At 38.6% G+C, this 72,089-nt stretch overlaps 5 protein-coding genes across 5 annotated transcripts; all 5 read left to right on the top strand.

Moving 5' to 3' along the window:
• The first annotated feature begins 14,976 nt into the window (after positions 1–14,976).
• LOC130884838 (olfactory receptor-like protein OLF3) lies at positions 14,977–15,930 on the top strand. The gene has a single exon (XM_057786075.1). It carries the CDS (start codon positions 14,977–14,979, stop codon positions 15,928–15,930), a length of 954 nt encoding a protein of 317 aa, XP_057642058.1.
• An 11,409-nt stretch (positions 15,931–27,339) lies between these two features.
• On the top strand, positions 27,340–28,293 carry LOC130884958 (olfactory receptor-like protein OLF3). Its single transcript, XM_057786298.1, has one exon. It carries the CDS (start codon positions 27,340–27,342, stop codon positions 28,291–28,293), a length of 954 nt encoding a protein of 317 aa, XP_057642281.1.
• Positions 28,294–38,129: 9,836 nt separating this feature from the next.
• On the top strand, positions 38,130–39,068 carry LOC130887618 (olfactory receptor-like protein OLF3). The gene has a single exon (XM_057790191.1). It carries the CDS (start codon positions 38,130–38,132, stop codon positions 39,066–39,068), a length of 939 nt encoding a protein of 312 aa, XP_057646174.1.
• Positions 39,069–52,134: 13,066 nt separating this feature from the next.
• On the top strand, positions 52,135–53,067 carry LOC130884806 (olfactory receptor-like protein OLF3). The gene has a single exon (XM_057785997.1). It carries the CDS (start codon positions 52,135–52,137, stop codon positions 53,065–53,067), a length of 933 nt encoding a protein of 310 aa, XP_057641980.1.
• A 17,041-nt stretch (positions 53,068–70,108) lies between these two features.
• Positions 70,109–71,044, top strand: LOC130886803 (olfactory receptor 6B1). The gene has a single exon (XM_057788961.1). It carries the CDS (start codon positions 70,109–70,111, stop codon positions 71,042–71,044), a length of 936 nt encoding a protein of 311 aa, XP_057644944.1.
• The last annotated feature ends 1,045 nt before the right edge of the window (positions 71,045–72,089 follow it).

The following is a 72,089-nucleotide window of genomic DNA, read 5'->3' as shown; positions in this document are numbered from 1 at the left end:
AGGAACATCGGCAGGCGCGCATCGGCCAATCCAGACACGACTCGTTCCCTTACCCCCTATATAAGCAGCTGCCGTTTGGTGCTCGGGGGCCCCTCGCTTCCGCTCTCCCTTCAACCAAGAGGCTCCAATAAAGCGTGATTTGGGAAGAATCCTTGTCTGGTGATCGTCTTTTCCTGCTGGTCAGGGAGTTCGCCGCATTGAACCATCCCTGCAACTTGATCATGATGGATGATTTTTCTGATGTGCTCTTGGATTCAATTTGCCAGTATTGGATTGAGTATTTTTACATCAATGTTTATGAGTAAGACTAGTCTGTAATTCTCTTTCTCAGTAATGTCTTTCTGTGGTTTGGGTATCAGGGTAATTGTAGCCTCATAAAAAGTTTGGCAATGTTCCTTCTGTTTCTATAGTGTGGAAGAATTTGAGGTGTATCGGCATTAGTTCTTCTTTGAAAATTTTGTAAAATTTCATGCTGAAACCATCTAGTCCTGGGCTGTTTTGGTTGGGAAGCTTTTGATGACTGTTTCTATTTCTATTTCTTTAGCTGCTATAGATCTATTTAATTTGCTTATCTGGTCTTGATTTGAATTTGGTAAGTGATATTTATCTAGAATGTTGTCCGTTTCCTTTAAATTTTCCAATTTTGTGGAGTACAGGTTTTCAAAATATGACCCAATGATTCTCTGTATTTCCTCCATGTCTGTTGTTATGTCCCCCTTTTCATTTATGATTTTGTTAATTTGAATTTTCTCTCTCTCTACCTTTTGGTTAGTTTGAGTAAAGGTTTGTCTATGTTGTTGATTTTCTCAAAGAACCAACATGTTGTCTCATGGATTCTTTGTATTGTTTTCTTTGTTTCTATTTTGTTGATTTTAGCTCTCAATTTGATTATTTCCTGTCATCTAGTCAGCATTTCTGAGTTTGTTTCTTTTTGTTCTAGAGTTTTCAAATATTCTGTTAATTCACTAATGTGGGATTTTCCCAGTTTCTTTATGTAGGCACTTAGTGCTATGAACTTTCCTCTTAACACTGCTTTCGTTGTGTCCCATAAATTAGGTATGTTGGATGGTCATTTTCATTGAATTTTTGGAAGCCTTTAATTTCTTCCTTGACCTATTGATTCTTAGGTGAGAATTATTTAATTTCCATGTGTTTGTGCACTTTCTGGAATTAGTGTTGCTATTAAATTCTAATTTTGAGCCATGTTATCTGATAAGATACATGGGGTTATTCCAAATTTTTGGATCTGTTGAGGTTTATTTTATTACCTAGTATGTGGTCAACTTTTGTGAAGGTACCAAGAGATGTTGAGAAGAAAGTATAATCTTTTATGTTTGGATGGAATGTTCTATACACATCTGTTAAGTCCATTTGAGTCATAACATCTGTTAGCTCCCTTATTTCTCTGTTAATATTTTGTCTGACAGGCCTTTCCAATTGTGGCAGTAGCACAGACACTGAGAAGAAGCAATTAATAAATGGGATCTCCTGAAACTAAAAAGCTTCTGTAAAACAAAGGACACAGTCCACAAGAAAAAATGGCAGCCTACAGAATAGGAAAAGATCTTCACCAACTCCACATCAGACCGTGGATTGACTGATATTCAAAATATACAAAGAACTCAAGAAATTGATCATTAAAAGAACAAATAATGCAATAAAAATGGAATTCTGACCTAAACAGAGAACTCACAACAGAGGAATATAAAATGGCTAAAAGACACTTAGGGAAATGTTCAACATCCTTAGTCATCAGAGAAATGCAAATCAAAACAACTCTGAGATTCTATCTTACACCTGTTAAAATGGCCAAGATCAAAAACACTGATGACAACTTATGCTGGAGAGGATGTGGGTTAAAGGGAATACTACTCCATTGCTGGTGGGAGTGCAAATTGGTATGGCCCCTGTGGATATAGTATGGCAATTTCTCAGAAAATGAGGAAACAATCTTCCTCAAGACCTAGCAATACCACTTTGGGGTATATACCCAAAGAATGCTCAATGATACCACAAGGTCCTGTGCTCAACTATGTTCATAGCAGCATGATTTGTCATAACCAGAAACTGGAAACAACCTAAATGCTCCTCAACTGAAGAATGGATAAGGAAAATGTGGTACATTTACACAATGGAGTACTACACAGCAGAAAAAAATAATGACATCTTGAAATTTGCAGGCAAATGGATGGATCTAGAAAACATCATATTGATTGAGGTAACCCAGGCCCAGAAGACAAATATCAAATGTACTCACTCATAAGGGGCTTTTAGACATAAATCAAGGAAAACCAGCCTATCATTCACAATCCCTGAGAATAACAATGAGGACCCTAAAAGAGACATACATGAATCTAATCTACATGGGAAGTATATAAAGACATGATCTTCTGAGTAAATTGGGAGCATGGGGACCATGGGAAAGGGTTGAAGGGCAGGGAAGAGGAAAGAAGGGGAACAGAGAAAATTATATACCTCAATAAAATCAATAAAAAAGGGAAAAGGGGAAAAAAGAAAAAGAAACCTTTCAATTTCATGAAGTCCCATTTATTAATTATTGATATTCGTGTCTGAAGGACACTTAAAATAAATCCCACACTAGCTCAGAATTGAGAATAATAGATGGTTATTTATTTCGGGGTAGACTCACAAATCAGAATCCTCTGCTGGAACCGAGAACATAAACTGAATCCTGCAGCCGGAAAAGAGACTGGATGCATGCTTTACATCAGCATAAATAGTATAAGAGGCCACACCCCAGTGGACAGTTAACTTAAAGGCTATTAGTTGTATGATTTCCTACAGCAAGTCTCTGCTATTGTTGTCCTGTTCAGGAAGTTGCCTACTATACCAATGTGTTCAAAATTATTTCTCACTTTGTCTTCTATCAGGTTTAGTGTTTCTGGAATTAGGTCGAGTTCTTTGATTTACTTAAACTTGAATTTTGTGTAGGATGATGCATATTTGCATTATTCTACATGCTTACACCCAATCATACAACACAATTTGTTCAAGATGCTTTCTTTTTTCCATGCTATAATTTTGGCTTCTCTGTCCAAAATCAGATGTTATAGGTTGTGGATTTATGCTTGGCTCTTTTATTCAATTCCATTGATCCACCTATCTGTTTTTAATACTCTAGCTCTTAAATAGAACTTGAAATCAGGGATAGTGATACCTCTGGCAGTTCTATTACTATACAGGATTGTTTTAGCTATACTGGGTTTTTTGTTTTTCCATATGAAGTTGAGTATTGTTCTTTCAAGGTCTATGAAAAATTGTATTGGAATTTTGTTAGGGATTGTATTCAATGTGTAGATTGTTTTGGTACGATGACCATTTTTACTATGTAAATCTTACCAATCTATGAGCATGAGAGATCTTTTCGTCTTCTGATATCTTTTACAATTTTTTTTTATTTAAAGACTTGACGTTCTTTTCATACAGGTCTTTCACTTGCTTTGTCAGAGTTACCCCAAGATATTTATTTTTTGTGGCTCTTGTGAGGGGTGTTGTATCCCTTTTTTGACAACCCATTTATTGTGTATATATAAAAGGGCTAATGACTTCTTTTGAGTTAATCTTGTATCCAGTCACACAGCTGAAGGTATTTATCAGATGTAGGAGTTCTCTCATAGAATTTCTGGGGTCACTTTTGTATACTATCAAATCATCTGTAAATGGGGATACTTTGACTTCTTCCTTTCCAATTTTTATTCCCTTGATCTTCCTTTCTTGACTTATCATTCTAGCTAAAACTTCAAGTACTATATTGAATAGATTTGGAGAGAATATACAGTCCTATCTTGTTCCTGATTTCAGTGCGATCACTCTGAGTTTCTCTCCATTTAGTTTGATGTTGGCTGTTGGTTTGCTGTATGTTGCCTTTGTTATATTTACCCTTGATCTCTCAAAGACTTTTATCTTGAAGGTGTGTTGGATTTTGTCAAAGGCGTTTGTAGCAACTAATGACATGATAATGTGTTTTTTCTTTCAGTTTGTTTATATGGTGGATTACATTGACAGATTTTCATATTTTGGAACCATCCCTGTATCTGGGATGAAGCCTACTCAATCACGGTATATGATCTTTTTAGATGTGTTCTTGGATTTTGTTTGCTAGTATCTTATTGAATATTTGTGCATTCATGCTAATGAGTGAAATTGGTCTGCAATTTTTTCTTTGTTGAGTCTTTGTGTGTTTTGGGTATCAGAGTGACTGTGATCTCATATAAAGAATTTGAAAATGGGACCAGGCGGTGGTGGTGCGCGCCTTTAATCCCAGCACTCGGGAGGCAGAGGCAGGCGGATCTCTGTGAGTTCGAGACCAGCCTGGTCTACAAGAGCTAGTTCCAGGACAGGCTCCAAAGAACCACAGAGAAACCCTGTCTCGAAAAAATCAAAAAAAAAAAAAAAAAAAAAGAATTTGAAAATGTTTCTTCTACTTCTATTTTGTAGAATAATTTGGTGAGTTTTGGTTTTAGTTTTCTTTTGAAAGTCCAGGAGAATTCTGCATTAAAATCTTGTAGTCCTTTGCTTTTTTTCTGTTGGGAAAATTTTAATGACTGTTTCTATTTCCTTAGGTGCTATTGGTCTATTTAAATTGTCTATCTGATCTTGATTTAATTTTGATAAGTGGTATCGATCAAGAAATTTGTCTATTTCTTTTTAGATTTTCCAATTTTGTGGCATACAGGAGTTTGAAGAATGGGCTAATGATTTTCTGGATTTCCTCAGGGTCTATTGTTAAGTTCACCTTTTCCCCCTGATTTTATTGATTTTGATATTTTTTTCTCTGCCTTTTAGTTAGTTTGGATACAAGTTTATCTATTTTGTTGATTTTCTTGAAGAACTCTTTGTTTCATTAATTCTTTGTATTGTTCTCTTTGTTTTTATTTGGTTGGATTCAGCCCTGAGTTTGATTATGTCCTACCAGTCTGCTCCTCTTGCTTGTGCTTGCTTCATTTTATTCCAGAGCTTCAGGTGTCCTGTTATGTTGCTAGTATGAGAACTCTCCAAATTATTCATGAAGGCACTTAGTGCTATGAACACACCTCTTAACACTACTTTCATCACACCCTATAACTTTGGCTATGTTGTGTATTCATTTTTATTGAATTATAGGAAGTCTTTGACTTTATTTTTATTTCTTCCTTGACCAAGTGGTAACTCAGTATAGAGTTGTTCATATTCCAGGAATTTGTAAGCATTCTGTTGTTTCTGCTGTTGTTGAAACCCAGCTTTAATTTGTGGTGGTCTGATAAGATACAGGGGGTTATATCAGTTTGTTTTTAAGATCAGTGTCTCTTCTCCTTCTTCTATTCCTGTTATTCTTATGTTTGGTCTTTCCATAGTACCCCAGATTTTGTGGATGTTTCGTGTTAGGAATTTTTTAGATTTAACATTTTCTTTGACTGATGAATCTATTTCTTCTATTGTGGCTTCAATTCCCGAAATTCTTTCTTCCATCTCTTATATTCTGTTGGTGATGCTTGCTTATAGTTTTTGTTCACTTACCCAGATTTTTCATTTCTACGATTCCCCTCATTTGTGCTTTCTTTATTGTTTCCTTTTCCATTTTTAGGTCTTGAAGAGTTTGCTTCATCTGTTTTTTTCTTGGCTTTTTTTTTTTGCATTCTTTTGGGAATTACCTGATTCCTTCCAATTTTCTGTTTGTCTTGTCCTCAATTATTTTAAATGATATTTCCTTTTTAAAAACATCTATCTTCATCACAAAGTCATTTTTATGGTTGTTTTCTTATGCTTCAGTTGTGTGGGATTGTTCAGATCTTGTTGTCATAAGATAACTGGGTTCTAGGGATGTCATATTGCCCTTTCTGTTATTCATTGTGCTCTAACATTGGCATTTAGGCATCTAGATTGGAGAGAATTGTAGGCCTAGGTGTTTATTCCTGTGTTTGTCTTTGTTGGAGGGGTGTTTGTTCCTTGGTTTTTCTTGTCTCTCTGGTCTTTTGGTCTGGTGTCCCTAAGACCAGCTTGGCTTCCAACATAGCTGTCAGGTCTAAGGTTTCCTTCTGGCCTCTGGTTTGGTAAAGCTGAAGTCTGCTTCTGAAGTTGTAGGATACCATGCTTTTTCCCTGTGCTTTTCACCTATCTGCAAATATTTGAAATGTTTGCTAAATATTTTGTTCAATTTTCATTGTTAGTGCTTTTAAATTGAGATCTAGGGATTTTCTGGATGTTTTGGATACAGATATTTTACGTAATATGTATTTTACAAACTTTTACTTTGATGTAAGATTTGTCTTCTCATTCTCCCAAGAGTCTTTCAAGAAACAGAGCTTTAATTAAAAAAAAAAGATTTTTTTATCTTATTATTTATCTTTATGCTATTTGTGTGGATGTTCTATCTGTACATATTTTTGTTTAGTGGACGTTTTCCTGGTCTCCAAGAAAACTAGAAAATAAAGCACCAATTCTGCTGGCTCTAAAGTTATGGACAGATGAGCTACCATGTGGGTTCTAGAAACCAAACCCTGGTCCTCTATAAGAGTGACCAGTGTTTGTAACTGCTGATCTATCTCTTCAGCTCCAGAGGTTTTAATTTTGAAGAAAGTAGACATATACAACACCTTCACGATTACAGTTTTGGTCTTATTTGGGAAACAATTGGCTAATTCAAGGTCTTGTTTCACCAGCATGTAAGTCTCTGCTACAGTACTTTTAAGTATCCCATCCATTTTATCTGTCGGAGGCATATTGAGATGTGCTGTGAATCTTGTTGAGGTTCTGCATCTAGAATCCTTGCTTGCAGGTGACTGTTGAGCTACTCATTACTCTTATTGAAAAGTCAATGTTTTCTCCATTAAATTTTTTTCTTACTTTTCTAAAAATCCAATACTTCACTGGAAGTAGTTTACTCAAATTATATACATAATTTTCAAAAGGAAGCAATTTGTCACAATAACGCTACTCTTTGCAATATCAAACACATGAATCAATAGTAGCTTGCTTTTCACAAATGCTTCTGAAAGGAAGTGACTCAATATCTAGGTAGATATTTAATAGGAAACTTTTCTCTGCAAAAGAGACAATATTTAAAGTAGTGAGAACAGGAGAAACAGTGCAGTAAGTGTGTGTGTGTGTGTGTTTAGGAGAGTATATTGGTTGAGTGTGTGTTTATGTATGTAGGAAAGAGTGTAAGTGGATATATGTATATGAAGTGGAGTGTTTGTGTGTATGTGTAGTAGAGTGTGTGTGTAGGGGAGTGTATTGTGTGTGTTTGTGTTTATGTGTGTAGTGGAGTAGTGTGTATGTGTATGTAGGGGAATGTTTATGTCTATGTGTTGGTAGGATAATGTGTGTGTGCATAGGAGAGTATTGTGTATGTGTGTATGTGAAGAAGAATGTGTGTATAGGGGAGTAGTGTGCATATGTGTATATGTAGGGGAATGCTTGTGTCTATATGATAGTAAGATAGTGTGTGTAGGGAAGTATTGTGTATGTGTGTATGTGCAGGAGAATGTATGTGCAGGGGAGTGTGTGTATATATGTGTATATGGGTTGTGGGGGGGGAATTTATGTGAGTGTATATGTGTAGAGGACTCTGTGTGTGTGTGTACAGGCATATTCCTCTGGAAGGAAAGTAGTTAAAGGAGATTATGTTTGATGTTGATGCTCTTTGCTTCCTTTGGCTGAACTATGGAATCAGCATCCGTCCTAGTCAGGCTTTGCGTTACTGTTACAAGATTCCTGACTTAAGAAACTTATGGGAAGAAAGGTTGGTTACTGCCTCTCTGCAGATTTTAGCCCATGATTCTTAAGCCCATTAGTTAGGGAGGATGGTGAGGAGGAACATCATGGTGTGTGAGCACATGGACAAGGAAGTGGCTTATGGGAAGCTCAGAGCTTGACAGATTGGAACTCAGGTTCAACCTTCATAGGCATGCCCCTAGTGATCCACATTCTCTGAAGGATTCCAACATTCCCCAAATAGCCTCTTTTTAACATTATTCTGGTTCATGATTTCTTTTTCAATTTTTTCTTATAAATCATAAGATCCTTTTTGTGTGTTTATTCGGAGTCTTATATCTTTTAATGCAATGCCTTTATTTTTAGACTAAAATGTGCCATGAGACATTTGCTGATCATCCAGCATCACAGCAGCCCATAATATTCTCTGCATGCTCCTCAACAGAACAGAGAATGGGTTTGTGTTTCCAGAGGCGAAGCAAGGATCTTCTGCAGATAATTGAAGAGTACTGTATTTTTCACTTGGTATTGAACCAGGCCTCAACACACCTCCACAGAACACAAGCACTCTGGGATAATATATTTGTGCTGTAGGGTAATGTCAAAAATGTCATAAAGTTGATTTTTTTAAATGACCCAAGGCTTCAGTGGACCTTTAGAAAGATGAAGAACAGCCTTCCTCCTCAGGGAGAGGAAAGGCAGCATGGTAGCCTTATCTTTGGGAATGGTAACAGCAATTAACATCCCAATTCAAGAAGTTCCTGAGGGGCTCTGCCAACTCGAGGCCACCAGGGCAGCCTCTGTCTCACTTTACTAGTGCTGTGTGTCAGCCCACTGGGAATCATCTCTAAGTTTCCTTCCAGTTGTTTTTGTAAACAAGTTCCAAGGGATTTCTAAGGCATGGAACCCAGGAGACTTGGAGCACTGATCGGTATAGTCCACTGCTGTGTAGCATCCTCTAGAGCACAGGCTATACTACCCAGCACTGACCAACACTGGAGAACTTACATACAGACATCAAGAAGGGGTGAACAGGAGCAGATAGGTGGGCAGAAGCAGTAGTGACTGACATGGGGGACGTCTGCCTCCTACATATGAACTGCTAATACTGAAACCCTCTCTCATCCTCAGGATTACAGGAAAAGTGGGGAAACCATTCAATTTTACTGAGACTTAGGGACATTGTCACTGTATGAGTACATCAGTTAGAAACTTTAGTACTGATAGAAAGAGAAAGAGTAAACAGAGTTTAGAGAAAGAGAAGTATTGCTCATTCAAAGCCATGATTATGATGAATGAATTCTTGACTTTTAAGAAGAGATATTTAGGGTCAAGCATAGGTTAATAAAAATTGAAAGTAGTCACGGACAATCAGGACTACGTAGTAGGAGAATAAGAGATAAATGATCAATTGCTTTAAATTTTCTTATTTCAAATATTTTACTGACTATTGGTATATAAATATTTTTACTTTTTCCTCAAAAGAAATAATCAAAATGTAAGTTGAAATGGATTGTCAAAGTCATTAAGTATTTAGAATTTGATTTGAAATAACTTCATGGTTGCCAGAGTCTCACATGAGGAAGAGTTTTATTTGTTGCTTTGAGACTGAGTCTTAGGTAATGTAGGCTGATCCAAAACTAGCTAGCCAATGATAATCTTGAATTTCTGATCTTCCATTCCCCTGTCTCAGAATTAGTTTTTGAATGAGGAGTAGGAAGGTATTCTGGAAGCTTATTAGATGAAAGCATTTTACTGCAATAATACCCCTAACCAAAAATGGAAACTCATAAGTACAAAGCTGATAAAGATATATACAACATAACATGATAAAAATAGCTCAGCAATGACAGATTTCATAACCTATTGTTTGAGAGACAGGCATATGATATTTAGGTTCAGATTATATGAAAATTCAGGCAAACAAATACAGAGAGAATCTAGATAACAAAACCCCAAAGAAAAAATACCATTGCTCTCAGGGTATAAAATTATTTTTGATATATCACACACCTAGGTATCACTGGGATTCTCTGTGTCTGTATGTAATAATGATGATAGAAACATTCCTGTCTGGGATGAGTACTATCTGTGTATACAATCACCACGTGTGTAGCCATGGGTCAGATGAACCTTTCTGTAAACCAAAAAGCAGTTTCCCTTGGCCACTCAGCTGTATGAAGGTAAGGTCTTGGCTTGTCTAGACAAGCATGAAAGAATATCAGCTGTAGCTTCTATGCTATGTGTTTGTATCCAGGGCTCAGCTAAGATTGTCGATGTCTCGGAAGAGGAAGCCAACTGTGACTAAAACCCAGTGGAACACCAGAAGACACTGTTCAAGCAAACTGTCTTCGGAGAAGAGCTTAGCATTTTCCCTCTTTAGGTTTAAGGCATCTTCTATACAACAATATTAGTGCATTGCCACTATGGCATGGATGTTGGGCTCTCTTGTGCATCTCACCTATTTATAATGGAAATTTGAGGCTCATCCAAAGCATATGATCATGTGCTCTTAATATATGGAAAGTGTTGTTTTTCTGGACTATTTCTGAAAGGTGGAACATTGAGAATGCCTTTTATACTACCCGGAACTAGGAGGTATCACCGAATCAAGATTTCACTTGTCTTGATGTGGGGTGAAGGCTGAGAACACAAGTCCCCATGTCAGTTGGCTGAGAGAAGTATGAAATGATTTTTCATAGTCAGTGCATGTTGTTTGCAGTGAGGTAGGCGCCTTTTAGGTGGTGATGACTGGTGTGAAGGAAGCGGTTCCTCAAAGCGGTTCCCTGACTGCATCCTTCCCTATACTTACACAGATCAACTGAGTGTTCTACCCACAAAGAAGTTAGGAAAACTAACTCAGTCAAGAACTGGTAGGAAGACACCACAAAGAGAAGCATCAGAAGAGATCCCCAGCACCTACGTGGTGATTGTGTGGTACCAGCAGAGTGAGCTCTTCCACTGGTGTGTTGGTAGGTGTATGTGGACCAGCTCTCTCATCTTTGTCCTGATACTGTTCGTGCTTTCTTCCAAATTCTCATTTCTGTCAATGTCTAGATATGGTCAGAGTGTGGTGGGTAAGAAGGTAAGGAGCTCTACATGCTATGGTTTGGAACTCTGCTCCTTCCTCTCGGGAATTAAACAGAAATTTAAGGAGCTTGGTGTAAATGAGAACCTTGCATAAGTTACCAACTACTCTGATATATGTCTATACATACATTTATATAATATACTTTGACATATACATATGTATCCATATAACAGGATTAGACCAAAATAGTTGAGTAATACTTGATTACATGATTCTAACTTTAACACCAAATCTTTGCTTGAGAATTTACCACTAAAAATATGTTTGATTGGATTTAAGACATTGACTTCTTTGGTATTCCATTAAATTTATTTAAATATAGGGAAATAAAAAGAAAATTCTAGGATGGCATCCACATATGCTGGAAATCAGGCTTATCACATCGTGTGACTGGCAGTCCTCTACCTCATAGATGAAAGATCAAAACAAACTCAGAAATGCAGGCTGTAACGTCTGAACTCAGACCTCGCCTACTCCCTGTAAATAAGCACTAACCCAGGTTTCATACCTGTTTGCCTACTCACATTTGCATTCTCATGAACTTTGTGTGACATATATGTCTAGCTAAAGAACTTATAAGGGAGTACTAGACTGGCAAGACAAGAGAAGGCATGGGGTGATAGGTAAATTTATCAAGGCTTACAATGTCTGAAAGTAATATTCAATTCATTCAGATTTAGACTAAAATTGTATAATAAAGTTTAATTGTTTCCATGGGGAAGGAAATAAACTTAATTTATTGAAGAGATTGACATAGCTAAGTTTAATTCTTTAAAATTAGATATGTGAGTCATATAAAATTGCCTAAAGAATCTGAACAGCTGTGCATGTGTCTTTGACAGAACATTTGAGTCTTGATGTTTGATGTAACCAATAATTACTGAATAAAACAAGAATCACAGGGAGATAATTTTTCCTAGGGTGAAAGAACAGTAGCAGTTTAACTGAGAAAATTGTTCCTTTCTACCAACATCTCTCCTACTCTCCCTCCATCTTTAGTTTATTGCCATGTAATGCTCCGGTTTTGTTCTGAACCATGATGTAGTATGGATCATCAGGAGAAACTGATGGCAGAATTCAGAGCACAGTGGCTTCTCCTGGACCTTCATCTCACACAGCTCAAACCTCCCAACCAATATTATTTTATTCTTAAACACAAGTGAAGAAGAAAATGTTCCACATAAGGATGCACTTCAGCCATTAGAACAACTTTATAAGGTGAGTTTCCAGAGTGTATTCTTATTGTACATATTGTAGTTCTAATATACTCTCTGTTTTACTAATTAGTGCTCATTGATTACTCTACTTTCACTACCATTCATAAACACAGCAAGAAGTTTCTTCCTTCCGGTCCACAAGATTATATCCTTCTTTCATAATGTCTTCCGGGCAGAAATGCATGCTTTGAAGTTTGCTGATGCTGAAGATATGCAATCAAAAGAAAATGAAATAGGATTTTATTGTTTGTTGCATTTGATAGAGATTTATGACAAACATGTATGTATTTCCTTCTTAGCAATGACAGAGAAGCAATGACAAATTATTCCTGTACAGGAAGCTGAGCTAGATAACATACATTCTTGGCTGCTCAACATTCATTGTGAGTATCAACTGCACATCTATCCTTGTGCTAAGACATTTTTGTTTCTTTGTTTGTATAAACAAATGCAACAAAAACTCTAATAGTGTTTCCTTAGTTATTTGAGTTCATGAAAAACAGAGATAAAGGAAGTCTACAAATTATTTATAGCTGAAAAGATCAAGATCGTGTTTCCTTATGAGAAAAATTAGACATGGGCTATATTGCATGTTACTCATAATTTCATTATGAAATTAGAAAAACACATTTGAACTATTTTTCCAGAGAGACCAGTATAATGATAAGATGGTATTTACTGATAGTTATGTTAAAGTCGTCTGGAAATCCCATCTTTTCTTCTTCACTTGGCTTTGAATTGTACATTCTATAATTTTTTAGAGACTTCCCAAAGATGCCCATGAGCATAGAAAATGTTTTAAGGGAATATTAATTTGGGGTCTGAAGATGTACACTGCTTGGACTGATCCCTGGATTTGATTCCCAGCACCACATAAACGAGGTATAATGATACACAACCATAATCTTAAATCTTGGGAGGTAGAGGCAGGACAATTAAAAACTTTAAGGGTATCCTGAGTTACCGAGGGAGTTTGAGGCCAGTCCCAGGTACAGATTCTATCTCAAAAGATAATCTCTTGATTTGGTAACAGTGGCGCCTGCCCCTTAGGAGACTGAAGGATGGTAGTTGGCTTGAGGCCAACCCACTCAAAATCTCAAATTTATCTCAAAAACACAAAATTTTTAAAAATTAAGAGAATTTTTAAAATTAAACATTGGTCTTACTGGTGAGTGATAGTATCAATACAATAAACATAATTAATCCAATAAATATATTAGTTAACTGTATTTACCTGTATGCAGCCTGTTTCAATAAAATACTTTGCTATAAAACATAATATGATAATAATTGATATAATTAGTAAGATAAAGCTAATAGAATAAGGCTAGATTATGAGTTGTGTAAGAACTCTCTAAGATAAACTTGCAATCTCATAGACATTGTAGAGCTTTGTGAGAGAAGTGTTCACATCTGTTTAGACCGTGCATGGGTTGAGTATTTCTATGGGCCTGTGCTTTGTCATTTACCACTTGAGAACGTTGAAATGGGAAGTTTTTCACTTATAGATCAGTAACCCTAAAATGACATTCATCTTTCTTTCCCTCTTGCATCCTTATTTCCTATTTCCCTTTGTATTGCACACTCAAACAAGAAAGACATTAGTGAACAGACAGATGTTCAGTAGTTGAGTCAGTTCTATATATGTCTTTAAAATGTCACGTGTTTGCCCCAGATGTTCAATAGCATGCCATATTACTTCTACTGGAAAAGCACCTGCAATCTGGGTAATGGTGGCACATGACTTTAATCCCAGCACTTGGGAGGTAGAGGCAGGCAGACCTTTGTGAGTTCGAGGCCAACCTGGTCCACAAGAGCTAGGTCCAGGACAGGCCCCAAAGCTACAGAAAAACCCCGTCAAAAAAAAAAAAAAAAAAAAAAAAAAAAAAAAAAAAAAAAGAAGAAGAAAGAAAGAAAAAAGACGAAACATCTGCCAACCACTTACAACGAGCAGATGAGCAGAGAATCTATTTTGCTGGCACTGCTTTACCAAGGTTCCTGTATTATCCTGTCTCAGACACCAAGAGTGCTTTCTTACCCCTGACGTGAGGGTCCACATGACTACATTCTCATTTGATTTATTTTCAGCTCAATTTCAGACATCAGTCTCTTAATGAAATTAGATTAGAAGGGGAATCATATGAAGATAGAGACTTCATCTTGATGTTTCCCCCAGAGTATGGAGACTATAAGAAGCTGAATCTTATCAAACATACTAAAATTTCTGTTGAAGGTTTTCAATTTATTTGTTTCTACTTGGAAGACAGGAAATTTCATTTGCCTCTTCATAGGCCCCAAGGAGAAATCTTGTTATATTCCTCACCCTTGAGGTACTGCAGTATACCAGCAGTGACGACAGTCCCCACATGTCCTTGCAGGAACTATTTACATTTGTGCTTTAGTATACGTGGAAAGTATTAAATTTTCTATAACAAAGCCTCTCGCCAAACGGAAATCAAATAACTGCTAAATAAAATAAAATAACCTGATAAGACTAGGTTCTCCGATTCCAGATCTTTCCACTTTTACAATCAGTCTTCCTGCAGCTTACTGCAATACCAGCAGGATTGCAATCAATGTATTCGAGGTAGTTTGGAACTGTGATTCTCTTTCCTTAATCTTCTGTGCTTGTACTGCCACTTAGTTTTCCCCTTGCCTGAGAATAAAAGGAACTGTTAATGACATAGAGCTGACAGAACTGCATTGCTGTATCTCAGGGATGTAGCTTGCCCCTGTGAAGCCTGTCAAGTCATTATAAAGTAATTTCGATAGGCCTGTGTCTCTGAAACAGAGTCAATAAAAAGCATATTAGAATCAAGCATGCTAACAAATGATGTGAGATTTTTTTAAAAGGCTGGCAGATAACATGTATTCTATATTCTTAGAAACTTACTCTCTTATTATTTGATTGCACATGTTTTTATTTCTGATACTCTTTGCAGATCATAGCTTTTAATGGAACCCAACAATGAGACATGGATGCATGAATTCATCCTCCTTGGCCTGTCAAGTAACTGGGACACTCAAGTCTCTCTTTTTGTTCTGTTCTTGCTGATGTACCTGGCAACAGTGCTGGGGAATTTCATCATCGTTCTTCTGATCAGACTGGACAGCAGACTCCACACTCCCATGTATTTCTTTCTCACCAATCTGTCTCTTGTGGATGTGTCTTATGCCACAAGCATAGTCCCCCAGTTGCTGGCTCATTTTCTTGCCACACACAAAGCAATTCCATTTTTGAGCTGTGCAGCACAGTTATTTTTTTCTCTGGGCTTGGGTGGCATTGAGTTTCTTCTGCTGACAGTGATGGCCTATGACCGCTATGTGGCAGTGTGTGACCCTCTGAGGTACTCAGTCATCATGCGTGCAGGGCTGTGCATGAGACTGGTCATCATATCTTGGATCAGTGGCTTCATCAACTCTCTTGTGCATACTTCCATCACTTTTCAGTTGCCCACGTGTACCAATAAGTATATTGATCATATAGCCTGTGAAACCCTTGCTGTGGTCAGATTGGCTTGTGTAGATACCTCCTCCAATAAGATTGCAATTATGGTTTCTAGCATTGTCTTGCTTATGGCACCATTCTTCTTGGTTCTTTTGTCCTACATTCAGATCATCTCGACAATCCTAAAGATACAGTCCACAGAAGGAAGGTGGAAAGCCTTTCAAACCTGTGCCTCTCACCTTACTATGGTTGTCCTGTGCTATGGCATGGCTATTTTCACCTACATCCAACCCCACTCCAGCCCCTCTGTCCTTCAAGAGAAGTTAATGTCTCTGTTCTATGCTATTTTGACACCCATGTTGAACCCCATGATCTATAGTCTAAGGAATAAAGAGGTGAAGGGGGCATGGCAGAAACTTTTAGTGAAATTTTCTGGGTTCACATCAAAACTGGCAACTTAATGACTCATGAACATAGCTGGAGGAAAGAGTTCTTCATCAGTATTTATGTAATTACCAACAGCAGAATCTGGAACGTCCTGTCAACTAGGAAGTAATAGATGGCATAACACGTACCTGTGATGCCATATAGCAGGCTGAGTGTTTTTGTTGAGTTGTGTCCCATTGGGATGCCCAGTGGAGCTATGCAACACTTTATAGAACTTTCTCCTAACTCTGCCTCTACTTTCATAGTATGATAACTAGAAATATTTATTACTTTGTTTAAAGTACTGATCCAGAAGGGCTAATAAATTTCACAACAGGTTGTTGTGGTTCCAATTGAGATAAAATTCATGTTCATCTTTGGAGAGACTCACTTGAACAACTAAGAGTTTCTGCAATAACACAGTTTGTACGTAGGCCAACACTAAGGAGAGCTGTGAAAGATTATTACACTGTCTTTATGCGGAACTCACTTCATGCAGACGGCATGTCTCACTGTAAGAGTTAACAATTTCTTCTAGAGCTGACCATGTACAGAAAGATCTGATAAACATTTCAATAGAGAGATGCCAAGTATATAAAGTTATTATTGTCCAAGTGAACATTTGTGTCTGACACTAATTGGAATCATTCAAACAATTTTGAAGGGATTTGACCACATAGACAAGGGATTTCAATGTAAGTGTTGAATTCAAATTTGTACAATCTCTGAAAAAAATGTACACTCTCTATCTCTGAACCATTGCAATAAAATACTCTCACAAAGGATGAGATAAAATATAAACCATCTGTATGAATATAATCCTATGGATGCCAGGGAATGGAATGTGGTTGTTAAAATGAGAATGTCCCCCATAGACTCATATACTTATGAGTATACCTATGAAAATGCTAAGTCATCAGGATGTTGTACTATTTGCAAAGGATTAAGAGTTAAATAATCTTGTCTGAGGAAGTGTGTCCTTAGGGGTAGGTTAGGACTCAAAAACCAAGCCAGGCTGTAGCAGAATTAAAAAAAAAAACACAGAGATAGAAATTGGGGTTCAGCCTGAAGACCAGAAAAGTAAAACAGTCAGCCAGACTCTTACCTCTACCTCACACTGGCTCTTACCTCTACCTCAGTCCAAAATGGTTAACCTGCTTCAAGGAATCTCAGAATGAGACGGAGTATGAGAGACGTCTCCTCCCATCTCATAGTCCTCTCTAGTTCTGGGATTAAGGGAATGCAATACTACCACCTGATTTCTCTGGCAAACTAGTGTTGCTACTGGGCTTAAAGGTGTGCATCATTGGGGCTCCTGGGTTTAAAGGCATGTGTCATTGCTCCCTCTTCTGCAAGGTTGGCCAATGTGGCTGTTTTCTTTTCAGATCTGCAGACAAATTTTGTTTAATGGTATATATATATATATATATATATATATATATATATATAATTATATATATATAATTAAAAACACACTTACTCTTATAAAGGGGCTGACTCCTGCACCAAAGATGGATTGGGAAATTGAGATAGTTTAGTTGGCTGTGTTAATATTACTTTCACGTCTGAATATTAATATTTTCTTTCATCTTTCATACTCACAATTGGCCCTCAGTGACTTCATCATTAGAAAAAGTACAAACAATGTAAAACAGAAGAAAAACAGCAATTGCACAAAAGGTAGAGATGTAGTCAAATAGCAAGCATGTGATCACAGATCGTCTTCTTTCTTCCTTGAAGGAGTCTATGTATTTTTCTTCCCAGAATCACCTTCCTATAACCAATACTTTTCCGTTGCATTTTTCAACATGTTATGACAGCATCTGAGGCTTTACAAAGATGAAGACCATTTAGTCTGAAGAAAATTTCATGTTTGAATTATAACTTTACAATATTATAATCTCGAATCATGATGTGAATAGAAGCTAGATTTCTATTGATGCTGATTCATCTGACATTCATAGACGTCTACAGTGTGTCAGTGGTTCTTGGAAACATATTCAATCTGGTATAGTCTTTAAAGGAACATGTGTGAAGAGTATGGATGGCAGACAATGAACAGCTATAATATCCATCAGTTTGGAGTGAGAGTAAGAACATTTAAGGTGATGGCAGAAATAGTCACATGAAAAGTCTCAGTTTGAGACTAGAAACGTGAGAACCAGTTATCCAGATGATAAGAAACCTGAAGACAGAATAAGTGGTTCAAAATTTCACATATAGTATAAGCATTTACACCCTAATTAGCTGGAAGCTTAACTGAAGTGCACAGAAGGGTAAGGAGATAGAAAGGGTAAAGTAGCTGGGTGGACATTGTCATATCTGGCAAGGTCTTGGATGCCAAATTGTCTTTTAACTTTTGTCTTCGTTAAAGCTACCATTGTCATGAAACAACATGACTAAAACTAACTTGGGAAGGAAAGAGTTTATTTTTATCACAGGTTCATGAAACAATTCATCATCAAAGATAGCAAGGACAGAAGTCAAAGAGGGCAGGAATCTAGAGGTAAGAGCTGATATGAAAGAGCCACCAAAGCATGCTGCTTACTGGCTTGCTCTTGGTGGTTTTCTTGGCCTCCTTTCTTATACAACCTAGGACCACCAGTCTGAGGTGGTCCTACCCACAATGTGCAAGGCTCTCCTCCATCAATTGTTAAGTAAGAAAATGCCCTACATACCTGTCTATAGCCCAGTCTTATGGAAGAATTTTCCCCTCTGAAGTTCCATCCTTTCAGATAATTCAAGTTTGTGTCAAGTTTTTATAAAACTAACCAGGACAACTTTATTCTCATAGTTTTGAAAAACTGCCAATTCAATAATTTGTTCATTGAATAAACTTGTGGTTTTTTTCAATTCCTCACTTTTTTATTTATTAACTTTTTACTTTGGATTTATTAACCAACTTCCTAAACATCAGTTTTCTCCTATATAATATTAGGAGTATAATAATAATATCTCATATTAAGTGTTTGGAGAAAGATGATTTAAGATTGTATGTATAAAGTATTAATCACCAATGTCCAAAAAGAAACAAAAATTTGTCCATTAGGAATTATCACTATGCCCTTATTAAATTTTTTTAAAAAGAAAACAAACTATCTTTTTTCATTTTACATACCAATCCCAGTTCCCACCCCTTTCCCTCTCCCTATTTCCTCCACCTTACCTCACCACCACTCCCCATCCACTTCTCAGAGAGTGTAAGGCACATTGCTTTGGGGAAGGTCCAAGGCCCTCCCTACTATATCTAGGCTGAGCAAGGTATCCATTTGAATTCAAGGTATAAATTGAAGAAACAAATAATACAACAAAAATTAGAAGCAAGGCTTCAGGCAAGTGGAGTACTCAATTGGGCTATTTAAACATTAGGGAGATATGAATTGTGATGGGATTGAGAAAGCTCAAATCTTGTTCTGTAGCAGATATTTCACATAAAACATCCCATTATTCTGATAGAATGTTCTGATCATGACTGACAGTTGTGTAATAAATTAGAAAACTGAACACCACAAACAAACTTTATATACACTGCTGTAGGAGAGATGTGAGAGAGGAAAACTACTTAAAGGTATATAAATATATACAGCTTACTAGGGAGGAAGATGTATGAAGATGTAGTATCTTCCATGCTATGACTGCTTCTTCAGTGTTCACAACTCATCTTTATTAAACATCCTATGATCTGTTTTTTCCCTTGGTTGGTGTCTTTATCTGATGGTCCTTCCTAATCTTCCTTTGCTAGGAAGCATTAGTCTGTTATAACAGGTTAGTATAGTCTTGTGTTCTATTTGTTAAATTTCTATTTTTAACTTTTTCATTTCCTTGTTCTTCTTCAGAACATCTAGTTTTCTCAATATTATTATCCATAAATTAAATTTTCTTATTTATTTTTTGAAAATGTCACACATATGCATAATGGGTTTTGTTGAAGCCCACCCCTAGTCCCTCCACTTCAGCACCAACCTTATTTCCCCTTCCAAACTCACATACAATTTTTTTTTTAAAATTCATTGAGTCTACTTAGTGCTGTCTTTTATGTGCATGGGTATAGGACTGTCTACTGGAGCATGAATATCCTTCCAGGGGACCCATCCTGAAGAAATCTCAGTCTCCTTCCTCAGCAGCCATCAATTACCAGTAACTTTGCATTTAAGGATTAGACTTGATGAATACTTCCCTTATCTAGCAGAGCTTTTGGCTGCCTTACTGTTGGTCTGAGAAATATTTTTAAAATACTTAACATCTTTGGCCAAAAAGACTTGCAAATTAAACCTCTTTGAAAGTTCATCTTACTCTAGACAGGGGTTCTCAACCTATTGTTCGTGACACCTTTGGGGCTAAAGACCCTTTCACAGAGGTCATCTAAGACCATTGGAAAACATAGATGTTTACATTATGATTAAAAACAGTAGCAAAATTACAGTTATGAAGTAGCAATGAAAATAACTTAATGGTTAAAGGTCACCACAGCATGAGGTATGAAGGTTTTTCAAAATGGTAGAAACAGGTCTACCATGTGATCCAGCTGTACTACTGGTGACCATGCAAAGAGCTACTTTCTCCTCCATGGTCTTTGACACTTTATTCACAATAACCAGATAATGGAAATTGTTTAAATGCCCATAACTGATGAAAGAATAATGAAAATGTGAATAATTCATCTATAAGAACAAATGAAATTATGAAATTTTCAGATAGATGGATAGAGTTGGAACCAATCATTCTGAGTGAGATAACCTAGACAGAGGAAGAAAACATTGCGTGTTCTCTCTCAGATGTGGATGATGGGTTTGAATCTTGAGATATGTGTGTTTAAATTGGAGTCATGTGGAAATCAGGAAAATAAATTTCTTGGGATGAAATGACAGCTGCTCCTAATTCTTAGGTGCTTGAGAAAGATATCATTAATAGAAGGTGAGAAAGAATGGCTGGTTCGGTAAGAATATGTGTTATAAATAATAAAGTCAATAAATATAACTTTTTAAAATATTGGGCACTGAAAAGTATTAGAAAATAAAATTTTGTTCAATAGTTACTAAATCTCTTGGGGTTTATCATCTTTTCAAAATCACAATATATATAAAGATTGTAGTTGTTCAAATGAAAATTTCAACAGGACACACATAATAATTACCTACTTTGTTTCTAGAAATCCTTTGAATTGTAGTGTTTGTTTCTGCTTCTTCTTAGCACTTGAATTACATTTTCAATAGAATTTCTGTTTCTCCCAGCTGGGTTGCCTGTGTAATTTTGATTTCCCCCCGATATACTGAAGTTATAGTGTTATCCTCTTTAGACCCTGTATCTCAAGTTAGATCTAGAAGCTTATTGGATTTGATTTTATTAGTTTTTTCTCAGTAGGACTTTATCAGTGGTCACAATCATTCTCACAAGAGACATATAGTGTTGGATTTTATTTTTCTTGTCATTTGCAGTTATTATGTTGCCTCGCTCAGGAATTCTTAACAAAAAACAAACATCTATGGACTTTTGAGGCATAATAACTCTCTGTTGTTGGGGTTTAGCTGATATTCTGCAATATTCATGACTTCTATCTTCTACTTGTCATGGCAGTAGCCCCTCCTCCTCTTCAGGTAGTATGGAAGTTATACATATTATATTATATTATCATTCTGATGCATTTTGAGGTAGTTTTCCCATCAAATTCAGGGTTTTTGTTTGCAAATGAACATCCTACTGTTAACTACTCTTTGTTGGGAAGTCAACTTTTATCCATTGCAGTTTTGCAAGCTTCTGAAAATCAATTCCTCCCTGGAAGCAGCTTATTCAAATTAGATGCATAAATCTCCCACAATGAAGTCATTTATCTTATTCTTGCTACTCTTTACAATAATAAGTATGCAAATTAATAAAACATTACTGGGCCTTCTGGGAGAAAGTGATTCAGTTTCTAGTTAGGAATCTAACGAATGACCTTTGTGTCAGAAGAAAGACCCTGGCCTATGCTAAATACTAAGAACAGAAGTGACTGCAACAATGAATGGTGGTTCCTATTGCAAGAAAATGGTGAAACTTAAATTATGTTTGACTTTGGTGCTGCTCGTTTACTTGAGCTGAGAAGTAATGCTGAGTCTCACTCATCAGAATTTGTTTCTGGGACAAAATACCTGAACAACCTAAAAAAGATTTAGTTTTGGAATCCAATTTCATACATTTTAGTCTATAATCTTTCTCTGCTTTGACTCTGAACCAGTGACATAGTACATCATGCTAATGGGAGCATGTGATAAAAGAGGCTGATGTCTCATTGCAGACAGGAATCATTAGATGACAGTTAGAGGATCTGTCAATCAAAGCCATGCCTAGAGTGACCCACTTTCTCTAGCTGAATCCTACCTTCTACAGTTTCCAACCTTCCAAGGCAACTGTCAGGATCTTGTGGCCAAGCATTCAATACATGAGCCTGAGGGATATTTTATATTTAAACCATAAAAAGACTCAATGAAGACTTTAGATGGAACATTTGTGAGTTTGGTCATCTAAGGTAAAGCAGCATGGTGACCCAGCCACTGAGATTTGGGAGTGATGACAGCAATTAATACACCAATGTAAGGCACTCCCAAGGGACTCTGCTGGCTCCAGGTCACCAGTGCAGCCTCTGTCTCATTTTATTAGTGTTGTTCGTGAGCTCACTTGGGATCACCTGTGAGCTTCCTCCCATTAATTTTTATAAACTAGTCCCAGGGAATTTTAGAGTCCTGGAGGCAAGACAACTGGGACATCTCCACAGTCCACCACTCTGAAAAAGAGAGCATCCTTTGCAATACAATCCTGGACTGAAGGAGATATGTCCACACCACCAGGTACTGACTACTACATGAGGAATTTTAATAGCTGTGCCACCGGAAGGTGGAGGTAGCAAGGAGCCCATAGACATGCAGAACAAATAGTAATCTGGTCTCTGTGGGCATACAGACTGTGTGGGACTGTGGATACTGGGATCTTCTCACACACAGGATGACAGGAATTAGAATGAAACCATTCAGCTTTCTAAAGACTTGAGGATTAGGGACATTGCCACCATATGAGCTTGCCAATGAAAGACTTTAGTGTTGGAGCAAGGGGTCTAGGAAAAAGTATTATTAATTAAAAGTGAAAGCATGATAGATGAATACTGAATCATTTCTGTTAGGACACAGGACAAAGTCTAGTTTAATAAAATATGTACCTAGTTATGGAAATTCATGAATATTTAGTAGGAGCATATTATATTTCTGGAAAAAAATAACATTTCAATGACCTTAAACTATCTTGTCTCAATTATTTTTCTGACTGTGTATATATGACTATTTTACCATTTTCTCAAAGGAAGTACTTCAAATATAAGAAGACTGGATTGATTATCAAAGTCATCAAACCTGAGACTAGAAACTGGAGTTAAAGATGAATGAGGCGCCATGATTGTCTTGTTGGGTTTGATCCTTGAATCATCTGTAGGAAAGTATTATAGAATCAAAAAGAACAAAATACTGTGAGGAATATCCTAGATACATGGGGCAAGAGAAATAAATAAGACTGGGATTTCCACAATGTAGCCAAAATAAAACAGATCACTAAATCTAAATTTCAAGACTGCAACTCTTTAAAGACTGTGTATCAATAATTAGAATCGGATTATAGGAAGAGTCAAATGAATAAACTTGCAAAAGAAATAGATAATAAGATACCAAAAAGAAAGGACATCAATACTCTCAGATACAGAAGCATTTTGACACTTCAGCTACCACAGTATCCCTGGTGTTCTCACCGTGTCCAAATGCAAGGATGGTGGAAATGCTCCTGCCCACAGTGAGTACAGTGTAAGTACAGAAAACAGCTGTGTGGTCACATACATGAACATGAACATGAACATTTCTCTGCAGGAAGGGGTGATTTCCACTGATGACTCAAGTGTACAAAAAAATTGCCTGTCGAAATAGTGTTATGTACTTGTATTAAGGGCTCAGTTTATTTCATATAAGACTGTAGAGTATTCCAAGAAGGCCAAATATCATCCAGACTCAATGGAGCATCACAAAAGATGATGATGACAGAATAATTTTTTTTTCTTAGAGTAAAGCTTTTGGAATTTTATCCATTAGTGTTAGGGAAGCACCAACAGAAAATTGTAGAGGGTCATCTCTGTAACCTGGCTGATGGGTTATTCATTTAAGATCAATATGATTCATTTGGGACTTATAAATATTGATCTAAGGTTGAGTACTATGCTGAGTTATAGTGACATGAATGTTGGCTAAAAATATTTTTTGAAGAATGAGATTCTGGGAAATCATTGTGTTTGCCTAGTAGGATTTTCTCCTTAATGCATCTGTGTGTGAGGGGAGAGAATATAACTTACTGATATAATGATCTAATTGAATTTAAATAATTTACCTGGTCCTAAAGGTTTAAAGCATTTAACTGGACATAACATTGTAATGCTGACCCTTTCAAAGAGAAATGGTTCCTCATTGCTGCATCCTGGCAACCTCTTCCTTGAAAAAGTCAAATAAGGGAGCATTGGTCCACAGAGCAGTAAGAACAAGTACCTTCCATTAAGAAGCAGGGAGGAAGCAATATGAACAGCCAGGTGAGAAGTCATCTTCAGATCTGTCTGTGATGTGACGACTATGACACCAACAAAGCAAGTGGTTCTGATGTTGAATAGATTTTTATGGGTCATGCCTCTCATCTCTATCCCAACTAACAAGGCTTCACATTTTCTCTAATGCATCATTTCTGTTTCATTCCAGATATGTAGAAAGTGTGTTAGATGAAAAGGTAATGGAGTATCTTATTTTCAGAAATCTTATTTGAAAGTATTTTTTTCCTCTCAAGAATTCTGTGGAGATGGAGGCAGATGAACATAAATAGGAATACATTTAAGTAAATTAAAAAATAAATACTTTTATTTAATTACTTACTTTTATTTAATAATAAATTTAAGTACATCAAAGCATACTAACTGAATGACTCTGTGATTTCAGGTGCTAAATGTTAATAGTAAATATCACCAAATCATTGTTTGAGAAGTTGCCATTAATCATATATTTGATTTGGCTTTAGGAAGGTCTTGAATTCCAAAAGGTATTGTTATAAAAGTTAGTAGAACAAAGGAAAATTCTTAGGTGGGCCCCACATCTGCTGCAAGGTTGGTTTGGTGCAGAGCAGTGGTCTTGAGATTGACATGAAGGTATGTGAATTTTAGATGAAAGGGTAGAAGACAGATGTAAAAGGAAAGCAGGATATCTAAAGCCAAATCCATCCAGATGACAACTAATTCATCCCTAGCCTACTTGTGTGAATCTCTCTCATAGTTTCCTTCAGGTAACTGTATTTTCAGCAATCAGAGTTCTAAGACAATTGAATAAAACTTTGTAGGATGTTGTGGGATACACCAAGTGTAAAACAATATTGACTTTTTGATGTATAGGCTGAAACAATAGTAAAAGTTTTAGCACACATGGGCTCAATATATTGAAATTTATTTTAAAGATAGACTAAAATTCAATCTTTTAATAAGCCACACTATAGTATGCAAAAAGCTGAGTGAAAAATCTAAATGTCTAACTTTTGTCTTTGAGTGCTGTTGAATCATTAAGGTTCTACTTCTTGTTGTGGCCAATAATTGCTTAGATGAGTTTGGAACACATGCAGATGATTTTCCCTAGGATGAAACACTGGCATTATTTTAGCTTAGGAAAATGGATCTGAAATGAAAATTACTGAAAATATCTCATTTTCTACTCTTTATGCAATTTCATTGTCTGTCATTTAAAGCTTTGGTTTTCTTTTTGGATCCAATGTATTGCATGTCATCAATAGAAAGTGATACATATGTTCATAGTATGCCAGTTTCTATTAGGTCCTCCACCTTATGAAGATCCTGTTCAGCATTATTTTATTTTTAAACATTTCATGATAAAAACAATCTTGATATCAATCAGTTAACATATCAAAAATGTGTTTATCCAAAGAGTAGCTTGATTTAGCAATATACTTTTCTGTAAAACATACAATCTATAATAATTGCTATAATTAGTAAAATATAATTAATAGAACTGTGTTGGGTTGTGAACTATGTAACAAATTTCTATGGTAAAACTAAAAACAACTAGCTATTGTAAACTAATGTCACAGACATTGGAGAACTGTGCAAGAGGAGAATGTGGAATGCTCAGATGAAGATGTGAGTTGGGCATTTTCAGAGCAGTTACTTAGTCTTGTTCTTCATCAGGGAAGACAGTCGAAGTGTGGTAGCACTCCTCTTTTAGGCTCAGTGGCCTTAGAAGTGGTCAACACCTTCTGTTTCTATTCTTGGTTACTTCTGTCGTATATTTTTCTAGTTTTCCTTGTGCCACACATTCTGGGGGCTGCAGCACTGGGGATAGGCAGATATGGAGGAAAAAAACAACATCTGTCATTTCACCCACTCTGGTAGCTGCAGCACTGGAGACAGGCAGATGTGGAGGAAAAATACCAACATGTTCTTCTTGGGAGTCATTTAGAGATGACCTCCATTTCTATTCAATGTTCACAGTTGGCATCATATCTTACTACTATTACTGAAAATGCCTTTGCCCAACACAAGCAACCAGAAGGGAATTTCCACTCTAATGAACATCTGTAAGAATTTCTATCTTATTCTATTGAATAGTAAAGATAGAGCCTTTATCGTGGCACCCCTCTCTAGACTATGAACAGCAGAGGAGACTAAAGCCTATTAAAAAGACCAAATATTTCTTTTAAAAGCTATAAACTTAAGTATCTATTTTGTGGGAAATGTGGGAAGGAAATAACCTTTACTTAATTGTGTTCCCAAAGTGGAGGTCAGAATGCTACAAGCACACACAGTTCTGGATAACATATCAATAATATTACCCAAGTATTTTTGCATGCTTAATATACTTGAGAATTATTGAATATGAGCCTTTTCTATGTGCAAAAGCTTACCATGACATGTAAATGACATACCTGCTAAAGACAATTGAGATTTAAAACAATGTCTTCTGATTCTAGATACTGCCCCAAATCCCTGCCTCTTCAGAATAATTGGTTTTGCAGTTGAATTTTGAATTCCATTAAGAGTAAGCTGGTTGATGTATTTTAGGGAGTTTTATAACATTAGGTCTCAAATCCTTTACTGATAATTACTCATCATAGCCAATTATTATGCTCTCCATACCCCAAACCAAAGAAAATGGGTATATATATATATTGCTCATGAAAGTGTACTGTAAGTCTGGGTTACAACCGTTCCTCTAAGACCCTCTGAAACAGAGCTGATAAAAAGTATTCTAAGACTGAGGATACACTGCAGTCTCATGAATGGACTGAAGACTGCTGAGACTGGCAGGTCACATGTACTATGTCATTTTACCTGAAACTCCATGCTTACTTTTTTTCTTACTTTCTGTACAGATTAATAATCATCACATTTCTTAATGGAACAGGACAACCAGACATGGGTGCATGAGTTCATCCTCCTTGGCCTGTCCAGTAACTGGGACACTCAAGTCTCCCTCTTCGTCCTGTTCTTGCTGATGTACCTGGCAACAGTGCTGGGGAATTTCCTCATCGTTCTTCTGATCAGACTGGACAGCAGACTCCACACTCCCATGTATTTCTTTCTGACCAACCTGTCGCTTGTGGATGTGTCCTATGCCACAAGCGTAGTCCCCCAGTTGCTGGCTCATTTTCTTGCCACACACAAAGCAATTCCATTTCTGAGCTGCGCAGCACAGTTATTCTTTTCTCTGGGCTTGGGTGGGATTGAATTTCTTCTTCTGGCAGTGATGGCCTATGACCGCTATGTGGCAGTGTGTGACCCTCTGAGGTACTCAGTCATCATGCGTGCAGGGCTGTGCACAAGGCTGGTCATCACATCTTGGGTCAGTGGCTCCATTAATTCTCTCGTACATACCACCATCACCTTTCAGCTGCCCATGTGTACAAATAAATATATTGATCACATTTCCTGTGAAATTCTAGCTGTGGTCAGATTGGCATGTGTGGACACTTCCTCCAATGAGATTGTGATCATGGTTTCTAGCATTGTCTTGCTTATGACACCTTTCTTCCTGGTTCTCTTGTCCTACATCCAGATCATCTCCACCATTCTAAAGATACAGTCCACAGAAGGAAGGAGGAAAGCCTTCCACACCTGTGCCTCCCACCTCACTGTGGTAACACTTTGCTATGGCACCACCATTTTCACCTACATCCAACCCCACTCCAACCCATCTGTCCTTCAGGAGAAGCTAATTTCCCTTTTTTATGCTGTATTGATGCCCATGCTGAACCCTATGATTTATAGTCTAAGGAATAAGGAGGTGAAAGGGGCTTGGCAGAAACTGTTAGGGAAATTCTCTGGGTTCGCATCAAAGCTCACAAGTTGATGACTCCTGAGCATTGATGGAGAAGATGGCTTTTCTTTAATGTTCTCCTCTCGACTCAGACATGAGGTATTGCCATGGCAACAAGGAAGACCAGAAAGAACATGTGTTGGCGATGTAATGTTGGAGGCTGAGTGGGTGAGGCAGGAGTGGGATGTGGTTTATGCTTATGTCTCAGCAGTGTGTTTCACGGAGTTCAGCCTCACTGTCATCTCTCACCAATGATTATTCAACCTTACCTTATAGTTCAGCTGCATAGTCAACCCATAAGTTTATACTTCATGATATTTTGAAATCAATACTGACTAAAGTTAATTTTGTTTGTTTTTTTATTCTGATGTCTTCCTTAGTTATCAGCAAGAAGTATGATACTCTGAGAATGCTGATACAGAGGTATAAGCTTAGCACCCAGTTACTTTTGGCAAGATCCTCCACTGTATATTATTTGCTTATAATGTATTTTAATGAATCCTAAGTAAATGGAGGACATGTAACTGATACAAAATAAACACTATTTTATTTTTGTTTTCTGTATACTGTTAGTATTAACAACATTTTAAAATCTTATACTGAAAAACTGATTGTTAATTTGTACTTTGGAAAAAATGTGATACAGCATTGGCAATCAAATAGTAGTTCATTGAGGAATCAAATAAATTTCACAGTTGAAGTTTTCTCTCAGTGATGCATGGTGTATTTTGCCTCTTCCAGCACATTAATGATGCACTATGCTAGGGTAGTATGAGAATATTTCTATCTAAATAGACTCAGCATTTTTGTATGTAGGATTTAACATAATGTCCATTTGAGAGAGCCAGGAAGAAAAACATCATTTTTTTTCTGAGATCTAATCACAAGCTGTTTGTTCACAGTGGCAGTTTGAGCAATGAAATATCCAATGCATTTTTATAAATGGTGAATGACCAATTTGATAATAAAATCATTGTGCATGTGTGAAGTCCCATCAAAATTAGAACAATCTAATTTCAAAAATAATTTTTGTTCTCAAAAAATGGAAAGAAAATAATCAAAGAAGAAACGGTTACATGGCTAGGAAAAGCATCAAAGCCAGAGTAGACCTGAGAAAGAATATTCCTTTTACAAGACAGTAGAGATAGTTGCTTTAAAATGGATTTTAAGAAAGGAGAAGGGTTGGTGCGCAGTATGGAAAGTACCCTATGCCCCACTTAAGAGCTTTGCCCAACCTATTATAAAAGCAGGTGTTGAGATTTTATTCACTTTCTAATTATAGTGGATTGTGATGTTCTGAACACACATTGTGCCTTTGATATAAAAGTAGGTGTATTAGAAGAGAGGAATGAAATGACAGAATAGGACATAGGAAAGGAGGAGGAGGGAAGACAAAAGTGAGCCTTATCATGTCAGTAAGCCGCAGAAAGGATCTTCCTTCCCTGCCTCTGTGTCTTCATCAGCTCAGATAACTTGGGATCTTTCCACTTGTGAGCATATTATCACAGAAGCTCTGGTTTTACAATGTATGGGTTTGGGGACGGGCTGGGAAGATGACTCAGCTGTTAAAAGCACTCACTTCTCTTGCAGAGAGCATGGGTTCAATGTCCAATGACCACGAAGCAGCTCACAGCTGTCTATACATCCAGATCCACAGGATCTGATACACTCCTCTAGTCCCCATAGCAGTAGACAGACATTCATGCCAACAAAGTACTCATACACACAAAATCTGAAAATAAAATAGATAAAAACTAAAAGTAACTGAAGGCTATATATTCCTCAGACAATTGGGCATTTATTGTTTATCTTAAAGTTGATATAATCATCTATTTTGTAACACTGACTGATGTAACTGTTGCTGGTGCTCTATGGTAAATACCAATGAGTGTTTTTCATGTGTTGGTGGCTCTGAATGATTGATAAGTTGCTACAGTCCACAGACTGACCCAGCAGTTAAGGCTACAACCACATACAGTAAAGCAATCACAACTCAGGGACATAGATATTACAGAGAGAGTCAAACACTGCTCATAGGAATCATTGGCAAGATGGTGGATAACAATAATTAGATGACAAGCAGCCTGAACACAGACTCTTCAGTGGAGACTTTATTGAGAACTCTCAGTTCCAGTTTCATAGAAGCACCAGGAGAAATCCCTAAATGCTAAGACCCTCTGTGCTGAAGGTCACAAATGTGGGAGAGCATGCTGGTCCAAGAATAAACTTCAAGCAGAATAAACAGCAGAGAGTGCAGCAGAAGAGTGGTGAGTGTCTGAAGCTGAGAGTCTCAAGAGTTCCCACTGTCATTTCCACCATGGCCATGGCATGGAGGAGCTATACGGATCACAAGAAATTTGTGGCAGATGTCACTCCAAGAGCCTGTCTGACCTACAAAAGAGCACACAGAGGTCAGGTATCGAAGTCAGGATTTTCATTGCTATGAAGAGACACCATGACCAAGGCAACTTATAAAGAAGGCATTTAAATGGGGTGGCTTGCTTACAGTTTCAGAGGTTCAGTCCGTTATCATCATGGTAGGGAACACAGTTACGTGCTGGCAGATGTGGTGTTGAAGCTGAGAGTGCTACACCTTGTAGATAACAGGAAGTCCACTGAGAGATTGGCCATATCCTTAGCATAGGAAACATCAAAGTCCGCCTCCACAGTGACACATTTCCTCCAACAAGGCCATACTCATTCCACCAAAGCCACACCTCTTAATAATGCCACTTCCTGAGAGATTACAGGAGCCAATTACACTCAAACTACTACAGTCCACTCCCTGGCTTGCATAAGCTTGTAACTATTGTAATGAAAAGTTCTCCGTAGTCTATCACAGCCTCAGCAATGTTTGAAAGTTCAAAGTTTCTTCCGAGATTCATGCAATCTCTTAACTGCAATCACATGCAAAACAACAATCAAAAAGCAGATCACATACTTTCAACATATAATGGCAAGGATATACATTATCATTCCAAAACTCAGGGAAGGGAACATAGCAAGGAAATACTGGATCAAAGGAAGACTGAAAACCAGCTGGGCAAACTCCAAATTCTGCATCTCCAGGTCCGATGTCAAAATGTTCTTTTCATCTCCAAGTCCATTCAGCTTTGTTGACAGCAACACACTTCTTTCTCTGGGCTGGTTCCACTCCCTGTTAGCAGCTCTCCTTTTCAGGTACCCCATGACTCTGGCATCTCTAACATCTTGAGTTCTCCAAGGCAATCCAAGCTTCAAAATCACAGCTTCATGCAGTGGCCTCTCTATTAGGCCTCTATTCAGGGACACTCCTGACACATATCTGACCTCAACAGCTTTATTCCATAACTTATTTCTTCTGTTCTTAACTGTAAACTCAGAACCACATGGCCAAAGCTACCAAGTTCTGCTGTTTGCTGGGGCTGGAACAAGGACCTTCTCATTCAATTACATCTTCATGAGCTTTCTGTCTTTCACTGCCTAAGCTTGACTATCTTGAAACTTACTCTGTAGACCAGGCTAGACTCAAACTCAGATATCTGTCAGCATCTTCCTTCAGAATGTTGAGATTAAAGGTGTGACCCACCAAACCTGACTCTAAGATTTTCTTTAATTTTTTTTTTACAAGTTGGAACTTTAGCTGGGTGGAATCTTTCCCTAAGTTCAACATCATCATCATCATCATCATCATCATCATCATCATCATTTATGCCCCAGCAATACTTAAGCATGCATGGGCAACCCATTAATGGTGGTTCTCCAGTTGTTCCTATTCTGGACAGTCCAAGGTAACAGAGACTTCCTTCATGCTGTCTATCCAGAATTTTGGGGAGCCTTCCTCTTTGCCTTATTCTATGCACTCCTCCAAGCAGTGCTGCCTTCGGGTATCTGCTGTCATTCATTCTCATAACATGGCTGAAGTATCTCAAGCACCATTGCCAAATCTTGTAGTTTACTTCTTTCTATAGATGAAGATGTTTTTCAATGTCATCACTGAGCAGCCTATCTCTTTTTGTGACACCTAGAATCCTCTTGAGACATGTCATCTCAAACACATTCAACTGCTATTCCAAGGAGCATTTCATTGTTCAGGTTTCAAGGTTGTAAAGAAGGAAGCTGAAGACAAGTGTCTCATGTACTTGTAGTTTTCTTGTTGTTGCTATGTCTCTTGCTGACCAAATCTTTCCTAGTGCCTGGAATGCAGCCCTAGTTATTCCTATCCACCTCTTGACATCTGATATAGTTCCCTCCTTTGAACTGAAGTTTCCTCCCAGATAGACAATGTTGACTTTTTGCTTGAGCTTCTCATTCTTTATTTCACTGTTAACGTCCTTCCCATGTGTTGCATCTCAGTCTTCTCAATGTTTACTTTCATTCCAAGGTTTTCACTGACTTCCACCACTCTGTTTACCATGGTCTACAGCTCGTTTGGACTTTCAACAAGTAGTGCGGAATTGTTGGCAAAACTCAGGTCATTGGTTCACACTCCACCTATCTGTGTGCCTATCTCCTCATCTTGCAGGGCTGTTGCTAACATTAATTTCAGGACTATATTAAAGGGTGGTGGTGAGAGGATGCATCCCTGCAACACTCCTATGATTGTCTTAAACTGATCACTTAGTTCTCCACAGACTGACTGATGCATTGGTATCTTTATAGGCATTTTCTAGTATTCTTATCATTTTCTCTGGGTACCTTGTAGAACCTCATTGTTTCCCAAAGTCCTTTTCTCCAAATACTATTGAATGCCTTCCTGAAGTCAATGTAACAGACATATACTTTTTTTTCCCAAATTCTTTGTATTTTTCTGCAAGTTTCCTCAAATTGAAGATCTGATCAATTGTGCTCCTCTTAGCTCTGAATCCACACTGAGCTTCTGCTAGGATTCCCTCCATTCTGCCCTTGATCCTTTGCAGGATAATGGAGGAGAAAATCTTATTGCTTTGCCACAAGAAACTAATGACCCTGTAATTTGGGCAGTCCAGCATGTCCTTCTTCTTGTGAATGGGGATTATGACTGAGTGCTTCCATTCCATGGGAATCACCCCATGTTCACCTATCTCTCTGAAGAGTCTGAGAATCATCTCGACCCATGAGCCTATTATAGCAGCCCACAGCTCCTCCACCATGATGTCATCCATTCCTGGGGTCTTCCTGTTGCCACCCTTCCCTGAGGTCACCACTCCCTATATTCCACTTCTTAGTCTGCTTATCTCCTTGAATACAGGACTTTGCTCCAATCTACTGTCTTGTGCTCTTTTTCTCCTCAAAATTTACACTTCATAACTTACCCTGCTCAGCTTTCTCCTTTTCAGTGTGCACTCAGATCAGCACAGTCCTGATGGCAGCTTGGCCCTCACACACCTACACAGTCCCAGGTGGCTGACCAGAGTCTGGGCAACCACAGAGCCCTCATTGGCAACTAGAGTTATGAACACCACCCCAGATACAGCCTTCACAGGGCCATGGACCCAGAAATGGCCCTAGGCAGTTTCCATGCCTGGACATCTCTATGGCTCCAGGTGACAGCACTAGCCATCCAGTCAGCATTGCCCCGACACTGACATAGTTTGAGATGGCCAACCAGACTCCAATCATCTGCATGGCCCTTTGTGATAAAGGGAGTCCTGCACATCCACTCAGGCCCTGGCTGCTGTAGGGTCACAGACCCAGACATAGTCTTCCGCAATAGCCCTGGCCCAGATGACACCCTGGCCTAGGTGATAATGCAGGCCACTCTGATCAGGATGTCCCTGGTGGCATCATGGCCCTCAGATGCCCTGGTGACCAGAGGCCGTGGCCCAGGCCCTGGTCATCTATGTGACCTTTGGTGGCAGTATGAGCCACAGACATTCATACAGACACTGGCAGTGGTAGGACCACAGATCCAGGCAAGATCCTAGGTACCATGGCACCATATGGCAGTGCAGACCGCCAGGATTAGCATGGCCTTCCACCGGCAGTGCAGCCCTCCTGGCCACCCAAATTGGCCTGGTCCTGGCAGTGGCACAGGCCTTGGACACCATCATTCCAGGTTGCAGCCCAGATTCTGGGGCATCCACATGGGCCCTGGTGACAACACAGGCAAGGGACATCAACACAGACCCTGTCCTCACCTTGCCCTCATGGCAGCACAGGCTGTAGATTTTTCTTTGGTCCACCAGCTCACAAATAATTACCCATAATTATTAACTAGGAAAGCTCAGCCTTAGCTTACACTTGTTCCACTTGGTCTAATAACTTAAATTAATCTGCTTTTATTAATGTACATTTTACCATGGGGATTTTCAGCTTTCTTTCATTCTATATATCCTACTCCCTCTGTGTCTCCTCGGCATCTCCTCTGAACATCGATTATCTCCTGTTCCTGTCTTTCCCCTGAAATCCCACCTTACCTCCTGCTTAGCTATTGGCCGTTCAGCTTTCTATTACAGCTATCACAGCAATCCATCTTCACACAATGTACAAATATCCCACAATAGCTGCCCTCGATGGTGACAGGATCCACAGACATCAACAAAGGCCCCCTCAGTTGCCCCAGGTCCCAGGATCAAGACTGGCCCTTGGGTTGTAGGCCATGCTCAGACATCAACTTGGACTCACATGGCCAGCTGGTTATTCTCTTCAGCCGTTTCCTCACCACCCCCACCTCTCCAGGTTCCCCTCACTCCGCAGCTCACAAACCATTCTATATCTCCCTATCTTCTACCTTCCCACCCTGTACTCCCTCACCACAGTGGTTTCCAACTACCTACCACCAGGGCTTTTGGTTGGGGCAAGGCCCCGGATGGCAGCTTGGTTGAGACCTCCCCTGCTAATCTCACAGCATGGTATGGAGCTTTGGAATTTGCTGCATCTTGACTCAGGGCTAGAGTCTCTCAGAAGCTCCTAATTGGGTCCTGGCCCTGCCAGCCGCCTGGTATGGAGCTGTTTCTGTGTTTTGAGTAGGGGCTATAGACCCCAAATGGCACTTGGTTGAGTACTGCCCCCCAGATGCATGGAATAGAGAGAGCTGTTGCTGCTAAGTGGCTTGGGGGTGTCCCTGGACAGCTTCTGGTTGCGTCCTGCTGCAGTAAACCACATGGCACATGTGTCACAGCCAGGATCTCTGGTCCCCTTGAGGCTGCCTTTTTGTTTGTTTGCTTTAACAGTATTTTTTAAATTTTTATATGTATGAGTGTTTGCTTGCTTGTATCCACCCATAAGTACCATGAATATGCAGCGCCTGTGGAGGTCAGAAAAGGGCATCAGATTGGGTGGAATTGCAATTATAAAGCTAGTTGTCAGCTGTCATGGGTATGCTGGAAATTACACCCAGGTCCTCTGGAAGAGAAGTCAGTGTTCTTAACCACTGATCCGTCTCTCCGCCCTCAGTGTAGTAATTCTAACACTAGATGATCGAAGTGGGGAGATACATGGGACAAAGGATCTCCCCCACCCGTGTGTGTGTGTGTGTGTGTGTGTGTGACTGTCTGCCTGTGTTCATTCCGTTCCAGCACTGGTGTTTATAGTGAGTAGTAAATTTCAAGAGTATTTGTAGAACACAAAGGCAGACCTCTAGATTTAAAAAAGTAAATTATTCCATAGTGCCTATATCAAAAGGAGTCTTTCAGTAGGGGCTCCAGTGGGTTAAAGGTCCTACAGAATATTTGCATTAGTTGTGAAGAAAAAACACAACTGAATTGCCACAGTACAAGACACATTGCCTGAAGGCCATGGACATAGTTCAGAAATAACTGGACATACTGGATTCAAAATTCCAGTCAGAAGTATGTAGACTCATGACGTAAAAGATGGACAAGCAACAACTTCCTCCAAGTCTACTTTTAACAAAATCAGAGGACTGTCTCCTGGGGGCTATTGAACTTCATAGTCCCTTCTTGAACTCCTGCTTAGTGAACTCTAAACTGTCATTTTAAAGTCTCCAGTGTAGATAAGAATTTAGAGATAAACGACTACTTAGAAATTTCCAAGTAAAGGGGCAAAGTTGAGTGTTCTGTTTTTGATTTTGTTTTTAAAGATAGAGATCAACTAATAAAAAAACTAACAGAAAGTAACCGAAGCCTAACAAGCATGGCATAATTGGCCTGTAGAGATTTCATCTCTGAGGAGGAAAGTTCCTTCTTCCAAAACAGTCCTAACCTGCACCTGGGCAATGCCAGACTCCTGTCTCGGAGATGTCCCAGTGAAGAGGGCACCAGCGGCATAGAGCCAGGGTCCCCATACCATTCAGCCTCTCTCTGTTTGCTGAAACCTCTAAGGGTTGGACTGAAATTGGTTACTAAAGAGCTACAGGTCAAGTCCTGATGTCCTACTCTAAGAAGACACATTTTGGGTACTCAGACTGAGGAACAGGACCCTTTCAGATTCATCTCCCAGATGTGCCTCAGACATCTGTCTTCTCTCAAGCTTTCCACATTCTTTCTGGACTATAACTCAGGCAGTCAGAGAACAGCAATCTAACAGGTACATAACAATCCAAGACTTTTGATGTTGATGATGTTATTGTATTTCTGAAGCCTTAAGTGTTCTGTGTACATAAATGTCCTCAGAAGCTCTTAGTAACCTTGTGTTCACACTTTATTAAAGTCACAAGTGGTTTCCAAAAATCTCACGGACTGGGAAAAGCTGCTTCAATCTCTCTGCCTTTTCAGAAAAAAAATGTGAAATACATCCACATTTGTCTCAGCTAGAGAGGTTATCTGCTCGCCTAAACATCCTCATCACCATCCCTTATGCCTGTGCTTGTATGAAAATGTTCTGCTGCTGAAGTTATGAAACACAGAGTCCATTGTCCTGAGGAAGCAGACTCTGGACAGTATCACTGTAGAATATTGGGGTGTCTCAAACCTGTGCCGGGATCCATAGCTGGAAGTCTTCAGGCATTATTATAGTCAGTCACATTACATCCCTTTTTCCTTCTTGGCTAAGAACTTGTTAGAAGGGATATAACTCTTCCTTCCTTTCTCTGATGCTATTCTTCGCTTTCCCCAGTAAACAGGGCAGACTTGAATCTGTGCTCCCTTTTGGCAGATCCAAAAATATCCTGCACCAGCTGTTTATGTAGATGATCAAAGTCCTATGCCTGGTGGTCTCAGTTGTATCTGAGAGGACAGTTGGAATGTGTTGCTAGATTTCCATACTCCGATGGTTATAGATAATGATTTCTGTGGTCTCATGGTTTTAGGTAATTATTTTATGGTCCTATGGTTAAATCAAATGATTTCTATGGTTCCATGGTTAAAGGTAGTATTTGTGGTAGGGGTTAGATATTATATTTAAGAGAGATGCTAGCTAGTGCATTTCTGAATTGGCCTTGTGTCTTTACAGATATACTCATTAACCTCTTCTTTGCCACTCTTCTGGAGGAAAAACTTAACACTGGGGATGATTCCCTTGTGTCTTCTAAGAGACAGAGACAATCATGAAGATTTTTAAGATGGGACAGGGTCACAAAGGTTTTACTTTTAAATTTTTACTAACTCTGAAATGGTGTTTTTGACATTTCCTTATACCTCAAAAAAATCTACTCACATTTTCTGTTTTTTAAATTGAAACTCACAATTCTTGAGTAGATAAAGAAAAAAATAGAGTGTCATTTTTTGTAGAGTTGGAGAACTCAGCACTAAAACGTAAATCTATAGAAAAGTGTTTATAACTGTTAAGCTATCTCACTGTGGGTTCTGGGAAACTGACATTCAGCAAAGTGCCAAACTTAAGATGAAAATTGAATGTAAAGCAGAGAGTGAAGTTTTATAGTCATACTTTTCAATCGAATGACCCAAGCATTTTAGTAAATTCTCCATTTAACGGAAGTTTTGCGAAGGGTTTTGGTTATGATCTGATATTTGTTGATATATAACTTGGGCTTAATTCTCAGGGAGCAAATGGGCAAGGAAAACCAGACATGGGTGAGTGAGTTCTTACTGCTGGGGTTATCCAGCAACTGGGGGACTCAAGTCTCCTTGTTTGTGCTGTTCCTGGCCATGTACTTGCTGACCATCCTAGGGAACCTGCTCATCATCCTCCTCATAGTGCTGGACAGCAGGCTCCATACACCCATGTACTTCTTCCTCAGCGTCCTGTCGTTTGTGGACATCTGTTACACCAACAGCACGGTGCCCCAGATGCTCATCCACTTCCTGTCAGCCTGGAAGTCCATCTCACTTCACAGATGTGTGATGCAGCTGTATATCTCCTTAGCAATGGGCAGCACGGAGTTCTTCCTGCTAGGTGCCATGGCCTATGACCGCTACGTGGCAGTGTGCTACCCTCTGCACTACACGGTCATTATGCATGGAGGGCTGTGCCTGGGACTGGCTTCCGCCTGCCTGACTGCTGGTCTCACAAACTCACTAATGCAAACCGTCATGATCTTCCAGTTACCCTTCTGTCATAAGGTCATCAATCACTTTGCCTGTGAGATGCTGGCTGTGCTAAGGCTGTCTTGTGTGGACATCTCCCTCAACAAGGTCATGGTGGCCATCTCAGGATTTCTGGTGATCATGCTTCCCTGCATCCTGGTGCTCTTTTCCTATGCTCACATAGTCGCGGCCATTCTGCGTATTCGCTCTTCCCAGGGACGACGCAAAGCCTTTGGGACTTGTGCTTCTCACCTCACAGTGGTTTCCATGTGCTTTGGAACAGCCATATTTACATACATGAGGCCTGTGGGCAGGTCCTCAGCAGGACAGGAGAAGATGGTTGCTCTCTTCTATGCTGTAGTGACCCCAATGCTTAATCCCCTTATCTACAGCTTGAGGAACAATGATGTGATTGGGGCTTTGAAAAGAGCAGTGGAGAAACTAAAGGAAAAAACTAGATGAAAATGATTTCTTCTTCTTTCCAACAGCCCAACAAAATACATTCTGGATAAGTAGGAAATGATGGCTATGCACTTTCTTCTTAAACTTTCTTTCAAGATGGATTATACTTCTGTGACATGCTGTAGTTTTAACTATGTATTGATAAATCAAAAACAAAACCAAAAACAAACCAAAATACCCTTCATTATTGGTCTAGATTCTGACTCTATTCACCAAATAGACTGTAAGCTTCTTGCGGTAAAGTTATGTAGATATACCGCATGTGTTTTCTGCACATTAGAAATGCTATTGCCTTCCTGTTGCTTGCACAATTCATCATTTAATACTTTCTTCACCATTTAAGTAGTATTTTCTGAACAAGTATGAAGAAAATACTAGTTCAGTTTGGGGGGGTATTAGAAGATAAGTTGTTTATTAAAGTCTCAGAGAGCATGTGAGCATGAAGACCATCCTTGAACAAAGGTATTATCAGACATTGTTAGATGCTGGGAGATCATGAGTCAGTTTTCTCTAAGAGTGAAGCCCCAGTGGAAGGCCACATGTCCAACAATAATGGGCAGCATAAGACTGGAGATGTAAGATGAAAAGAAGACACAAGTCGGGTTGGTAAAAAAGGGGCTGGATCTGGGAAGAGTTGGGGGAGGTGTGACTGTGATCAAAACATGTGATACAAAATTCTCAATGAACTAATAAAAATTACAGTAGATTTCAGATGCATGTTTAATAGTTAGACTCCTCAGTTTTACAGACTTTTTTTGTACAAGTCCTTTATTAATTTTATGAATTAGCACTTTGTTCTTATTGCATTTTTTTATTTTCACTTCTCTCTTGCCATTTAGAAAACAAGTCTAATGTGTTTACTTTAGTAACCATGACTGGAATTGCATATACAAAATTTACTATTTCATTCTTTGCTTTAGTTTTTATGCTCAGTTTTATGTTTTCAATTTATACATAGTTCTAGTCAAATACTACAACTGTTTAGGCTAACCCACAGTATTTCTATTACCTCAGCGCTTATTCTTGGAGCTATCACTCAACTCATATACACGATGATGGTATTAAATTTAAGCCCCTGTGTGAAAATTTCTTTGGGGCGCACATGTAGGAATCAAGTTGCTAGAACATGGACAATGCTATACAGAATGGGATTTTATGTCTTCGCCCTTGCTTCAGTGTATATATTCCTTAAGGATGCTCAACCTCACCAACATTTAGTTTGTTTTGAACTTTCAAAAGAAGGCATATTTATTACTGATTGTTCCTCTCCCTTGGTAACTCACATGATACCTGCCCCTCCTCCCCAAATTAGGAGAGCCAGTCTGCAGTGAGGAGACATCTGAGTCAGTTCCGGCTAGATATTTCTAAGTCCTGTGTCTGGAATGTGTGGTGTCTCCAGTGATTGGATAGGGTCTTCTCTTCAAACTTTGGGAGCCAACAAAGGGCATTAGCAATATCTTTTGTGGGAGTCTCTTTCATGCCCCTGACCAAAAATTCCAATGATAGTCACCCACCTCACCCCCAGCTGAAGAGCTACATCTGATAAAAGGAGAATCAGTCTCCTTAAGAGACAAGGTCCTGTATAGGTTGTTCAATATCAACTGATCAGTCCTGAAAATATGTACATATTATAAAAAGTAGGTGAAAACAGTAGATCACACACACACATACCCTAACATATATTAATTTATATGTATGTGACAAAAAGACAAGATTTGGGAGGGGTGGACACGGCCTAAGGTAGAGGGTAGAGAAGAGGAGGCAATGATCTAGATGCAGTACTTGTGAATAATGTCCCCGGAAACGAAATTATTCAAAACCCCAAAAAATAGTGTTTAAGTGTTAGTAACTGCATATATGTCTGTGTACCATGCCCATACCTGATGCGCACAGAGATCAGAAGAGGGCATTGTATCTCCTGGAACTAGTGTTACTGGTTGTGTTGAGCAACCGAGTGCTGGAAATCAAACCCAGATCCTTGTTCTTACAAGTTCTCTAACCTACTGAACGATCTCACCAGCCCTTTGTTTTGACTTTTATAAGATTAAAAAGCATTAGGATATTTTATTTTTCACTACTGAGAAATAGTCAGGATAGTCTTACTTTTATACACTGTAAACATCTATGGCATAGAGTGTGACTTTCATTTCTTTCTTTTTTTTTATTTTTCAAGACAGGGTTTCTCTGTAGCTTTGGAGCCTGTCCTGAAACTAGCTCTTGTAGACCAGGCTGGCCTCAAACTCACAGAGATCCACCTGTCTCTGCCTCCTAACTTCTGGAATTAAAGGTGTATTGATGGAGGTGGTTCTTGTATCTTATCTGTTGCTTTCATTGGTTAACTAATAAAGAAAACTGCCTTAGCCCATTTGATAGGCCAAACCTTAGATGGGTGGAGTAAACAGAACAGAATGCTGGGAGAAAGAAGCCGGGTAGGGAGTCGCCATGATTTGCCCACTCCAGACAGACGCAGGTTAAGATCTTTCCTGGTAAGCCAGCTCGTGGTACTACACAGAATATTAGAAATGGGTTAGATCAATATGTAAGAGCTAGCCAATAAGAGGCTGTAGCTAATGGGCCAGGCAGTGATTAAAAGAATACAGTTTCCGTGTAATTATTTCGGGGCATAAGCTAAGCCATGCGGGCAGCCGGGTGCCGGAGACGCAGCCCCGCCGTTCATATTACAACAGAGTGGCACCCAAGGTGCTAATGAACTCCACGTAAAACCTGAGAGGGCTTAAAAAGGACACAGAGAGAATTTAAGACAGATTTTTGCTGTTTGTGGGTTGTATGCGGCAAAGAAATTGTCCTGACTCAGCAGCAGGAAAAAACTGGCTGTTTTAAAATGCCGGCTTTCTGGGCTGTGCCGCCATTGCAATCTCTGTCTGGCTCCTGTGGGAGACAGAGCTTTTGAATGGAGCATTTGGAATAAAGTGCTACGATTTGTTTGATGGCAACTAGACTCACTGTGTGCCTAAAAGGAAGTCATTTTGTGCTGCGGCTCAGAGGCACAAACAGCTCCACCACGCTACTGCTGCAATGTGCAAGAATCAGAGGCACGAGTGGCTCCGCCATGTTGGACTGGGCGGGGCAAGCAGGCAGTACCTGTTTTTGACCTAGGAATGTCACAGCTTAGATTCTTAAGCGCTTAGCGATTTAAAAGCACAAAACAAAGTGCTCCTGGATAGTAAAGAAATTACAGATTCACAATAGAACTGATTCAGACACTGTTGGATGAATATACGTAGGCTTGAGAGAGAGAAAAAATATATATAAAGAATAAAGTTAATGTCTTAAAAAAAAAGGGTAAAGTCTTTAAAGAGACAGAATACAGATAGTTGTAGATTAAAAGAAATAAAGAAAAATAAGCCACGTAACAATGGAAAATTCACAGAGAGTCTGGATTCTTTGTATTATTGTGTTTTCTTTAAAATTTTTGACTGTAAAGGAGCTAAGTGCAGAGAGACATTTCATTATATGGGCTGCCAAGCTAAACCAGAATGGATACAAGGGTATTATGATTTCAGAATATGGGTCTACGGATATGATGCTTTGGAGAGGGTCTTCTTTTGTTTTCACAGAGGATGAGACTCTGTGGATTGCATCTATCCCGATATGGTATGATAGACCACGCCCTCCTGAAAGGTTGCTGTGAACACCTTCAGAAAATTACTTCACACAACTGCCAACCGAGATGACCCTGGCACACAGGTTACACCATGAAAGACCTAATTAACGACGCCCCCATTCAGCAAGAAGCAGTTTGGAGAGAAAAACTGCGCCCATATTCCCAAATATTGTTTATAAATGTTCTTTTACATTTAAAGGGGGATATGATATAGATATGAATAATTTGCTTTGGTGTGGATTTGAAGGTCAATTTTGTTATATGTATATACATATTTCTAATCTTGATTAAGGTATTGTGATTGTATAGTTCATTTAAAAATGTAATGTATATAGGTTGTTAATGGATAATCATCAATAATTGTCAAGCTTTTAGTCATGTTAGTTAGATTTTCTAGATGTGCATAGATACATTTCAGCTAGATAGGCATTCTTCATATCTTTCAAAGACTGCAGAATATGGCATTTAATGTTTTAATAACTTAGGGCTTTTCATGATAATGAGACACGTCTGCTCCTGGCAGCACCAATCTACTTCAAGAGGATGATGGGCACCGAAGAGGCTCCTTAAGGAGTTTGATAGCCATTTGGGCAAGAAACTGCTCTTGCATGGACTGATGCATAAACTGGACACAAAGAACCCGCAGAAAGAGGACTGCTGAACTTGCCTAAAGGTGAGATGATCTTTCGGGGTTCCTGACTCATGAAAGAGTCTGGGAGACATTCTGCAGGGCACAGCAGATAGTGACTGAACTGTCTTTGGAATTTCCTGCTTCATGAAAATGTGTCTGCTGGATACTATGGGCCTGAAGGCTGAAGATGGATGCCCCAACGGTACAGAGGAACTTTGGGTGACTGTCCAGGCAGCAAGATGTCTCTGTCATTTCTAGAACTTTGGATTTCTTGTTTGCTTAGGTAATATTATATCCTTCTGGAGTCTTTGATGGAGTTGAAGAATGGTTAGTTATAGTTATAGTTTTCTTTAATTATGATAAAAGATAAAATAGATATAAATATTGTAACTGTAATTCTTGCTTGATAACTATTTTGTTATATGTAATCTTACTATGTTAAAGTGAAAGCCTTTCTTTTTTGTTTAAACAGAAAAAGGGGAAATGATGGAGGTGGTTCTTGTATCTTATCTGTTGCTTTCATTGGTTAACTAATAAAGAAAACTGCCTTAGCCCATTTGATAGGCCAAACCTTAGATGGGTGGAGTAAACAGAACAGAATGCTGGGAGAAAGAAGCTGAGTAGGGAGTCGCCATGATTTGCCCACTCCAGACAGACGCAGGTTAAGATCTTTCCTGGTAAGCCAGCTCGTGGTACTACACAGAATATTAGAAATGGGTTAGATCAATATGTAAGAGCTAGCCAATAAGAGGCTGTAGCTAATGGGCCAGGCAGTGATTAAAAGAATACAGTTTCCGTGTAATTATTTCGGGGCATAAGCTAAGCCATGCGGGCAGCCGGGTGCCGGAGACGCAGCCCCGCCGTTCATATTACAACAGTGTATGCCATCACCACCTGGCTCATGCTTACATTTCTTAACCAAGATATTTTATAATCAATGTTAATAAAGAAAAGATGGTGTACTGGGATAATAAAATCAATAGCAATTCCTTACCCTACCGGTAATGAACTAAAAATATCAATAAAGAATCAAATAAGCTATAACTATAATGCATCTATTTTGGATGAAAACAGTTAATATCATAGAAATCAGTTTTACACAAATGCATTAGTAATCCTAATGCATATATGCAAATATTTGTGCCTGTTTGTGTATGTACATGTATGTGCATACCTGAAGATATCATGCATATATCTGAAGGTTACAGGACTGTAGATACCTGCATTTACTTTTGAAACAAAGGTTATATAGTTGGACTTTCCTTTGGGACACCAGCTCACAAATAATGACATGGAAACATTATTAATTTTAAAACCTCAGTTTGTAGCTTAGTCTCCTTCCTAATTAGTTCTTATAACTAGACCATTTATAGTAATCTACATTGTATCATGTGGCATTAACTCTTGTCCATCTTACATCTCATGTTTCCTCTTCATGTTTCCTGGTGTCTCTCACATGCCTAGATTTATCCTCCTTTTCTCTCACAGGAAATCCTCTCTATTCCTCCTGCTTAGCTCTCGGCCATTCAAATTTTTATTACATCAGTCACAGCAATATATCTTCCCACAATGTACCAATATCCCACAACATTTCCTCTTTTTGTCTAAATAAAAAGGAAATGTTTAAACTATAATATAGTAAAACTATGTACAATAAGAACAATTATCAGGTAAGAATTATATGTGCTATGTCCAGTCCATCTGTATTTGGCAAATTCAGAAAAAATTCCATTATTTATCCTATCTTGTTGAGTTCAAAGTTTTTAACCTAATTTACTTTCTATCCTAATTTGTATTACCACGCCTCTCAGGGCAATTGGGCCAGGCCAATTTCACAATTTCATGCAGAGAACAACTTTTGGAATCTTACTTGTTTCATCCACCTTGTTTCAACAGGCTCTTTATTATTTTCACCATTCTGCATACCTGGACCTGCTGGTCCAAGAACTTCTCAGAGATTCTCTTACCTCTGTCCCCCATCTCCTAGTATAAGTGCTTGGGTTACAGATGCAAGCTACTGCATCTGCTTTTTGTCAGTTCCAGAGATCAAACTCCAGTTGTCAGTCATGTGTGACAAGCACTCTTAATGTTTGAGCCATCTTATTGGTCCCAGTACACATTTTTGAAATATATACCAATTTAGTTGATTTTAAAATTTTAATGAAAGAAAAGTTATTGTCAATCTAAAGCACAGTTCTTAAATTATATGGAATGAGAGATAATTTATTCTTCGAGTATATATGCATGACCACAGACCAGGAACACAGATTTAGGTTAGGCTAAATAACATGTTCCAATGTGGAAACAATTTTATGAAGTTCTACAGTTATAAACAAAAAGAAAGCCATAATTCAAGCACCTTAAAAATACATTTGTGGAAATATCAGGTAGATAGATTGTAACAAAGTGGCAAATTCTGCTTTATAGGCTTCTGCCATCTAATGGCATTTTCTGTTGTGTTGATAGAAATTCGTGACCTCTCAATAAAATCCAAAACTTTTTGACCTGTTAACCACAAAGATGATAGGACAGATTAAGATGTGGGCCATGAATGGCTATTAAGGAGGTTAAAAAAAGCCAAAATAATTTGAAATTGGACAAGCAACATTGTAGATCTTCACAATAATAAAGACTTTTTTCTTTTTATTCTTTTTTAATTAAAATTTCCACCTGCTCCCTGTTTCCCATTTCCCTCCCCCTCCTCCCACATATTGCCCCCTCCCCCCACTCCCGTCCCCCTATCCCCACTCCTCTTCTCCTACCCCCACTCCATTCCCCCTCCCTCTTGATACTGAAGAGCAGTCCAAATTCCCTGCCCTGCAGGAAGACCAAGTTCCTCCCACTTCTATCTAGGTCCAGGAAGGTGAGCGTCCAAACAGGCTAAGCTCCCACAAAGCCAGTTCATGTATTAGGATCGAAAACTAGTGCCATTGTCCTTGGCTTCTTATCAGCCTTCATTGTCCGCCATGTTCAGAGAGTCCAGTTTCAACCCATGCTTATTCAGTCCCAGTCCAGCTGGCTTTGGTGGGCTCCCAATAGATCAGTTCCACTGTCACTTACCATCTTCACTAGAGCATGCCACATAAGCTTGTTGCACTCTGATTATAAAGTCAGAGAAGTAAATTTTATAATTTTAAAACCATGAACTGGTCTGTCTTCCCTAAAAAAAACAGCCAAGGATCAATATCCTAAGAAAGTTGATGAATGTGGTGATAGAACCCCAGACACAATGAACAGACCAAGAGTATGTAACATATTATGAGGGATAAGAATAAAATGATTCACGGCTCACTCTCACATTATCAAGTTAGGCACAGAGAACGAAGAGATGACATCCTTAGTTCTCTGAACCAGACCTGATGGACAAAGGAGGACAGAGATAGTTGAGCTGGAATGAAGAAGTAGAGTTTTACCCACACTTGCATTCTCATCATCTTGGATAGACTATAAACCCTCTAAAGTGAAAACAACTTAAAAACAGAGGTTGGTCCTTTGAGAAATTAAATTTTGGCAGGTCCCTTGCCTTGCTCCAGGGACAAGGGCAGCAAACTTCTATTTGCAAAGTTGAAATGCTTAGGGTGTTAGGGTGAAGAAGTAGCCAGATATGGGAGGATGGGAGAGAAGAGACATTTAATAAACAAAGCATAATTGGCCCCTGGAGATTTCCTTCCCAAAGTTTGAGAAAGTTACCTATTCTAAAGTCTCTGTCTTCAAATTCCAAGCATTCTCAGATTTGCCACCGTTCAAAGGCATAGGGCAGCTTGCTGAGCTCTCCAAAGGTGAGTTGGGGAATTTTTATTACTTTAGCACTCATTTATTAACATTAAATTGCAAAACTGGCTTGTTAAAACTGATATCCTTCCCTCGATTCAAGCCTTAAAGTATGGTGTTTTGATAGAACAGTCCCCAGTTAACATTGGTCCTCAGATACTAGATTCTAGCTCTTCAAGTCAGGAAGCCAGTGAGATAAAAGTTCCCAGACTGTGACAGGGTTGAGCCTCTTAATAGCCAACTCTCTCTAAAAATGTTTCCAACAACTGCCTTGTCTAGTGCTGATCAGAATGCCATATAGCTCCTCTAGGAAGTGTCTACCCTTGTAGGTCAAAAGTGCTATGTAGCTGATATGGATCTTAAAATATTCTTACAGTTTCGAGGCTTGGGAAGCAATGGCAAGTGGTTTTTGGAGTGACTCTCTGGCCAGACAACCCAGAGTAGTTGATGAACTCCAGGTTTCACTAAGAAACTATGAAAAAAAAAACAAAAACAAAACAAGTTGAGCAGCACTGGAGGACCACAAACTGAGGCTGCTCTCTAGCCTCCTCAAACATACAAACACACACCAACATGCACATATGTACATATAATACTAACTATATGTGTTTCTACTTGAAATAAAATGTGGTTCTGTCATTCTTATGATTGTGTTCTACTTAATGCTCATTCTCTAAGTATTCTGGGACAAAAATGGTGCAAAATGATAGTGTGACAGCTGGACAGGTGCTGGACAGGATGGTGGGGGCAATGGCCACAGAGGCAGAGGACTGCAGCTTATTATTGTTATTTTTTGCTCACACCCAGTCTCTGTTCTTTGCCTTGTATTCTCTGTGTGTTTTACTCAGTATTTCTGATTTGATCTGTGCTTAGCTTTTTGCAAATCTGTTCTCAAGGCTAGAGTGAAGGTTTATGCACTTATGATGCAGTGCCCTTGGAGGTCAGAAGAGGGAGGTGGATTCTCTGTTGGAGCTGGAGTTACCTACAGTCAAAAGCCAGCATGTGGGTGCTGGGAACCAAACTCAATTCTCTGCAAGAACAGCAAGTGCTTTGACCTCTGAGCCATCTCTTTAACTACTGATGAATTCTACCTTTTGGTAGGAAATTTGGGGCCTTTTGTAAAGACAGTGGGAAAAAACAAAGAATTTCATATGTTTAGTTGACTCTGAAGTTGCCACTGTGCAAAACTGAGGATATTTGATGTCTGTGCTTATTATTTGGAACAGAATTTTCAATATGATAAACTTGAATTCTAGAAAACTTTCATATAAAGGACTCAAAATAGCATGTAAAGAATCAATGACAAAACCAAAACTATTAGAAATTCTGGTGTACAAAATTGGACTTTAACAATACATAAAATAGGCTTGTCAAGTGACATCCAAAAACTTTTATTTAAAATTCTCTCCTAGAAAATATAGGCTTCTAATTCTTCTCATAGGCAGCTTCTCAATAAGTTCCACCATTTAGCTATTTGTAGTTACACAGATGCCTTGGTTTTCACAATCACTTTTTAGAAGTAAAACATATCTAATTTGGTCAAATAAAAGATCATGTATAGATCATGATTACACTATTGGGCAAAGACAATATGGCTTTAAATGAATTTTCTCCTTTTGAAAATGTTTTGTAGATTGCTGAGGAAGCATCACTTGTTTGGTTGTTGTTAATATTTTATAACTTTAATTCCAAATTGTAGAAGCATAAATAATACAAATAAATGAGCAATTAACCATTCGTTTATCTTTTTATTACTAGATTTTAATCTTTGACAATTTCATAGAAGTATGCAATGCTTTCTGCCTCTACTCCATCTCTTTTCTCTCTCCTACCTCTTAAGCTTTCTTTCACCTACAGATCTGGTTCCCATAGTCACAACTTTGGCTAATGTTTTGTGTTCCACGAAGTTTAACTGGGGTTTTCTGCATGACCACAGTTTGGAATTATCCATTAAACTTTTCGGGCTTACCAGTGGGAATTACGGTCCCCACTTCCCAGATTCTGTTAGTTGCCAGTAGTTCAGTGGTTTGCAGTAGGGCCCTTGAGCCTCCTCTGCATTCTTGGCTGATTGAAAGTGGGTTCGACTCGTGTGAGCCCGGTACCAGCAGGTGCAGCTACTGTGAGTGTCATGGTTACTGTGGCCATGGTAAGTTTAGAAAGTGGCATCCTATGGCCTTTTTCCTTATCTTCCAGTTCTTATTTTCTCACTGTGCCATCTTTTGCCATATTCCCAAGCCTTATAAAGATCTTGTTGAAGGATAAATCAATGGTACTTTATTCCCAGCATCTTGTGCAGCCATGAGTCTACATTCACTGCAATGAAAGGCTTTTCTGGCTAAGGCAGAGAGTAGTCTTTGTGGTATCAACACTGATACTGGAAGGTAGTTTGATGCCCTATCAATTTAGCTAAGAAGGTGTAGTAAAGTCAAGCATTAGGGACTATGACTGAGGAGGTACCAAGCATGGATTTCCTTTTGTGGAATGGCCCTCAGATGTAGCCATTCTTAATATATATGTCTCTTCTCATGAGTAAAAACCTGGGAGTATATGGAGTCTTGGTAGACAGGACTCTTGGTTAATTAGAGCAGACTGATGGTTTATTGTGTAACAGAAAATACAGGGAGAATTATTGCTATTCCTTCAAAGAACTGGCCACAGTACAAACTTTTAAACTCATTTATCCTAGACTGGTATGGTTCATGTTTTATTTGTGTTTTAAATTATTGTTTCAAACCTATGGCTAACCAGTAAGCAAAAGTAACTTTATAATTTCAACTCCATGTTGGTAGCAATATATACTCATACATTTTTATTTAAGAGAGTGAAAGGATTTTAAAATAGCAGGATTGCAGACGTCAGGAGCCATTCTCTAATAAAGGAATAAAGGGAAAAGGGAAAACATTTCCACATTAAAGAAATGCACTTCAAATCTTTAGGTATAAACTAATGACCCTAGACAGGTTAGCTGTAATTAATTTTTGCAAAGTTCTCTTGATCACCAAATAGACCCAACAACAGGTCTCAGCACATATTTTCTGAAAACGTTAAGGAATCATTTATAAGGAACAAGGTAGGCTGGAAGGATGGATGAGTTTTGTATTAATCTGTATTTTGTAGTGTGTTTTCTTCAGCTGTTGATGGCTCTCTCAGAAGTATTAGAGAGGCAAGTATAGATTTACATCTTCATAAGAAAACATTGTAAACATCAGTGGCCTTTCATTACCTAGTATAATGGTTTTAGAGTAAATTATCTTTTATCTTGTGTAAAATGCAGTGAATTTTTATAAAAAAAACAGTTTAAACATAAAGAGAAAGTGTAACAGAAATTTATAACAGTGACCATTACTGTTTTTGTAATATTTTGCATTAATTAATCTTAGGTACCCTAATCATCTGTAATTGACGTGATATCTAATGAGCATTCCAAACGTTCCTAGGCTGAAAGTAGTCACAATCACAGAGTCACCTGTGTTGGGCACCTCTCTGTAGTCAGTCACATTGTGACTATAGAAACTATTGGGATATCCACCCTAATGTACTGTTACAGGACTCTCTTCGAGATCATGGGACATAATCTTCATTCTTGGTTAATAGGTCACTTTCTCCCTTCTGTAAGCAAGAAAGAAAGTTCATTATGGAGTCAGAAGTTGCTAGTAGTTTGAGGTGTTTCCTTGTTTATAAAAAAGGAGTGACATTTCCCTAGGCATTTCCCTAACAGCGATGCTGATTTTCACATTCCTGTTGGCCATTTGTCTATCTCCGGAGAAAAGTCCACTGGGTTCTTAGTAATCATTTGATAATAATTTCTGATTACTTTGTGTTTCCTTTTGTTTTTGAGTTGCAGAAGTTTCCAGGAGGACACTCTGGACACTGGTTTGCAGGTGTTTTTGCCCATTCGGTTCTGCTGGTTGATTGTGCATTTTGTCTGTTCTCTGCTTTGATGTTCAGAAACTGAATAAGCTGCTAAAAGCAAACCGTCTAAAAAGCGGCAAGATAATTTTGTTTGTTTTTCTTATTGTGTTTTTAGAAAGGACCTCATATTATAACCCAGGATGCCTGGAACTCAACAAACAACCTAGGTTGGCATGTAACTCATGGCAAATCTTCTGCCTCAGCCCCAAAGTGTTAATATTACAAGCACAAGCCACCACAGCTGGTGAGAAACATCACTATAACATATGTTCTATGGTTAGTGCTGCGTCTTCTGCTCTTTTCTTATCACTGGTAAGAATGAATCCCCTTTCTAGTGGAAATGAATGATGTCTAGTGGTAATGAATAATATGAGGGAAATATTATTACTCAGTAGGAACACGACATTACTGGACCCTTTATTAAATCCACCTTGAAGGCATATGGGACTTTTTTTTGCTATTATGTAATACCCGAGTCTTGAAATTGACATTTGGAATTGCAGTGGATTGCCTGGAATGGTGGTATATGTAATGTGGGTGACATAGTGTCTACCTGATGCTATTAAAGTCAAAGTTGTACAAAATAAGCTTCATATTGCCTGGTGATTGAATATATAAGATCACTTAAAATATCCCAGGTTTTGTGGATGCATTCTACTGTGAAGGTGTATATTGCTTGGTGATTGAATTCATAAGAAGATCACTTAAAATACCCCAGGTTTTATGGATGGTTTCTACTGTGAAGCCATCAATAAGGCTTAGTCTGGGATCTCTACAGGAGAAATCCAGTAATGAAAGTTAAATGAAACTGGACATCATCTAAAAGTTGCTCACGAAAGCTTTCTGACCACAGAGAGGTGAAATAATAAGTATTAAGCATTAGTAAATACTAAACCAAATAAGATTTTTAAATATCAAACTACTTAATTTTTTTGGCCTTTAAAGTTTGGTGTTCAGGAAAAGAAATGATGTTCCAATAATTTGAATCAGGACGATCTCACTTCTTTTCTCCTTAATTTTCAGGGGCACCATTACAGCTTATTGTGACCTTCAATGTGGATGACCTTAAAACTCAGTAGTGTCAGCTAGCAACATGGTTGGAAAAATACCTTCCAGTCCTGAAATTCATGGGTCAGGTATCTGCCAACCAGACATGGGTCAGTGAGTTCATCTTACTGGGGTTTTCCAGTGACTGGGGCATTCAGGTCTTCCTCTTTGTTCTGGTCCTTGCCATGTACTTCATAACAGTTGTGGGGAATTCCCTGATTCTTCTCCTCATCAGGCTGGACAGCAGGCTTCACACTCCCATGTACTTCTTCCTTAGTGTCCTGTCCTTAGTGGACCTTTGCTATGGGAATAGTATCGCCCCGCAAATGTTGGCCCACTTGGTTTCAGCCAGAAAGCTCATCTCCTTCAACAGCTGTGTGCTCCAGCTCTGTATCTCCTTGGCACTGGGTGGTTCTGAGTTCTTCCTCCTGGGAGCCATGTCCTACGATCGCTATGTGGCAGTCTGCCACCCATTGCACTACACTGTCATCATGGATGGAGGGCTGTGTGTGGGGCTGGCTGCCAGCTGCTTGGTGGCTGGTTTCTTGAATTCACTGATGGAGACAGTCATCACCTTTCGTCTTCCTCTGTGTCACAACGTCATCAATCACTTTGCCTGTGAGACCCTTGCAGTGCTTCGGCTAGCCTGTGTGGACATTTCTTTCAACAAGGTCATGGTGGCTGTCTCAGGGTTTCTGGTAATCATGCTTCCCTGTGGCCTGGTTCTTTTCTCTTACACTCGTATAGTCATTGCCATTATGCGCATTCGTTCTATGCAGGGACGTCACAAAGCTTTTGGGACCTGTGCCTCTCACCTCACTGTGGTTTGCATGTGCTTTGGAGCCACAATCTTCACCTACCTTGGGCCACGGTCAGCCTCCTCTGAGGACAAGGAGAAGATGGTTGCTCTGTTCTATGCTGTGGTGGCACCCATGTTGAACCCTGTGATCTACAGCTTGAGGAATAAAGAAGTTATGGCTGCTCTTAGGAAACTTGCAGAGAAATTAAGGTAAAAGAATGGAGATCTTAAGAAGTCTGGACCATCTATCATCAAAATCAAACCAGAGAGGTGATAAATTTAGGTAGAGCTCCTACACTTCAGTGAGGAAAGCTGATCACTGTAGTCACATCATCGTGATCAAAGAAGCTTCTAAACATGCTTAATAAGATTCATCACAGAACAACACCAAACACTTGCATGTCAGTTACCTATGTGATGCCCCTTGAGATCCTGTCCCCTCTGACATACAATGACTTGGATTTTGTCAGTCTATTACTGAAGAAAAGCTTTTCCAAACACACTGGGCCTCGGATCCTTGTTCTGTCTTTTATCAGCTGTGCTCTCTGGCAAGTTACTGAACTATTTTATGTTAGAAATACTGTTTGGCTAAATATGGAAATGTACTTAGCTTCCAGAGTAGGTACAAACATTAGGGCAATTTACATTAAATGCCCCCCCACCAGCAGTTACAGGAACAGCTCATGCTTCTCCCTCCTTTAGGTGCCCCAAAAATTGTCAGTTAATTCAAATGCCTACTTACTAACCCAGAACAAACCACTCTGTTTCACCTTCAGAAGTTATGGACATAAGCAACTGGACTTTTTGAGATGTGGGCCCAGCGCTGATAATTCTTGCCGAATAATAAAATTTTCCATCAATTATAAATAAACAGCGTGAATGCATGACTTTTCTTTTTTGTAACTCCAGTTCTTGTAAGAATGAAATGGGTTCTCTAGAGTTTGTAATTAGGAATCTTTCTCAGATAGCTTAAGAAAATTTCTGAGAAAAACATATCCTTTAAAAGAATTCATGCTGACTTAATGTTCTGTGAAATTTATGTTTGAGGGGGCTGGAGAGATGACTCAGAAGGCCCCTTGCAGAGAACTGGAGATCAATACTTAGCACTCATGATGCCTTCCAACTTCCTGTACCTCCAGTCCTAAGGCATCCAACAGCCCGTTCTGGGCTCCAGAGATATTGCTCTCACAAGCACAGCATGTCCACTCCTGCTACATGTATATGTGGTCAGAAAGAAAAATTAAATCTTCAAAATTTATGTGTGTGTACATCTGTGTGTTTATGTATGTGGGCCCTTATGTGTGTCAGGGTTAAGGAGTAGGAACATGGGCTGTGAAACAAATTATGAAAATTTTGTAATATTAACTTAGTTATAATGTAACACAAAGTGATTTGAAAGTGAGAGAAATTTACAGAAGGGTGCATTTTACTTTTGCATCAATTTAGGGAAATAACTTGGAGCTCATGCTAAGCTGATTGATATAACCATGCTTTCTTTTAATTCACTTCAAACTTCTTCATTTGCTCTTAAATAGTCTCTACTCAATATTTTATCTTATTTTACTGTAAATATTATATTCATTTGTATGTATATTTTAAATTTATGTTTATATTAATTCCTACATAAAAATGTAAATATTTTGTGGTTATTATCTTTTCCTTTTCCTACTCTAACATTTACTCTCTCTCTCTTTCTTTCTTTCTCTCTCTCTCTCTCTCTCTCTCTCTCTCTCTCTCTCTCTCTCTCTCTCTCTCTCTCTCTGTGCATGTGTGTGTGTGTGTAAGCCAGAGACACATTTCAGGAAGTTTTTTTTTCTTCCACTATGTGGGTTCTAGGGTTTGAACTCCAGCCATCAGACTTGGCAAAAATTGTCCTTGTCTGTTAAGTCATTTGCAAATCACACACACACACACACACACACACACACACACACACATGAAAAAAGCACCCGATTGCTGTTTTTGAAGATAAAGACTATGATCTTGCATGGCAAGAGTTTTATTTTTGTGTCATACAAACAAAGGGTCTTGTCAAACACATTGTGTGTAATGTTAAGTTGATAAATATTACTGACTAAAACATTAAAGCCCTGGTATTTTGTCACTGTTCAATGACTTTTCATGTAATACTTTTATAATATAGAAGCATTCCAAATTTAAGGATCGAGGTAAGACTACTTTCTACTCTCTCAATGTTTCTCAGAGTAGGCAAGATGACTCAGCAAACAAAGGATTCTTGGCTTGCCCCCAAGCTTTATTGCCAGACACTCATCTTCAAAACCTCATAGTGGAAGAAGAAAATGAACTCCATCAATGACCTCTACATGAATGCCATAATACAGGCACTCACTCCCTATGCACCTATTTGTGCACATACATGCTAAATGAATGTTTAAACAGCTTTTCATATTACAGTCAGTAGGGTTTTGTTTTGAGAGAACACAAATTGGGGGGAGGGAAGTGGACGTAGATGTGGGAAGAGCCATGAGAGTGAATATGATCAAAATGAATCTTGTGTATGGAATCTTCAAAAAATTAATACAAACATTATGTTAAAAGTGTTTTCATAGTATCCTATTAAAATTTTTATTGGAAAATGACATTATTATGCTGTACATTTAAGGCTATTAGTATTAAAGTATTACATGGTACTAAAAGCCAATTAATAGCTTTAAAAAGCTAAATTCTGTGTAATAGGAGCAAATATTTAACACTTGGAAGAGGAAGAATGATATTTGCAAACTTCTATTAATTATCATTCTGGGTCTTCATGGCTTTCTCAGTTGTATATAAACACAGAGATAGTTTTCAGTCTGTTTCCTAGATCTATTATTTTATTTTATTCTATTGCCAAGAGGAAGATGAAATCTTTATACACAGTAAATATGGCTTTGTATCCAAGAGGATTGTTTTATCACTACTCTTACATTGTTGTTTTCCTCCAGTGAGGCAAGCCCTGCCTCAGTCATGAAGGATTCTGAAGTTAACGGGCTGCAGTTACTCAGTTTGCTCTCTTGTCCTTTTACAGATATTTATTTCTTTATCTACATATTTATTTATATGTGTACGAGTGTGTTGCCTGTGTGTATGTGTTTATGCCAAGTGCATGCCTGCTTCTCATAGGCCATCAAGATCTCCTGGAACTAGAGTTACAGACAGCTGTAGACTATCATGTGACCCCTGGGAACCAAGACTGGCTCCTCTGCAAGAACAGCAAGTTCTCTTAACCCCAGAACCATCTCTCCAGCCCCTTTGTTTTCTTTTCTACAGTAAAATAACTCTGTAAAATTCACTTATCTTCAGTGATAATTCATATGTCAATATTTACCAATGTATATGTTCATCCTGTTTGCTACTCTCTCTGGCATATATATTTTAATGATTGCCACCTGCTATTAGCAGAAACAATCTTATTTGCTACAATGACTTATGTTGCACAAGTTCTAACAGGTCTTAATAAAGACCTGTTAATAAAAGCCTGGAGTCAGATATAGGGGAAAATATTGAGAGATCAGAGAGGTGAAGGAGTCAAACCAGGCACCTTACCTACTCAACTTCCCAGCTGAAAAGGGACTGAGTTCCTGTTTCCTCCTGAGTTGTCACTTCCTCTCTCCACCCAGTCATATCACTTCCTGTGTGTCTGTACAGACCTCCAGACCTCTATGATTAGCTAGTGGTTAGCTCCACCCTTCTGATCTTCAAGCAAGCTTTATTTGTATAAACAAGATATCACCACAGATCTAATTGTCCTGCATGTTCTGTCCCCTACCTGACTCCATAGTATGTGTCTTCCTAGTAGTCGTGGCTGCCTTTCATTTTCCTCCACAGCAGTTTCTTCCTTGCTCCTTCTGTTCACTTTGTGAATGTCTAAGAGAACAACAGCTTGTCTCACTTAAGCAGCTCTTCTCAGGAAGGGTTTGGAAGGGTTTTTTCTTTTTTCTTTTTTTTTTAAATTTTTGAGACAGGGTTTCTCCGTAGCTTTTGGTTCCTGTCCTGGAACTAGCTCTTGTAGACCAGGCTGGCCTCGAACTCACAGAGATCCGCCTGCCTCTGCCTCCCGAGTGCTGGGATTAAAGGTGTGCGCCACCACTGCCCGGCTCTCAGGAAGGTTTCTATTAAGCTTTCTCCCATATTGTTGTTTTCATGGGAACTGAAAGAGTACTGTGTGCTGTTGGCTCTTCAGCAGCCATGTGCAATTTCTCATGTAACATCTACAAATCAATGAGTTAGGTGATGCTTCTCTTTACATACAGATAAGTCAGGAGACTGTAGAGATTGTCTTATGTTGAGATCTACATGATTTACAAATCCATGCCTTTACCAACACTTCTCTCTTTCATTGCAGTGGTGCCTCATGTGAAATGCTTAGTGCTTTTCTCTAGCATGGAATTTAAAGAGTGGTCTCACCCTGCACCCTTCTACAGTTATTCTCAATGGTGTTGCTCTGATGGACTAAAGAGGATTTTTGCTGATACTGACTAACAACTCACTCACTTGTGAAGTTACCAAGACCCTAACTGATATAAGACTACATTAGTTCTATTCCCTAGTATCTTTCAAACTCCCCTTCCCCAGAATAAAGAATATTTCCGTGATAAGGACTTCATGATAGCCAACAACCCTTCTGAGTTCCTAACCAGTTCCTCTGCGGTTAGGACCTATTGACAAACTCATTGATTCTAAAAGTTCCGTTTTAAACTATAATTTGATTGAAGAATGTTTTCTTTTTCATTTAAATTTGTGTCATATTTTATATTTTAATTTCTACCTCCCCAAATATCTCCAGATCCTTCCTATCTTCCTAGTAACCCAGCTTTAAGTTCTTTATATCTCTCTCTTTCAAAATAACCCCACAAAACAAAAACCAAGACAAAATGTTTCATAACAAAACAAACCAGAGAAAAGAGTCCAGCAAAAGAAGCATAGAAATTGTTTTGTGTTAACCAGCTCCTCTTGGGCATGGAGCCTACACTGGCATGTAGTTGAAATTTTATTGAAGTTCTCTAAGTAAACACCATGTTATTCCAAATTGAGGGAAGATATTTACATTCAAAACAATCTTCAAACTCCAGACCACAGTCTAAAATAATGTGAGTTTTGGTAAAGTTCATTTAGCTCAGAAAAAAATCACTCTGTTCCATTTTAGAAAAATCAGGTTAGTTAAAACAGAGAATCTCATTCAGCATTTAAGAGGACCCTCTAAATGAAGAAGATGAAAGAAAAAAGCCTATTCTTAGAGGTTATGTAAATCCAGGGCTTAGTATTTTCTATAACAGTTTTTATAAAACATCTATCTACTCTTCCTGGATAGAAAATAAATGTAGGAGTACATAGACATTTTCAAGGCTTATGAGCCATACATAATGATACCCAGTTGCCTTGTTATTCCCACATCCATTCTTTATTGACAATTTAATCTTCTGATTCTGACTTTTACACTGTTACCAACTCTTATATTCATATGTGAAACTCAACAATATACCTGACTATTAAACCACAAGGCAAACTGACATTTCATGTATATTCTCAAAGTGTTAGAGGTTGAGGCAACTTTTTCAGAGGGAGCTATTAAGTTAAAGTAGAGAGATGACTCACTGTTGAGATTCATCTTCTAAGGAGGCATCCCCATGCCAAAAGTTGCACACATTGCAGAAACTCATTCATAAAGGTTTTAAGGGCCTTGTGGATTTAAATAATAACTAATCTTAATCCCCAACCATCTCCCTTAATCCTTTCCTCTCCCTCAAACAAAAGTCAGTTAAGGGGATTTCTAAGATATTACAGAAAGTGAATCCTGTATTTCTTCATTATAGTTCAATGTTTACATGAATTACCTAACTCATATTGAACTGAAACTTAAGGTTGGACAGAGGAATCAGATACTATCTATATTTGAGGAGACAAAGGAGATTCTGCCTGGTCCACATACTGAAAGGTCATCCTGAAAATAAATGCCCAACTTTCTTGTGTTCATGAAATACATAAGGATGAATCAGGAGTTATTCAGCAACACGGAGACTGACATGGCCAATTAGCTATCATAGCTAGCAGGTAGTTCCTCTTGCTATTGGTTACCTCTCTGCATGGGAGCAATTGTAGCTATCGGTAAAGCATTACAGGTTGTAAAAGAGATTTTGATGACTTACTTGTGCACATTCTTATTCTATTGACAGCTTGTTACATTCCAGCAAGGCTTGGTGTCTATCTGCAAACAGACTGAGATCTTGTGAAATTCCTTTACTGTGTCCTTCTAAAGTAACTAATATTTAACAAAAATATCCTGAATCTTACTACTCTTATTCTTCTCCAGTCTTCATATTCTTCATATTTCACTCAAAAAGGTTACAAAAACATGGAGGAATAAACACATTAAACAGTAAAATACTTCTATAATAAAAGATATAAACACTTCAGAGAGAAATTATTGGGAAATGGGAGGACCTTCCATGTTCATAAAGCAGCAGAATTAATATTATGAAAATAGTCCTATTATCAAAAGTAAACCATAGATTCAAAGAATTTACATCATAATTCCAATGATATTCTTTGTAGAATAGTCAAAGAAGTCCTGAGCAAAAAGAATTATAATGAGGATATCACAATGCTTGATATCAAACTATATTAATAGTCATAATAGCAGATGCAACAAGGTGCTGGTGCAAAGCACACCTATAAGCTAGTGGAAGAGAACAGAAGACCCGGAAACAAACATGTAAAGCTACAGCAACCTGATATTTGACAAGATGACAAAAACGCACATTAGAGAGTAGACAGCTTCTTCAACAAATGATGCTGGGAAAACTGGGTATTCACTCACAGAATAACAATACTCGACATTGTCTCTTTCCCTGTACAAAAATAATCTCAAAATTGGTCAAAGGCATTATTGAAAGTGTTTTCAGGGACTGGAGAGATGGCCCAGTGGTTAAGAGCACAGGCTGTTCTTACAAAAAACTTGAGTTCAATTTCCAGTGCCCACATGGCAGCTCACTACTGTCTGTGAGTCCAGTACCAGGGAATCCAGTACTCTCTTCTGAGTGGAGCCAATTCTGCCCATGGTGCATAGACATGCATGGAGATAAAACATCTGTACACATAAATAAATAAAAGATATTTAAATAAAAAGGAAGTCAATGTGTAGATACGGGAAATAAAGCCAATAATGGCAAAAAAAAAGGGATTGCATGAAAGTCAAAGACTTCTGTTCAGCAAAGGAAAAAATTAGCCAAGAGGACTTTCCATAGAATGGGAGTAAATCTCTACTAGCTATACATGTGACAGCAGAGTGCTACATACAATGTATAAGGAACTCAGAAACCTCAGAAAAATAATAACATAGACAAACGAAATGAATATATAATTCTCAAGAGATGAATTATAAACAGTTATAGGAATACATAAAAAATGTTCAACACCTTTAATCATCAAGAAAATGCTAATCCAACTTGCCAAAAAATTCTGTCCTACCCTGGTCAGAATGCTAGCCATAAAAAAAACGAATGTCAACCAACACTGGTAAGAAAATGGGAGACAGGGAATCCTTGTTAAGTGTTAAAAAGAGTGTAAACTAACACAACAACTTTGGAAATCAGCATGAAAGTTCTCTTTCTCTCCTTTTTGTTTTTCAGTTTGTGGGGACAGGGTTTCTCTGTGTAGCCCTGGTTGTCCTGAAACTCACTCTATAGACCAGGCTGGCCTCCAACTCAGATCCATCTGCCTCCCAAGTGATTGGATCAAGGGCATGCATCACCACACCTGGCAACATGGAAGTTTTTTTTCTAAAACTAAAAATAAAACTAACATTTCCCTTGGAATACATTAAGTAATGTCAGTCACCATGTTACAGAGACACCTGTGCATCTCTGCATATTCACAACAGCCAAGTTATGGAGCCTGCCTATGTTCAGACATTTATCTGTCCACAGATGACTAGAGAATGGAACCGTGGCATATGCACAAAGAATTTTGTTCTGCCATAAAGAATTAGATAATTGTTTTGTTGCTGATGTTGCTTTTCTTTTGTGGGGAAATGAATGGAGCTAGAGGTCATCATATTAAAGAAAATAAGCCAGACCCAAAAGACAAATACTGTATGTGTTCTCTCATAATTTTCTATAATATATCTGTATGGCATGAAATTATGAGCATGACCGTCTGGGAAAGGCAAAAGGGCATAGTGGAGGGGTAATAGGGAGAATTAAGAGATCATTTGTAGCAAATATGGACAAAACAAGATTCAGATTTCTGTTTAGACCATTCTTTCACCTTTCAAAATATGACCAAGACAATGAAATGGCTATGAAACCTATTGCTGTATATAATAAATATACACTGGTTTGAAAAATCTCTGCTGTCTGTTTGTTGTAAACAGACAAATTCCTTTCCCATCTCTTAGAAGTCAGGGAGTACCTAGACTCTTGATCATAGAGATAATGTGGTTCACTAGTGGATTTAAAAAGTAAAACCCATATTGCAGAGCTGTTTATGTCAGTGTTCCTGAGGGAAGCAAAGAAGGAAAGCTATGCTCAAGGCTATCTCAGTCCAATAGACGGCATCTTTTCTCAAGTATTAAATCTCAGATGAATTATTCAGGTGCCTCAGGTTACAGTAAGCATGAGCACTCATAGATTTTTGTTTTGTTTTCTTTTTCTGAACTGGGAATAGAACTTGAAAATTCCTGCATTCTAGGCAAGCTCTGTACCACTGGGCAACATCCCCAGCCTTGTAGGAGGTCTTTAATAGGCAGAAGAAAAAAAGGGAAATCACCTGGCTGGTGCTTCAGTTGGAGTTGTAGACCTTCTGTTAACTGGTGCTTCTTTACCCAATTCTGACTTTATGTTCCTTAAAGAACAGAATGGGTGACAATCACTATTGGATGAGCAATATCAAGTCAAATTGATTAAACAGAGCTGCATTGTAAATTTCTTATGTGGTCGGGGCCAAGTAGCTGACCAGTATTCTCTGGCTTTGTATGATGATTTGTTCTTTAACACACAGAGGTTGACCCCAAACTAATATGACATCCATTGGAAGCCGTCTCCTAAAACACTCATACAGTATAACTCAACTGCCAGACCTGCCTGAGAAATAATTCTCCCAAGGAAAGTCATTTCCTTCAGCTTCTGGGTCTGTTGAAATATGACAAACTAACTACCCAGGTGTCATCTACACCAAGGCAACAAAACAAAACAAAACAAAAAAAAAACAAAAAAAACCAAAAAACAAAAACAAAAACAAAAAAAACAACCTTATGTGTTATTAATCATTTGCACAGTTTTCTATTCATGTGGAAGCTTTTCTCTTATAAAGCATAGCTGCAACGGTTGTAAAATACTATTAGGAAAGCTTATCATGCTCTTGGGGATCACTGGCTAAGGGTCACAGTGACAGAAGACCTCAGACTTCCAGCAAAGAGTTCAAACTGCTGGGGAGACTGGGCCTTTACTCCATTATTTTCACCCTCAGTACTAGGATTAGCACTACCAGGAATCCTGAAATCTTGGTTCTCTTAACTGATGGAAATTTGCCAGGAACCAAGGTTCTGTCCCTCAAATATACTCTTTCAAGAAGCAGTTATCAGGTTTCATAGCTATTTCTTCCAAATTGAACCATTTCCTGGTGGGGAGAAAAGGCTCACAAAACTTACAAGAAACTTCTAAGAACTCACAAGGAATTTATGAGTCATAAGGCTCTGCCCCGAGGTGAGATGAGCAGTAAAAATTGCTAAGGAGAAAGGGAATCCTTTAGGGGAAGTGCCTGCCAGTTGCATAGCAAACTCTCTTGTTTCATCTTTTCTGAGCCATCACCCATGCTGGGTGGGCTTTTCAAGTGATGCAGATTCCTGGGATACACCAGAGTGATTGTCAGTAATTCCAGTAATCTTATTTGTTCCCCAAAGGAGACTGGGATGGGTTATTTGCGTAGCCTGTCATTTGTATAGGCATCTCGTTGGGAAATTTTACCAACTTATCCTTTTTTTTTTTTTGAAGAAACAAACTGAAGGAACTAAACAAGGGACTTGAAGTTATTTCATAACACTAAATCTTTCTGCAACATATTCCAGAGAAAGAAATAGCATCATACAACCTTTATTCTGGTGATTATATACAAAAGTGCCACCCCATAACAGCCTTTTCCATTTCATTTAAAAGAAGCATATCAAGAATTGCTAACTAATCATCTACTTCTTAACTAAAATAATTTGACTCAGGATTAATATTTCTCATGTAGAGAAAGCTACCTCATTAGAGTAATGCCACAGACTCCAAAAAAATTTCAGTAAACAGCCCACAATACCTGACAAGATCAATCAGTCAGATTTCTGGGGTCTGTACTTACAATCTACTTCTCTAAATATTGTTTTATGCTGATGCATTTAACTTCAATGTTTCCGTCAATAGGCCAATTACATGCTAATTTCTATAAAACAAATACAGCTGTTGGATTTGAAGCCAATTTTTTGTCTAGGACTTCTTTTTGTGGATATTCTCATCTAAAAGAATGGCTACAGGACATTTCAAAAGTATATTTAGTCTGAAGGAGACCTTTCCTATATTCTTCTGATCTTACTAACTGTAATCCCTTTTAGCAAACTAAATAAATTACTGTTTGACCCCAGTGAAATTACATGTTTTTATGTGATGCTACTAGAAGTTATCAATCATTTGTATCTTGAATGTTTTCTAAAGGCTCGTGTGATGAAGACATGGGCCTTACTTTGGCCCTATTGAGAGGCAATGAAACTTCTGAGAAAATGCCAACTGGTATTGAAGTAGGGTTTGGACAAACAATAAAAGGGTATTGAGGCATGTAAGATAAAATAAACCTTTTCCTTCCCAACTTGCCTTTGATCTTGGTGACCATCACAACAGCAGAAAGCAAAATAGAATAGGGGAATTGGGCCACTGACCCCTTCCTGTTCCTTTGCTTCATTGCTGGCATGTGAGGAATAGACCCTTTCTTCCTCATGCTCCCTCCATAAGGAACTGTGCTGTCTCTGGCTTTGTGGGAGCTTAGCCTGTTTAGACACTCACCTTCCTGGACATAGATAGAAGACCTTCGTCTTCCCGCAGGGCAGAGAATTTGGACTGCTCTTCAGTGTCGAGAAGGAGGGGGAATGGGGTGGGGGGAGGAGAAGAGGAGTGGGGATGGGGGAGGGGAGTGGGGGGAGGGGGCAATATTTGGGAGGAGGGGAGGGAAATGGGAAACGGGGAGCAGGTGGAAATTTTAATTAAAACAGAATAAAAAAAAAAAAAAAAAAAGACCAAGTGTCCATGGACTGATACCACAAGCCAAAAGGAGCCTTCCTTTTGTTTTTGGTTTTGTTTTGTTTTAAAGATTTATTTATTAAGTATACGGTGTTCTGTCTGCAGGCCAGACTGGAAGAAAGCACCAGATCTTATTACAGATGGTTGTGAGCTACCAGGTGGTTGCTGAGAATTGAACTCAGGACCTCTGGAGGAGCAGTCAGTGCTCTTAACCACTGAGCCATCTCTCCAGCCCCTTCCTTTTAATGAGCACAATGTTTTGTCACAATAATGGAAATCATTAAAGAAAAAAATATCATTGAAAAGTTCACACAAAAAGCCCAGGGATTTAAAAAAAAATTTTGTCAATTTAGGTGAAAATAATCTCTAATTGTAGGATGGGTTTTTGCACCTTCTTGCTACTTATTTTTAAGGTATAAGGATCTTTTAGTTTGGTAGCAACATAATCTCTCTAAAAAGGTTTGACCATACACAACTTACCAGCATGGATAGCATCCTTCTAGGCACCAGTCCCTTAAAACAATCTTAAAAGACTCTGATTGCTTGTGATTTGCAGTAAATGACAGCCAGTATCTTACCTGGGAGAAAATAATGGAAGTCAGTGCATCTGTGAAGCCCTCTTTATCCAATCCCTCTGATTGGACAGACTATTGCGCACCCACTTTTCCCTGAGATCAGCAGTTTTTATGTTTGGTACTCCTTCTCACTAACTCCCTACCTTTAAAGACTGAAAAGGGGGCTGTGTTTCAATCTATGACTGTTTCATTTCTGTGACTTTCATATATTCAGAGGCCAAAGATTATTGCACACTTAAACACATTCACTAAATATTTCCAGGAAATTTTGAATGGCAGACACTAAGCCAGAAGCTGGATAGGGAGCTGGGGGTTTTGGGCAGGGTTGGAAGGAGGAGATGTGAGGGAGCTAGAGGAAGAAAGAGAAAGTGGGAGTGAAATATCATCATTTAAAAATTTATTAGAATCCAGTGGATGTGATCCTTCATAAGGCAGGAATGGTGATACAAAAGCCCTGGGAGCAGGAATTAATTTTTTTCACTAACATGTAACAGTTTGCATTATCTTTAATGACCCAAAGACTTGATTGAATTCTAAGATTGAAGACTAGTTCCATATGTTCATTCTGACCATTTATTCTCAACTGAAAGTCATAGGCAAAGTGTGAATAAAGCACAGGAAAAGTGAAGGAAAATCTTGTAAATCAAAAATAAAATTATTTAAAAATAGCCAATAACAAAAATCACACAGCAGAGTGTCTAGAACTAAATTGGGAAGTTTGAAAGTTTCAAAAACAGTATCTGCTGTGTATATAAGTGGATATTAAGATTCCCTCCACCAGTGAAGTGGGAGATTCTTACTCACTACAGAAATAACTCGTTGAATGTCAAAACTTGTCAGCATTAACTCTTGTCCAACTGTGGAAAAAAAAAAAAACCTTTCAGCATTCAGGGGATGATTCCTGAAGGAAGAAGTCACTGCCCTGTAGTGAGGAAGTTAAGTACCTTTAAATTGTCTCACATCTCGTCAAGAAGATGGTCCATACTTCTGATACAGACATTAAGTGAGAGAAATACCAATGTGAAGACTATTCTCAAAAGAATTTGGCTGACATCTTCAGTTTATAGAAAAGCTAACTAAAGGTTCTTGCGAAGACTTATCCTGTTTTCCATTACTGGGATGTACACCAAAAGCTCCAAGGAAAGTTTATTTGAACTCGTGATGACAGCTTGTCAGCGTGCCACCAAACATGCCCAGCCGTGTCTGCCAAATATCTCAGATCCATTTAGGATTATTTGTATGAAATTTTTACTTTAAGAATTGTAGTCACGGCAATTCACAGGCTCTTGTCACAACAGGAAGGGCATTTCCTGACTCCGGAGAAGTGTGCTCTGCCTAGAATTCAGCTCATGCAGCAAAAGCAGCCAGGATTTGGTAGAAATTGTGTCATTTTCCATTCATAGTCATTACAACCAAAATTTAAATTCATGGTGGAAAATTGATTAAATGATCCATTTTAAGAGATGTCAGAGCAAGTATTTCTGGAACTTGAAGGCGAATCATAAGGCAAAGAAGTACCTAAGTTTTTTCTATTTTATAATTTGTTTTCTGTATTTTAGTCCTATGAAAGAATCTACAAGCAAATTTGTTTTTTAATTACCATAAAATTGAGCATGAGCAGCACCCCAGCATAGACTGTTTATGACTTTCAATGTTTCCACTCGCTCTTTTATGAAACCACAGTGAATATGTCATCTTTCTTTGTTGTGAGGCCTGCTTGCAAGTCCCGCACACACAGAGAAGTGATATATGCTGAACTGTAGTATTCTTTCAGGATATGAAATATTATTAGTCAAGTGATAGCCTGTGACAGTGACAATCACCCATTATGTTAAATTCATTGAGTGTACTTTATGACATAACTTTATAATATACTAGATGACAGACTTACATGTAAACCCTTACTAAATTGTCACAATACCAGTCTAGCTCAGCAGTTGTGGTCTGCCTTGTAGAACTGATATGGTCATCCTGTTTCCCGAAAGTCAAGATAATACTAACTGAATATCTGAAAGAAGATATTTAATTACAGTGCTCTCTTTCCTCTTACTCATTTGACAAAGAATAAAACATGGTTCTTTCTAAAGTATGTGGCCATAAGTAATTTTCCTCCAATGGAACCAACACCACATGAAACAAATGAGATGGCCACAGTACGCACCAATTTGCTTGAATACCACAAGAGACTTGGACAGCTGTTGTCTATGTTCTTTCCTCTTGGGTCCTGGGAGAGATGCCAAGATCTGGATGCTGTATAAAGTCTTCAGAACAACAAAGACATTCACAGCTTGATGTGCCCTAGAACAGCTCTCACCAGAAGGCAATGGGATCTCTGACCCCACAGTGCTGGAAGATCCAGCCTGGTGTCACATTGGACACAAATGTAGTCCTAGTCTCTGGGGATATCCTCTTATATAGCCCTGGTCACCTGTTGGGGAGCAGTGGGGTAATCTGTGCCTATTGGGTTCTTCTAACTTTAGGGAGTGGGTTCCTTATAGCTATTCAATACCTGAATCTTTCCTTTGTACTTCTTCCTATTTTAGAATCAGTGAGAAATTTCTTTTCACATTCTGCACCATCAGAAGCTGCTAAGTCAAGGTAAGTGATTTATCCTACAGCATCTATAACATATAGGCAACTCTAAGGGACAGTGGTATATAAACTCTAAATGTTTCATGTCTTTCCTTTTCATCCACAATGATAATCTCATTTTCTGAATCCTATGTGAAGAGAATTATGCTATAAACTGAGGGAATAGGCTCTCTTACTACTTTTTGAGAGAAACTTCCTGGTGTTGGGTCATAAATAAATACCCCAAAGTATTACCACCACCCTTAGATTCCTTCATGCTCCCCAGACTCACTATGCTACAGACTCCTTGGTCTTTCTTATGTAAGCAGGTAGATTGCCTATATAGATAGAGCTGAATATGTTCATCTCAGTTTCTTTAACAATCAGTCATCAACTAGTGATTCTGATCTTCCTAAAAATCTGTCATCGGCTAGAGATCTTGCTCTTCCTTGTTTGCATTGTGTCTGCTATGAGAGTGATTTCCAGCTTTTCCAACTTCTCATTTAATAATCTTTTTTTCACCCAATATATCTTCTCATATCAACAACTAGGGTGAAAAATAAGGTTATTATCATTCTCTTGACAAACATACAGTCATCATTTATTGTCCTTGGTTTAGAACAGTTATTTAACTCCTTATTGCTATGTAAGGAGCTCCCCCATGATTTGGACCCAGATAAGTCTCTCTGCCTCCCTGCTTGGCAACCCTGTTCAATTCATTCACATATACAACCATCAGGCTGCTAAGCTGTGCATAGCATTCCTCTATGTCTTTTCTTTCTGAATCATTTGCTACAACTCCTCAGTTTCTCCCTGATATATCCGAGTGTATATTCAGGGCTTATCTTGTCTCTGGTGCACATGACAAGCATCTCTCTCTGTAGGTAACTTTCTGCTGTGTATGTTTTGGGTAAAATATACGCTTGCTCCTGTGCTCACTGCTGCTCCAATAACCAGTGCTTATAATAACGTTTCAGCAGTACTGGAGAACATTCAATAAAAGAATCGTGAGTTTAAAGTGTTTAAATTAGTGATGAGACTAAAATTTGACTTTCTTTGTCTGCGGCAGAGTGAGCCTAGTGGTTGATTTTATGACTCAGAAAGACCTGGACTGCAGTATAATTCTGACTGCATCCTTCTTTAATTAGGAACTGTTACTTTATGTGCCTGGACTATAGGGCCTCTTCTGGGAAATTAGAGAAACTGTGTCTCATTAACATTATTTTACAGGTTTTCATCCATTTCCATCTCCTTGGTTATAGGGAAAATGCCCATAAAAGCCTTCCAATTTTCCTATATTAGCAAATGGCAACACAATATGTCATAACTGTCTGATTTCTGCTTGATCTTTCTCTCAAATTTCTACACCCCAATCTGCTAATTTATGTTAAAGATTTTACCTCTAAAATGGATCTTAAACTCATTTGTATCAAAACTGTCTTTGAGGTCACTGGCACCTTCTCCTAAAGTCTGTGTCACTGCTCTTACTTCTGTCTCCAGAAAGTTCACTTTGAAATGATAGCTATTTTTCCATGATGCAATAGTGCCTTGCCCTTTAACCTCTGCTTGCCTCTCAGTGCGTTTAGGCCACTCTTTAGATTTTTTTCCTGAGTTTTCGGGTCTTGTCTACTGGATCATACCTACCTTCTAACCACTTCCTAGCTCCTCTTCTATCCACCACAGTGTAGCAATAGGGGTCTCCTTTTAGCTGGAGCCTCTGCCACCTAAGGTCCTCAAAGAGCTGACCCTGGAATCGTCTGCTCAAATGTTACTTCCTCAGAGGTCGGAGGAACATCCCCGGATCATGTGCTGTTACTTTATGGCTTTTAATCTTCTTTTAAAATATCTAAAATTTTAAAATACACTTTTATTTTAATGTATTTATTATACTCCCCACCCCCAAACTCTATCTTTGTCCTCAGAAACTGGAAGCCCACTGACCAGGGCCCCACCTTTCTGTTCCTCACAACTTACTTGGATTACAGCAGTTACTCCTCCCCAGGACAGATTCATCTTTACTGCTTTAATATGGAGCAAGAGCCCCTTCCACACTAATTGTCATTTACACTTTATATGAAACACCACTTTCTTGATGTCCCAATTTCATTATAATTCACAGTGACATCTACTGAATGCATATTAATATTTGTACTAAACAAGAGAGGAAAATGGGTTTCAAAGAGAGCATGATTTCTAGGACATAAAAGACTTGGGAGTCCAATGAAATCCAGAGATTACACAGGGATGAGCCTGACACTCCCCGTGCCTCGTGATGGCATACAACTCATATTGTGGCTGGCCTTTCCCATCTCCACCAGTGTAGAAGAAACATTAAGCAGGTGACATGTGAAGGTCACCCAGCTGCAGGGAAGAACTTCCAGGCTGTGAGCAGACCACAGCACAGGAAAGCCAGTGTGCTTTTTGAAACTTGCAGCTGTAACACGAAGTGGGCTTTGCTAGCTTGCTTTCAGGTATTTGTGGAGGCAGTGGAGGATATTAGACAGCACATGACTTTATGCTTAGACTTGAATACAATTTTTTTCTCCTCTCAGCGAGAACATAGAAATATACTTAACATCTTTCTAATAACACATTATTAAAATGAAAGTAACAGGGTACAGATAAAAATGCTATGTAGGAAATTGAGATAGAGTTTAATATATGATAATTATGTCTATCATATATTAATTACTAATCTATCTAATTAATAATATGCTGTTAATAAGCAACTGCTACTGTTGTTGGTATGCAAAGAAGGCAGGGATGAAAGTTGTTTAACAGACCATGGACTCTGACCAAGTGACTTTTTTCTCTCAGAAGAGCTAAATCCTGTGTGTTTGATATGGATTTGGAGAACCAGACACAGGTCACCCATTTCATTCTGGTGGGGTTTCCTGGGAGCTTGAGCATGCGAGCAGCAGTGTTCCTGATGTTTCTTGTGGCCTATATTCTGACTGTGACCGAAAATGTGATCATCATCCTACTGGTGCAGCAGAACCGGCCACTGCACAAGCCTATGTACTTCTTCCTGGCCAACTTGTCTTTTCTGGAGACCTGGTACATCTCTGTGACTGTGCCCAAGCTTCTGTTCAGCTTCTGGTCCTTGAGTAACAGCATCTCCTTCACCCACTGTATGATACAGCTTTACTTCTTCATTGCGCTTATGTGTACGGAATGTGTTCTCCTGGCTGCCATGGCCTATGACCGTTATGTGGCCATCTGCCGCCCGTTGCACTACCCTACCATCATGAGCCATGGGCTCTGTTTCCGCCTGGCTCTTGGTTCCTGGGTCATTGGCTTTGGCATCTCTTTGGCAAAGATCTACTTCATCTCTCGTCTGAGTTTCTGTGGTCCCAATGTCATCAACCACTTCTTCTGTGACATCTCTCCAGTACTTAATCTCTCCTGCACAGACATGTCTGTTGCAGAATTGGTGGACTTTGTTTTGGCTCTGATCATCTTCCTCTTCCCCTTGTCAATCACTGCTCTGTCGTATGGATGCATCCTGGCCACTGTTTTACGCATGCCAACAGGAAAGCAAAAAGCCCTTTCTACCTGCGCTTCCCACTTCGTGGTGGTCACCATCTTCTACTCAGCCACTATTTTCATGTATGCCCGACCCCGAGCTATTCACGCCTTCAACATGAACAAAGTCATTTCCATCTTCTATGCCATTGTCACCCCAGCCCTCAATCCTTTCATTTACTGCCTAAGGAATCGGGAGGTCAAAGAAGCTTTGAAGAAATTGATCAGTTGCCAGGCTATTAGATCTGACTAGTCTATTATGACTGATTGGAAAAAAAAGGCTATCTTCTCTGTGTTCCTATATCCTTTCTCTTCCAATACCCTAGCTAAAAATTGGTGATATTAATATGATTACAACATGTTCCCACCAAGTTTGGACCCTTGTATGTATTTATGCATGAGAAATGTACTTTAAGGACACACACACTATGTAGATATCTGTAAAAATAATTCTCTTTGACGCTAATCCAACATAGAGGTTATAAGATTTTAGAAAATTAAGCTAAAAAAGGTGTGGTATTGTACTGTGTGGCTTGGCCTGATTTGGGTCCTATAAACATGAACAGTTCTGAAGTTAAAAGATTTCATGGTGCCCTTGATTTCCCAGTTATGTGACTTGCAGAGGAAGCAGCTTCCTCCATAATCCCGTTGTCTATGTGCTTGGGGTCAGCATTGGTGACAGAGTCTAGAAGGCAGATCCTCATAGCCTTCCAAATCATTTTTCTAACACTGACTTCTCCATGTAAGTGCAACTTCTTGAGTAGTACTTTCTGCCAGAGAATGCTTTTATAAATTTGTGAGTGAATTGTACATTATGTGATCATATCTTGTAGTCTGATACAACTTATGCAGTTGCTTTTTCTTGAAGTCCATAATTCCCTTCAGAACATTTGTTTATATCCTTTGATTGACGAATGCAGGTAAATAATGAATAAATCTTAAGTATATTCAATGTGGATCAACTAGCCTTATTAATCCCCTTGTCTTCTAAACCCAGTATTTTCTCATTTATCCTCTTCCTCTCTTTTCCTTTCACAACTTGTACACAGATACAGGTAACAACACAATTTCAATGATTGACATGGATTTTCCTTTTGTGACACAGTGATAGCTCTCTTTAGCTGGCATCCCACATAAGACCTTTTCAATTAACTCTAGAGATATGTCCTGTTTGACAGTTTTGCCAATGGTGAAGGGAGTTCTACTGTAATCCACACTCAACATAATGGCTCTAGAAGTCAGAATTTATTTTTTCTTATGAACAACTTTAAACAATGATATTTATTACACCAGTTACA

This window comes from Chionomys nivalis, chromosome 1 (genome assembly GCF_950005125.1).
Source record: "Chionomys nivalis chromosome 1, mChiNiv1.1, whole genome shotgun sequence".
Classification (NCBI taxonomy): Eukaryota; Metazoa; Chordata; class Mammalia; order Rodentia; family Cricetidae; genus Chionomys; species Chionomys nivalis.
Note: the sequence above shows the minus strand (reverse complement) of the source record. Positions and strands in the feature narration are given on the sequence as shown.

What these genes read in the sequence shown, in the direction of transcription:
- LOC130884838 (XM_057786075.1), top strand. Translation starts at nt 14,977, where the DNA reads ATGGAACCCAACAATGAGACATGGATGCATGAATTCATCCTCCTTGGC.
- LOC130884958 (XM_057786298.1), top strand. Translation starts at nt 27,340, where the DNA reads ATGGAACAGGACAACCAGACATGGGTGCATGAGTTCATCCTCCTTGGC.
- LOC130887618 (XM_057790191.1), top strand. Translation starts at nt 38,130, where the DNA reads ATGGGCAAGGAAAACCAGACATGGGTGAGTGAGTTCTTACTGCTGGGG.
- LOC130884806 (XM_057785997.1), top strand. Translation starts at nt 52,135, where the DNA reads ATGGGTCAGGTATCTGCCAACCAGACATGGGTCAGTGAGTTCATCTTA.
- LOC130886803 (XM_057788961.1), top strand. Translation starts at nt 70,109, where the DNA reads ATGGATTTGGAGAACCAGACACAGGTCACCCATTTCATTCTGGTGGGG.